General features: G+C 38.5%; 2 protein-coding genes and 1 pseudogene across 2 annotated transcripts; all 3 read right to left on the reverse strand.

Annotated features, from left to right (window-relative positions):
* Nucleotides 1-2,055: 2,055 nt before the first annotated feature.
* On the reverse strand, nucleotides 2,056-4,406 carry LOC122910215 (annotated as a pseudogene).
* A 22,032-nt stretch (nucleotides 4,407-26,438) lies between these two features.
* On the reverse strand, nucleotides 26,439-27,508 carry LOC122910697 (olfactory receptor 7A17-like). The gene is made up of 2 exons (XM_044255314.1): nucleotides 26,600-27,508; nucleotides 26,439-26,462 (listed from the first exon to the last, which is right to left on the reverse strand). The coding sequence occupies exons 1-2, from the start codon at nucleotides 27,506-27,508 to the stop codon at nucleotides 26,439-26,441; spliced, it is 933 nt and encodes a 310-aa protein (XP_044111249.1).
* A 23,823-nt stretch (nucleotides 27,509-51,331) lies between these two features.
* On the reverse strand, nucleotides 51,332-52,285 carry LOC122910698 (olfactory receptor-like protein OLF4). The gene has a single exon (XM_044255315.1). It carries the CDS (start codon nucleotides 52,283-52,285, stop codon nucleotides 51,332-51,334), a length of 954 nt encoding a protein of 317 aa, XP_044111250.1.
* Nucleotides 52,286-72,089: the final 19,804 nt, after the last annotated feature.

The raw sequence follows: 72,089 nt of genomic DNA on the forward strand, positions 1-72,089 counted from the left end.
TTTTAATGACATTCCGATCAAAATTCCACCGGCATTCTTCAAAGAGCTGGAGCAAATAATCCAAAAATTTGTATGGAATCAGAAGAGACCCTGAATCGCTAAGGAAATGTTGAAAAACAAAAATAAAGCTGGCGGCATCACCTTACCTGATTTCAAGCTTTATTACAAAGCTGTGATCACCAAGACAGCATGGTACTGGCATAAAAACAGACACATAGACCAGTGGAACAGAGTAGAGAGCCCAGATATGGACCCTCAACTCTATGGTCAATTAATCTTCGACAAAACAGGAAAAAATACACAGTGGAAAAAAGACAGTCTCTTCAATAAATGGTGCTGGAAAACTGGACAGCTATAGGTAGAAGAATGAAACTCGACCATTCTCTTACACCGTAACACAAAGATCAACTCAAAATGGATAAAAGACCTCAACGTGAGACAGGAATCCATCATAATCTTAGAGGAGAACATAGGCAGTAATCTCTTATGACAACATTTTTAAAAGGGAAGAATTTAAGTTTAGGGCAATAGAAGGAGTAACATTGGTAGGTAGCACTGGAAATTTTCAAATGGAAATCATCCAATTAAATAATATAAAATCTGCCACCAAATTCTTCACTCCAGTTAAAACAAACAAATAAACAAACAAAAAACCACCTCTAAACATGGATACCAAATATCCCACATTTGAGTAGATGAGCAGATGAACATCAGTGAAGACATGTTTTCAGCAATAAAATATGGTGTGATAGAAAATTTTACTGCTTCGTATTTCGGGATTTCTCTGATACTGAGCCACATTTAGTCACTTCATTTATGCAAATTTGTCTTTCTGTAGATTACCCTTGAAGGGTGTTTTTGTTTGTTTGTTTTTGTTTAAGATTTTATTTATTTATTTATTTATTTGACACACAGAGAGAGAGAGAGAGCACAAGATGGGGAATAGCAGGCAGAAAGAGAGGGAGAAACAGGCTCCCCACAGAACAGGGGGAGTCTGATGTGGGACTCAATCCCAGGACCCCAGAATCATGACTGAGCCACCAGGTGCCACTTGAAGGGTGTTTGAATAAGCATTTTTTGTCTTATTATTCTGTGCATGAGATACTGTGTATGATGAGCTGATAAGAGAACAAGGTCCTCTTGAGAATCATTAAGCCCCATGACTAGCTATAAAACAAAGTAGTAAGTTAAAGTCTATATTATCAGGAAAACCATTTATGGTAATATAGTAGAAAGAAATGGCAGACAGAGTGAAAAACTGTGATCTCAGAATTTCCTCTACAATAATATTATAAAAATGGCCTCAGTTGCCAAATGTAGTCTATTTCATCAAACTATGACAGTTCATCACCCTATGAGGCATGTATGAATCCCTAAATTGTTTCTGATTCAAGGTTGAACTAACTTCAGAAATTAAGAAAACTGTCTTTTTTCCACTGTATATTTTTTCCTGTTTTGTCGAAGATTAATTGACCATAGAGTTGAGGGTCCATATCAGGGCTCTCTACTCTGTTCCACTGGTCTATGTGTCTGTTTTTATGCCAGTACCATGCTGTCTTGGTGATCACAGCTTTGTAATAAAGCTTGAAATCAGGTAAGGTGATGCCGCCAGCTTATTTTTGTTTTTCAACGTTTCCTTAGCGATTCGGGGTCTCTTCTGATTCCATACAAATTTTTGGATTATTTGCTCCAGCTCTTTGAAGAATGCCAGTGGAATTTTGATCGGAATGGCATTAAAAGTATAGATTGCTCTAGGCAGTATAGACATTTTAACGATGTTTATTCTTCCGATCCAAGAGCATGGAAAAAAAAAAAAGAAATTAAGAAAACAATAGGAAAAATTGTTGGCTATCAGAAGGAGCAGAAAGTTTAATAAAGCAGTTGAACTTCAGAAAAATTTGAAACTCTAGGATATAAATAGAGGGATTAAGTTCATCTTTCAGGATCTGATTAAAGAATCACAATTTCTGGCTGTTAAGCATTAAGGCTGAAATCACAGGTATTTCTTTAAAAATGGCCCTTTAATGACTTCACCCTGAAAAGTACATTTAGAGCCTATTTTATGTCTTTGTTCCTTAGGCTGTAAATGAAGGGGTTCAGTGCGAGTGACCACTGTGTACATCACTGAGGCCACTGCACTTGTACAGGGGCCTTGGGTCTGGGTAGCAGCAGAGCTAAGGTACACTCCCAGGCTCAAACAATAAAATAAAGAGACAACTGAGAGGTGAGATGCAAAGGTAGAAAATGCTTTGTACTTTCCTTTTGCTGTTGAGATCTAATATATGGAGGAAACTATCTTAAAGTAAGAATAAAGAATCCCAGAAAGAGGACCACCACCCAGCAGGATAGCTGCAAAATAAATCACCATGTTATTCAGAAAGGAATCAGAACAGACAAGTTATATCATCTAATTGAGTTCACAGAAGAAATGGGGAATTTCCAAGACTGTGCAGAAAGACAGCCACAACACAATTAAGTTTTCTTTTTTTTTTTAAAGATTTTATTTATTTATTTGTCAGAGACAGAGGGAGAGAGAGCGAGTGAGCACAGGCAGACAGAGAGGCAGGCAGAGGCAGAGGGAGAAGCAGGATCCCTGCCGAGCAAGAAGCCCGATGTGGGACTCGATCCCAGAACCCTGGGATCATGACCTGAGCTGAAGGCAGCGGCTTAACCCACTGAGCCACTCAGGCGTCCCCACAATTAAGTTTTCTAACAAGGAATGAAGGATGCTTATGATCCAGGATACCAGGCAGCAGTCCACAGAGCTGGGGGTTCATGATGACCATGTAGTGCAAGGGGTGACGGATGTCATGAAATGGTCATAGGCCATCAAAGTCAGGAGGAAGTTGTTCAAACCTACAAAAGATATGAAAACATTCATCTGCATGATGCAGCCTTCATAAGTTATGACTTGGCTCTGACTCTGGATGTTCCACAGCATCTTGAGGGTGGAGGTGGAGGTGAAACAGATGCCTACAAAGGACAAGTTGACAAGGAAGAAGTACATGGGTTTGTGGAGGTGGGAGTCAGAGCTGATAGCTAGGATGACAAGCTGGTTCCCAAGTTTGGTGACCAGGTACATGGAGAGGAAAAGCTGAAGAGGAAGGGCTGCAAATCTGGTTCCTCTGAAGGTCCCAGAAGAAGAAATTCTGAAATTTGTGTATCGTTCTCTAGTTCCATGTCATTGATGTAACCAGAAAAATAGACAAAGAACATGACACAATCATGCATTATTAACCTGGCAGGTGAATTACTGTTTATTTTCCACACTCAAGAAATTACTGTTTATATTTAGGTATGGAACATGATAAAAAGACTAAAATTAGGAACAGAAGGAAACTATATCAACATAAAGCCATTTATGAAAACCCACAACAAAGATGATACTCGATGGGAATACAGTGAACATTTTTCTTCTTTGATCAGGAACAAGACAAGGATGCTCAGTTTCAAAAGTTCAAATCAACATAAAACTGAAAGTTCTACCCAGAGCAATTAAGGAAAAAGAAATAAAAGGCATCCAAAATGGAAAGGAATAAATAAACTTGTGTGTGCAGACAGTATGATCTTATAAGTAGAGAATCCTAAAGTTGCCACAAAAACACTAATAGAACTAATAAACTAATTAGCCAAGTCACTGGATACAAAGCCAACCCTCAAAAAGTCAGTTGCATTTCTACATATGAACAGTGAACATCTGAAAAGGAAATAAAATAATTGCATTTACATGACATCCAAAAGATTGAGACTATCACCTCACACCAGTCAGAATTGCTAATACAAAAGATAAGTAGTAACAAGTGTTGGTAAAGATGTGGAGAAGAGGGAACACTCGTGCACTGTTGGTGGGAATGCAAACAGGTTCAGCTACTGTGGAAAAATGTATGGAGATTCCTCAAAAAATTAAAAGTCAAACCACCTCCTGGTCAAGCAATGCTGCTTCCCAAAGAAGACAAAAACACTAATTTGAAAATATATATACACCCAATGTTTATTGCAGCATTGTTTACAATAACTAAGATATGGAAGCAGGCAAGGGTCGAGTGACAGATGAATGGATAAAGATGATTGGTTTGCAGGTATACATACAGCAGAATACAGCCATATAAAAGAATGAGATCTTGCTTTTAGAAACCACATGGATGGATCCAGAGGTATACTACGTGAAATAAATCAGACAAAGACAAATACCATATGATCTCGTTTATATGTGTAATCTAAAAAACAGAGCAAATGAACAGACAAATACAAAGAAAAAAAATGGTACTTACCAGAGTGTAGGCACTGAGGGAGTAGATATTTGGTATTAAGAGGTACAAATGAGATCTTGCCATTTGCAACAACATGGATGAATCTAGAGGATATAATCCTAAGTACTGTAAGATGCTTAGATTTGGAGCATGCATGGTCTCTAGTGACACATTCCCTATCTAATAGTCTAAAGTGTTTAGACATTGCTCAATGTCCCTGGGAGGATAAAATTGCTCCCAATGGAGAATCAGCATTTTAACTCAACCTCAAAATATTTTTATATAATTGATATAATAGCAATTTAATGAGAAAGAATATGAAAAATCCTCAAAAGTGTGATTGACCCAGCCATACCCTGAAATATTATGCAATCACTGAAATAATGAATTATCATTATACTGGTTGATGCATACAAAACTGTAAGGTACTACAGAGAGAAAAAGCTCCCAAAAACAAAAACAAAAACAAAAAAACTTTGTACCAGAGTTTAAGACTATTTACAATGAGCATAAGATTATACACAAGAACTTGTATAAAAGTGGGAGTTGGGGGAAATTGAAAGGGGAGGTGAATCATGAGAGACTATGGACTCTGAAAAACAATCTGAGTGGTTTGAAGTGGCAGGGGGGTAGGAGGTTGGGGGAACCAGGTGGTGGGTATTAGAGAGGGCACGGCTTGCACGGAACACTGGGTGTGGTGCAAAAATAATGAATACTGTTATGCTGAAAATAAATAAGAAATAATTTTTAAAAAATCTTAAAACTCAAGAGGATAATAACCAATAAATAAATAAATAAATAACAGGGCACCTGGGTGGCTCAGTGGGTTAAGCCTCTGCCTTTGGCTCAGGTCATGATCTCAGGGTCCTGTAATCGAGTCCCACATCAGGCTCTCTGCTCAGCAGGGAGCCTGCTTCCTCCTCTTTCTCTTTCTCTCTCTCTGCTTGCCTCTCAGCCTACTTGTGATCTCTCTCTGTAAAATGAATAAATAAAATCTTTAAAAAAAGTGTATGAACATTTGTGTGTGTATAAGTTTTAAAAAGAAACTAACTGCTTATGGAACAAAGAATAGCAGTAGGAATGAGAATAGATTAGGTATGGAGCTATCTCAAATAACAGTCTGAAACACAAAGACAATCTAAAATTAACTTTATAAGGGGGCACCAAATAGTATTAATATAATGACATCAACACGGGTCACTAACTCAACAATTAAAGTGCTAAAGACTTGAAAACGATGGGGGGTGGCTGTCTCAATGGTACAGCATGTGGCTTTTGATTTTGAGGTTATGAATTTGAGTCCCATATAGGGGTAGAGATTACTTTTTTTTTCAATTTATTTATTTTCAGAAAAAAAGTATTCATTGTTTTTTCACCACACACAGTGTTCCATGCAATCCATGCCCTCCATAATACCCACCACCTGGTACCCCAACCTCCCACCCCCCGCCACTTCAAACCCCTCAGATTGTTTTTCAGAGTCCATAGTCTCTCGTGGTTCACCTCCCCTTCCAATTTACCCCAACTCCCTTCTCCTCTCTAACACCCCTTGTCCTCCATGCTATTTGTTATGCTCCACAAATAAGTGAACCATATGATAATTGACTCTCTCTGCTTGACTTATTACTTTTTAAAAATTTAGAAAAAAAAGAATATAACAAAAAGTCTTTTAAAAAGTGGGGAGGATATGGTCCATTTATACAATGGAATATTACACAGCCATCAGAAAGGATGCATACCCAACATTTATATCATCATGGACGGGACTGGAGGAGATTATGCTGAGTGAAATAAGTCAAGCAGAGAGAGTCAATTATCACATGGTTTCACTTACTTGTGGAGCATAAGAATAAAATGGAGGACATTAGGAGAAGGAAAGGAAAAGTGAATTGGAGGAAATCAGAGGGGGTGATGAAGAATGAGGGACTGTGGACTCCAGGAAACAAACTGAGGGTTTTAGAGGGGAGAGGGGTGGGAGGGTGGGTGAGCTTGGTGATGTGTATTAAGGAGGGCATGTATTGCATGGAGCACTGGGTGTGGTGCATAAACAATGAATCTTGGAACACTGAAAAATAAAATGAAATAAAATTAAGTAAAAATTTTTTAAAAAGTGGGGATGAAGCATTATTTAACATTATAATTTCATCTTATATAAAGATGTATTAATTCATATTTGTTTAGGAAGAAAAGGTGAGCATTAGTCAAATGATAAAGAATACCTTTCAAATGAGGGCTGCAAATGATGTGACTTTGAGTGAAATAAGTCAAGCAGAGAGAGTCAATTATCATATGGTTTCACTTATTTGTGGAGCATAACAAATAGCATGGAGGACAGGGGGTGTTAGAGAGGAGAACGGAGTTGGGAGAAATTGGAAGGGGAGGTGAACCAGGAGAGACTATGAACTCTGAAAAACAATCTGAGGGGTTTGAAGTGGTGGGGGGGTGGGAGGTTGGGGTACCGGGTGGTGGGTATTATGGAGGGCACAGATTGCATGGAGCACTGTGTGTGGTGAAAAAATAATGAATACTGTTTTTCTGAAAATAAATAAATTAATTTATAAAAAAAGAGAAATAGATCTAATCACAAAAGGCTGAAAGAATAGGAAATAACAGAAATGTGAACACATGTTGGAAATATGTATAAAATGTGATTTAATACTTCAAATGATGCTGAAGAACTTTCTACACTTAAACAAGCAAGAGGGGGGAGGAAATTATGACCTAATGATAGGTTTGAGCAAAGTATATTAACTTTCCTACTATCCTCTAATATATCTACACATACATAAAGGATCTAAAGATCAAATGGCAAAGTTGGTGGGAAAACTCCAATTCTTATGTTTGAAAAAATGCAATCAAAAACAGGAATATAAACACTCCAACCCCACCAAAGAAAAGCAGAGAACTGTCACAGACAATTTGCAATAGAGAAAGTAAACATCTAAGAAACCCACAAATATAGTCATTCTCACCAGTAAGGAAATAATTGCAATGTCAAGCTTTTTAAGTATATCCCCTCTCACCTATTAAATTAAAAAAATAATTGATTGGAATGGCCAGCATGAAAAAGGGCACTGTGAATTGTATGTCTCATGATCCATTGGTCTGTATCATTCATCAATATCTGGACACACTCAAATTATTGGCCGGTTTCCGTAGTGTAGTGGTTATCACGTTCGCCTCACACTCAAATTATCCCTGGCTCAAAAAGAGTAAAAAGAATGCTGTCCCTTGAGCGCATACCCTGTTTGTAGCTAATACCCTACATTTCTATTATCCTTAATTGCAAAGATTCTAGGACTGGTGTTCTACTTTGATGAGACAACTCTCTGAAACCCATCACCACTCTTCCATCAGCACTAGCTAATCTTCAACAATCCCCCCTACCTGGCTAATTTCAGTGTTTACTTTTTACAATCATAAAAAAAATATTAATAATTTATTCAAGCAGGTCTACGACAACAGTGACATCCCAGTGCTGGGATAGGGTAGATTGCCTCAGGTGGCTTCAGGTAAATATTCTTACATCATCATCATCATTATTATTATTACCCTACACTGGTCCTTTCTTGCAGTACCTCCTGGGTTTTCAGACTTATCTGCATGAGGGTGCCTGTGTGGAAATCCAAATTCCTCCCTTGATGGTTGATGATGGATATTAGGCTCTGTTTTCAAACAATGTAGCAGGAGTCTTCACCCAGACTTAAAATTCCAGAAAAAGCCCATGTACCTCTCAGCCAAAGGTTGCACCTGCTGAAGGACAACAGAAGAAGAGATATTTACAGCTCCCTATCTGTTCCTTAGATATATTTCCCACCTGTTTCTCCAACCCCTGGGCACATCATCTCCCATAGGACATTGGTCTGCACAGATAGGAATTTCTTTCCTAGTTTCTTGTTGCCAAGACACCAGCTTACCAGTCAGGAGAATCTAGTTATTCCTCTTCCCTGAACTCACCTGCCTCCCACAGAGCTAACTTCCTAGCACCTTATCCCAACCCAGAGTTCAATATTTCTCCAAATCTAAAACTGAAGGGTTTTCCTTTACTAGGCTCCTTGGGTCTTGAAAATATTGACTCATGGTGTGGGCACAGCACTGGTATCTCTAGTTGATTGCAATTCTCCCCTTCAAGAGATGAACTGTATTCCTTTGGCATAAAACCATGAGGACTACAGTTTTGCCTTCCATGACACTTTTGCCAGAACAGTTAAGAGTTCAATGCTTTAAGATAAATTAAGAGTTGTGTCATCTTAATACATAAAATATTGTACTAATTAAAGGATAAATATCTATATATATAGAAAATGGTTAATATATACATTATATATATATATATATATATATATATATAAATATTTAAGGGGCACCTGGGTGGCTCAATTGGTCAATACATATAGATATCGATCTATATCTATAGATCGATAGATCTAGATCAATCTATATCTCTAGATCGATCAATCTAGATCGATCTATAGATCTATAGATATAGATCTATAGATATAGATTGATCTATATCTATAGATCGATTATAGATTGATAGAGCTAGATATCTATAGATATAGGTATATAGATATATATCTATAGGTATCTATAGATATATAGATCTATAGATAGATCTAGCTCTATCTTTCTATCTAGATATCTATATATATAAATATCTATATATAGATAGACATATCTATCTATCTAGATCTATCTATCCATCTAGATCTATCTAGATATCTATCTAGATCTATCTATCTATATAGATATATCTATCTTGATATATATAGATATAAAATTTTATATCTATATATATATAGATATATATTTTATATCTATATATATATCAAGATAGATATATCTAGATAGATAGATAGATAGATCTAGATATATATCTATAGGTTCTCTAGCGAGCTGTGCAGTTAAAAATGGTTAAGGGGCACCTGGGTGACTCAATTGGTCAAGCCTAAGACCCTTGATGTCAGCTTAGGTCTTGATCTCAGGGTAGTGAGTTCAAGCCCCATATTGGGTTCTGAACTGGGCATGGAGCCTACTTAAAAATAAAATAAAATAAGAAGTGAGTGAGAGAGATCATTGGGATTGAGGAGCACACTTGCTGTGATGATCACAGGGTAATGTAAGAAAGTGTTGAATCTCTAAACTGTACATCTGAACCTAATATTTCACTATATGTCAACTAACTTGAATTTTGTGTGTGTGTGTTGGGGGGGTGAAACAATTTATTTTAAAAAGTGTAAGGACAGGGGAGCCTGGGTGGCTCAGTGGGTTAAAAAGTGTAAGGACAAAGTGAAGCAGAACTAACTTGAATTTAAATAAAAACTTAAAAAATAAGAGTATCCTGGGGCACCTGGATGGCTCAGTTAAGAGTCTTCCTTCAGCTCAGATATGATCCCCAGGTCCTGGGATCGCATCCTATGTCAGGGTCGGGGTCACAGTCCCTAATCAATGAGGAGCCTACTTCTCCCTCTCCATCTGCCCTTCCCCCTTCCTGTGTTCTCTTGCACTCTCGGTCAAATAAATAAAATCTTTGAAAAAATGAGTATACTTAATGAATACTGAGAAATTTATAGAATTGTTGAAGCATTATATTATATCCCTGAAGTGAATAAAACACTTTATGTTAATTACTGTTAAATCAAAAATGTTTTAAGGCAAAATAAAAATAAATTAGAAGACAAAAGAGAAAAAAAAAGAGATTAGCTATGATTGTCCACAGGGGACTAAGGTAATCACAGTGGACTTTCAAATGTTGATGAGGAAGACAAAAAAGTTGGTGTTGGAGAGACTTTCAAAATGCTGCCCTGTTGGATCTGAAGGTGGAGGAAGAGCCAGGAGCCCAGGAATGCAGGCAGCCAGCAAGGAGACTGGAATTGGAAAGGACACAGATTCTCCCTTGAGCCTCTGGAAGGAGCTCAACCCTGCAGACATCTTGCTATTAGCCCAATGAGACTCCTTCCAAGTTTCTGCCTCCATAACTGTAAGAGCACATATGGGTTTGTTTTAAGCAACTAGTCTGAGGATATTTTCCGGCAGCAGGAAGAATCTCATATGGACATAGTCAAATTATTTGAGGATGGATTTAATATTTCCAATTCATTCGTAGCTTTCCTTGGATGAGGGCAATTTACATTTAAAGAAGCCACATTAATTAGAAAAAAAGTAAATCAATTTGGAGACATTCTGTCCCATCAGCTGGTATAGTGAATTTCTTGCAGCATAAATGTGAGTGTGGTCTGACTCTGAGGCCTTTGAGGCAGTGACATAGGAAAGGAACTTAGCGCTATAATTAAGGTCATTCATTATAATTTACATCTTTGTATTTCTGCATCTTTCATTTCACATGCATTCAGCTCTCAAGTTCCCTTTCAATAAAAAAGATGAGATTGTAAATGCATCTGTGTGCACAAATGTGAGTGAGCTTATCTGAAAGAAAATGTATGCAAACACACACATATCTAAGACACAGCCAGGTACCCTCAAATGTTTAATTGAGATAAAAATAGGAAGTTCCATATATTTTATTCATTCCCCATGATGTCCATATGAAGTTATGGTCAGAATCCCACATAGCTTCAGAAATAGAGAAAATGGTGCTCAGGATGGTTAACTTTTAATAATCACCTAAAAAAAGCAATAAAATTTTATGTATAGTCTAAAATTACACACAAATAAAAACTTGCACTACATGCTTTCAATGTTTGTGTAGCTCCTTTAATTCACCAAAGCATATCCTTTACATATGCAGGTTATTGTGTGTAATTTTACTACAAAGATTAATTCAGTAGAACAAATATAATGGTGCATGGCCATGGGTAGGATCTAGACCACAGGTAGCTGATTCTCATTCATATTTTTCATTTGCTATCCCTTAGTATTTATGATAAATATTAGGAAAAGGAAGTTATTTCACATACCAATAAAAGAGTCATACTAACAGTTACCACTGGACGTTTTCAAATAGAAACAGGATTAAAATTCTAAATTATAAAACATAGGACACACTAAGAAATCCTTCACCTCAATGAATAAACCCACTCAATTGCTGGTACCAAACATTTATGTTTCAATAAATAGAGGCACAACACAAAAAAGTATTTTGGATAGTAATAAAATGCATGGTTTAGAAAGCTGCACCCTTGTAGTTTTTAATTTTTTTATTTCCTTAATGCCAGTATAATTAATATACAGTGTTATATTAGTTTCAATTGTATAACATAGATTCGCAAATCTATACATGACTCAGTGCTCACCAAAATAAGTGTACTCTTAATTCCCATGACTTATTTCACCCAATCTCCCTCCTCCCCTCTGGTAAAAACCATTTCCTTTCTCATACTGAAGAAACTTTTTTTTTTTGTTTGTTTGTTTATCTCCTTTTTTTTCCAATTTATTTATTTTCAGAAAAACAGTATTCATTATTTTTTCACCACACCCAGTGCTCCAAGCAAGCCCTGCCCTCTATAATACCCACCACCTGGTACCCCAACCTCCCACCCCCCCCCCCGCCACTTCAAACCCCTCAGACTGTTTTTCAGAGTCCATAGTCTCTCATGGTTCACCTCCCCTTCCAATTTAGCCAAATTCCCTACTCCTCTCTAATGACCCTTGTCCTCCATGCTATTTGTTATGCTCCACAAATAAGTGAAACCATATGATAATTGACTCTCTCTGCTTGACTTATTTCACTCAGCATAATCTCTTCCAGTCCCGTCCATGTTGCTACAAAAGTTGGATATTCATCCTTTCTGATGGAGGCATAATATTCCATAGTGTAGATGGACCACATCTTCCTTATCCATTCATCCGTTGAAGGGCACCTTGGTTCTTTCCATAGTTTGGCGACTGTGGCCATTGTTGCTATAAACATTGGGGTACAGATGGCCCTTCTTTTCATGACATCTGTATCTTTGGGGTAAATACCCAGGAGTGCAATTGCAGGGTCATAGGGAAGTTCTATTTTTAATTTCTTGAGGAATCTCCACACTGTTCTCCAAAGAGGCTGCACCAACTTGCATTCCCACCAACAGTGGAAGAGGGTTCCCCTTTCTCCACATCCTCTCCAACACATGTTGTTTCCTGTTTTGTTAATTTTGGCCATTCTAACTGGTGTAAGGTGATATCTCAATGTGGTTTTAATTTGAATCTCCTGAGGGCTAGTGATGATGAACATTTTTTCATGTGTCTGATAGCCATTTGTATTTCTTTTTTTTTCCCAATTTATTTATTTTCAGAAAAAAGAGTATTCATTATTTTTTCACCACACCCAGTGCTCCATGCAAGCTGTGCTCTCTATAATACCCACCACCTGGTACCCCAACCTCCCACCCCCCCCCCGCCACTTCACACCCCTCAGACTGTTTTTCAGAGTCCATAGTCTCTCATGGTTCACCTCCCCTTCCAATTTACCCAAATTCCCTACTCCTCTCTAACGCCCCTTGTCCTCCATGCTATTGGTTATGCTCCACAAATGAGTGAAACCATATGATAATTGACTCTCTCTGCTTGACTGATTTCACTCAGCATAATCTCTTCCAGTCCTGTCCATGTTGCTACAAAAGTACAGCAATTCAGCAACGTGGCAGGATACAAAGTCAATGTGCAGAAATCAGTGGCTTTCTTATACACTAACAATGAAAATAAAGAAAGGGAAATTAGAGAATCGATTCCATTTACTATAGTACCAAGAACCATAAGATACCTGGGAATAAACCTAGCTAAAGAGGTAAAGGATCTATACTTGAGGAACTATAGAACACTCATGAAAGAAATTGAAGAAGACACAAAAAGATGGAAGACCATTCCATGCTCTTGGATTGGAAGAATAAACATTGTTAAAATGTCTATACTGCCTAGAGCAATCTATACTTTTAATGCCATTCCGATCAAAATTCCACTGGCATTCTTCAAAGAGCTGGAGCAAATAATCCAAAAATTTGTATGGAATCAGAAGAGACCCCGAATCGCTAAGGAAATGTTGAAAAACAAAAATAAAGCTGGCGGCATCACCTTACCTGATTTCAAGCTTTATTACAAAGCTGTGATCACCAAGACAGCATGGTACTGGCATAAAAACAGACACATAGACCAGTGGAACAGAGTAGAGAGCCCTGATATGGACCCTCAACTCTATGGTCAATTAATCTTCGACAAAACAGGAAAAAATATACAGTGGAAAAAAGACAGTCTCTTCAATAAATGGTGCTGGGAAAACTGGACAGCTATATGTAGAAGAATGAAACTCGACCATTCTCTTACACCGTACACAAAGATCAACTCAAAATGGATAAAAGACCTCAACGTGAGACAGGAATCTATCAGAATCTTAGAGGAGAACATATGCAGTAATCTCTTTGATATCAGCCACAGCAACTTCTTTCAAGATACGTCTCCAAAGGCAAAGGAAACAAAAGCGAAAATAAACTTCTGGGACTTCATCAAAATCAAAAGCTTCTGCACAGCAAAGGAAACAGTCAAAAAAACAAAGAGGCAACCCACGGAATGGGAGGAGATATTTTCAAATGACAGTACAGACAAAAGGTTGATATCCAGGATCTATAATGAACTCCTCAAACTCAACCCACACGAAACAGACAAACACATCAAAAAATGGGCAGAAGATATGAACAGACACTTCTCCAATCAAGACATACAAATGGCTATCAGACACATGAAAAAATGCTCATCATCATTAGCCCTCAGGGAGATTCAAATTAAAACCACATTGAGATATCACCTTACACCAGTTAGAATGGCCAAAATTAACAAAACAGGAAACAACATGTGTTGGAGAGGATGTGCATCCCCACAACACTGTTGGTGGGAATGCAAGTTGGTGCAGCCTCTTTGGAGAACAGTGTGGAGATTCCTCAAGAAATTAAAAATAGAGCTTCCCTACGACCCTGCAATTGCACTCCTGGGTATCTACCCCAAAGATACAGATGTCGTGAAAAGAAGGGCCATCTGTACCCCAATGTTTATAGCAGCAATGTCCACAGTCGCCAAACTATGGAAAGAACCAAGATGCCCTTCAACGGATGAATGGATAAGGAAGATGTGGTCCATATACACTATGGAGTATTATGCCTCCATCAGAAAGGACGAATATCCAACTTTTGTAGCCATTTGTATGTCTTGATTGGAGAAGTGTCTGTTCATATCTTCTGCCCATTTTTTGATGTGTTTGTCTGTTTCGTGTAGGTTGAGTTTGAGGAGTTCATTATAGATCCTGGATATCAACCTTTTGTCTGTACTGTCATTTGCAAATATCTTCTCCCATTCCGTGGTTTGCCTCTTTGTTTTTTTGACTGTTTCCTTTGCTGTGCAGAAGCTTTTGATTTTGATGAAGTCCCAGAAGTTTATTTTCGCTTTTGTTTCCTTTGCCTTTGGAGACGTATCTTGAAAGAAGTTGCTGTGGCTGATAACAAAGAGATTACTGCCTATGTTCTCCTCTAAGATTCTGTAGGATTCCTGTGTCACGTTGAAGTTTTTTATCCATTTTGAGTTTATCTTTGTGTACGGTGTAAGAGAATGGTCGAGTTTCATTCTTCTACCTATAGCTGTCCAGTTTTCCCAGCACAATTTATTGATAAATTTTTATCTTTCAATAGTTACTCTGAATATAGGTGAGCTAAATGCTCCAATCAAAAGACACAGGGTATCTATTTGGATAAAAGAACAAGACCACTACTAGGTATTTACCCCAAAGATACAGATGTCATGAAAAGAAGGGCCACCTATACCCCAATGTTTAGAGCAGCATGGCCACAGTCGCCAAACTATGGAAAGAATCAAGATGTCCTTCAGTGGACGAATGGATAAGGAAGATGCGGTCCATATACACTATGGAGTATTATGCCTCCATCAGAAGGATGAATACCCAACTTTTGTAGCATCATGAATGGGACTGGAAGAGATTATGCTGAGTGAAATCAGTCAAGCAGAGAGAGTCAATTATCATATGGTTTCACTTATCTGTGGAGCATAACAAATATCATGGAGGACAAGGGGAGTTAGAGAGGAGAAGAGAGTTGGGGGAAATTAGAAGGGGAGGTGAATCATGAGAGACTATGGACTCTGAAAAACAATCTGAGGGTTTTGAAGGGGCGGGGGTTGGGAGGTTGTGGGAACCAGGTGGTGGGTATTAAAGAGGGCACAGATTGCATGGAGCACTGGGTGTGGTGCAAAAACAATGAATACTGTTATGCTGAAAAGAATTTTTTAAAAATTGTATACCCCTATAAGTCAGTGACTATCTTTAGCCGACACTTGATGCTCATTGGTGAAAGATGGTCTATAGCTATTCTTTTCATGAAGGAATTTGAACAAAATAATGTCTGAGACACTGCTTTTGTTTAGTGGTGCTTATTCCAGGAATAAACTTAAACAGAACATGCCAAGATGTGGTCCATATACACTATGGAGTATTATGCCTCCATCAGAAAGGATGAATACCCAACTTTTGTAGCAACATGGACGAGACTGGAAGAGATTATGCTGAGTGAAATCAGTCACGCAGAGAGAGTCAATTATCATATGGTTTCACTCATTTGTGGAGCATAACCAATAGCATGGAGGACAAGGGGCGTTAGAGAGGAGTAGGGAATTTGGGTAAATTGGAAGGGGAGGTGAACCATGAGAGACTATGGACTCTGAAAAACAGTCTGAGGGGTTTGAAGTGGCGGGGGGTGTGGGAGGTTGGGGGTACCAGGTGGTGGGTATTATAGAGGGCACGGCTTGCATGGAGCACTGGGTGTGGTGAAAAAATAATGAATACTGTTTTTCTGAAAATAAATAAATTGGGAAAAAAAAAAGAAATGCCCTGACTTTACTGCACATCCCTCCATCTGTAATATTTCTACTCTCTTTAAATGAAAAATTGGTTGGGTTCTATTTTTACTGGAACTACTTTATGCCTCCTGCCCCCTGACTTCATTGTCAACAATCACCCATGTGCTGCCGAGCTCAACATTAATTTCTTTCTTTAACATCCTATATGAATCCATTAATATGGTTGTCAGGCAAGCAAATGAACATAGAGGTCTCTACGTTCTGGGTTAAGATTGTGAAGGTCAGCTGACTTCAGGTATGTGGACCTGGCTTGGATTGTCTTCTGAATATTTCCTGCAGTATCTGGTGGGCTCTTGGACTCACCTGAATGGGGACTCTGAAGGAGGAGTCTCTGGTTGGCAGTTGTAATTCCTCTTGGATGGAGATGTTGGTGACTAAACTCTGTCCCCACACAAGATGGCAGAAAAGAGGCTGCTGCCAATCTCCCAGCCAAGCATAGAACTCCAGAAGCAACAACTAGGTCCTATGCAGCCCAAGGTGGCATAGGTAGAAGGACTGCCACACAGGGGGATATTTAGAGCTTTCTCTGTCTGTTCATGAGACATGTTTACTTCTTCTCCTCCAATCTCTAAGCACATGATTTCCATGTGGGGCACTGGTGTGGACACAAAGAAAAGTTTTCCTGGAGATTGTGTGTTCTCAAAAGACCAGGTTATAACCAAGGGAATCCACATCTAATTACTCTTTCCTTGGGAACTGTGCTGCACCCAGAGTTCAGACCTCATGACACCATATCCCAACCCTGACTTCAACTTTTCCCTGAAGTCTAGGCCTGAGAAATCTGTCTGGCTTAGATCCCTTGGATCTCCAAAATGTTGACTTGTGGTGCAGACACTGCCCTGCCATCTACAGAATATTGCTGTTTTCCTTTTCAACAGTGAGAATGGTTTATTTAATATAAACCCTGAGCCACAACATATCTGAGAAACAAACTGAGGGTTTTGGAGGAGGTGGGGGGATGGGGAAACCTGGTAGTGAGTATTAAGGAGGGCACCTATTGCATGGAGCACTGAGTGTGGTGCATAAACAACGAATATTGGAAAACTGAAAAAATAAAATAATTAAAAGAATAAAAATCATTTTATTTATAATGGAAATGCTTATTGAATTGTCATGGGATCTTTGTTGAAAATTGATTGGCTATAAGTGTACTGGTTTATTTCTGAATTCTCAATTATATTCCATTGATCTATATGTCTATCCTTATGCCAATACCATGTTTAATTCCTGCTGCTTTAAGTTTTGAAATCCAGAAGGGTGAGTTTCAAATTGATATGGGTACTTAAAACTCTTCGTGAGAGACTATGGACTCTGAAAAACAGTCTGAGGGGTTTGAAGTGGCGGGGGTGTGGGAGGTTGGGGTACCAGGTGGTGGGTATTATAGAGGGCACGGCTTGCATGGAGCACTGGGTGTGGTGAAAAAATAATGAATACTGTTTTTCTGAAAATAAATAAATCGGAAAATAAAAAAAAACTCTTCGTAATTTCACATGAATTTGTATATAAATTTTTAAGTCAGTTTTTATATTTCTGTAAAAATGGCTATTGGAATTTTCATAGGGACTGCCTTAATCTGTAGATCATTTTGGTATTTTTGACATCTTCACAATATTAAATCATTTTACATGAAAAAAATAAAACAATACACTTATAAAAAGGAATTTTCAGTAGCAAGCTGAAGAAGGTCCTCCTAAATATGGGCCCTCCCACCTTTTTAATCCCTAGTATGATTAACGTGTTGTTATAGCAAAGAAAGGTTAAGGTAATAGATTGTACATGGTTGCTAATCAACTGCCATTAAGATAAAAAAATTAGAAATGATTGTACTGGTGGGACTAAGGTAATCACAATGAGCCTCCAAATGTTGATGAGGGAGACAAAAGAGTTGGTGTCAGAGAGACTTTGAAACCGTTGCCCTGCAGACTCTGAAGGTGGAGGAAGAGTCAGGAGCCCAGAAACACAGGAAGCCAGCAAGAAAGACTGGACTTGGAAAGGAAACAGATTATCCCTTGAACCTCCAGAAGGAGCTCAAACCTGCAGATATCTTGCTATTAGCCCAATGAGACTCCTTCCATGCTTCTGACTCCAGAACTGTAAGAGCATGTATGTGGGTTTTTTTTTTTCATTGAATCACCTTATTTTTTAAATTTATTATTTATTTATTTTCAGCATAACAGTATTCATTATTTTTGCATCACACCCAGTGCTGTATGTGTTTGTTTTAACCAATTACTGTGGGGGATATTGTGCAGAAGCAGGAAGAATCTGCTATGGACATGGTCATTAACATTATTGAAGAAAACTGAGTTTAAGTCTTTCAATTCACTCATCAACTTCCCTTGGATAAGGGCAAATGCATTTTTTTCTTTTCTCCATTTTTAAAAATTATGTTCAGTTAGCCACTGTATAGTACATCATTAACTTTTGATATAATGTTCCATGATTCATTATATGCAGTTAACCCAGTGCTTATTACAAAACGTGCCTTCCATAAGAACCTACACTAATAGAAAAAAAATCTATTTGGAGATATTCTGCCCCATCAGATGGTACAGCAAATTCCTTTGGCTTAAATGTGAGTGTGGTCTGACTATGAGGCCTTTGAGACAGTGACATGGGAAAGGAACCCATGATCAAAATTAAGGTCACCCATTGTAATTTATAATTTTGTGTCTATATTTTTTTAAAGATTTTATTTATTTATTTATTTGACAGAGAAAGATCACAAGGAGGCAGAAAGGCAGGCAAAGAGAGAGGCGGAAGCAGGCTGCTGAGCAGCGAGCCCGACACAGGGCTTGATCCCAGGATCCTGAGATCACGACCCGAGCTGAAGGCAGAGGTTTAGTCCACTGAGCCACCCAGGTGCCCCTTGTGTCTTTATTTATTTTTTTCCAATTTATTTATTTTCAGAAAAACAGTATTTATTATTTTTTCACCACACTCAGTGCTCCATGCAAGCCGTGCCCTCTATAATACCCACCACCTGGTACCCCAACCTCCCACCCCCCCGCCACTTCAAACCCCTCAGACTGTTTTTCAGAGTCCATAGTCTCTCATGGTTCACCTCCCCTTCCAATTTACCCAAATTCCCTACTCCTCTCTAACGCCCCTTGTCCTCCATGCTATTTGTTATGCTCCACAAACAAGTGAAACCATATGATAATTGACTCTCTCTGCTTGACTTATTTCACTCAGCATAATCTCTTCCCGTCCCGTGTCCATGTTGCTACAAAAGTTGGGTGTCTTTATTTTTTAATTCTTTTTTTTTTGATTCAACCATTCATTTTCCCACAACCACTTGAATGTTTTCTTTGGAGTAAAAAATTATTTTCCACATATTTCATTCTATTCTTACAATAGTCATATCAAGTTTTGCTTGGTATTCCACACTGGTTTCAGAAATAAGGAAGGAGGCTCAGGTGTCTGGAAATTTTTTTTTAATTTTCTCTGTCTTTTTAAAAATTTTAATCTTATTTTTTCAGTGTTCCAAGATTTATTGTTTAGGCATCACACCCAGTGCTCCATGCAATGTTTCCTCCTTAATACCCACGACTAGGCTCACCTAACCTTACCCCAAACCCTCCCCTCCAAAACCCTCGGTTTGTTTCCCAGAGTCCACAGCCTCTCATGGTTCATCTCCCCCAATTCACTTTTCCTTTCCTTCTCCTAATGTCCTCCATATTATCTCTTATTCTCCACAAGTAAGTGAAACCATATGATAATTGACTCTCTCTGCTTGACTTATTTCACTTAGCATAATCTCCTCCAGTCCCATCCACGCTGATACAAAAGTTGGGTATTCATCCTTTCTGGTGGCTGTATAATATTCCATTGTATGTATGGACCATACTGTCTTTATCCATTCGTTTGTTGAGGGCATCTCTTCTCTTTCTACAGTTTGGAAATTGTGGCCATTACTGCTACGACCATTGGGGTACAGATGACCCTTCTTTTCACTACATCTGTATCTTTGGGGCAAATACACAGTAGCACAATTGCAGGATCATTAGGATAGCTTGAGAGATCTCCACACTGTTTTCCAACATGGCTGCACCAATTTGCATTCCGACCAAAAGTGTAGTAGTTTTCCCCTTTCTTCACATTCTCTCCAACACTTGTTTACTGTCTTGTTAATTTTGGCCATTCTAACTGGTGTAAAGTGGTATCTCAATGTGGTTTTGATTTAAATTTCCTTGATGAATAATGATGATGAACATCTTTTCATGTGTCTATTAGCCATTTGTATGTCTTCTTTGGAGAAGTAATAATTACCTAACAATACAGGTAAGGTTTATGGAACTGTCTTAAATTATACACAAATGGAAACTTGTGCTAATCACTTCATTTTTTCCATTTTTATGTAGCTCCTTTAATTCACCAAACTGTGCACTCTAAATCTGAAGTTTATTGTGTGTAATTATACTCCTGTGATTTAATAAAGTAGGGAGATATCTGTGGTGCATGGCTAATGGTAGGATCTAGAGCATAGGTAGTTGACTCTCCATTGAAGGTCTGGGAGAGAGCTCTTCTAACAGGGAAGAAAAGCAAGAGTTGTATGGATACAGGAACAGTGGGAAGAAAGTAAAACAATCCACAAGAGTTCATTTAATTTGTAATAGAAGAGTATGTTACATATAGAAATGTGGCAATAAGGCCATAAATTGGCTGAAAAAGAAGAGCACTATAGCTTCATACAACAGCACTTATGAACCTTAGAAATGCAACATAGATTTCACATCTGACTCCAGACCCATGAGGAGCTCACTAGAGATCCAGAATAAAATGCCATTTGATTGTAAATGTATTAGTTATGAGGAAAACAAAGGCAAGAAAATGTAGGCAAAAGTCAATTTCCTTACATCCTGCAGCCCCTGATGAATCCCTGAGACGTGGAGAACGTTACACTCCTCCAGGAATCATGTCTGCCTTCATATTGATGTTTTATTATAGACTAAAAGCAACCATATCTTGGCAATAATCCAAGCTGCAGGGTTCTGTAAACCTTATGTTCAGCATAAATTCCATAGAAACTTATATTACCTCTACCTCCTCCTTCTACAAACTCCAAAATAAAAAATCAGTCACTTTTCAGAATCCTGATCCACCTCTTTATGCCCATATAACTTGCCCACATACTATAATAAAATCACATTTATGCATGATAAAATGTCTTAAGAATTCTTTCTTGACTGTTGTGTTCAGCCACCCCACTTCAGTATGATATCCCATTTGACAAGGAGAGCCTGTTATACAGCATGAACTGACTGACACAATAATCCAAATGAACAGACCAAAGACAGTTAGAACATGTGCTGCATTCTATTTGTGGCTTATGATCTGATATTAAGGAGAGCAGTCATGATCATTGTTATTCAAGTTTATTTCTGGTGACATTATGAACAAGTGACTATATGCGGGCTCCTTTTTGGGTCACTGGGACAGTCTGAAGGACATGTGTATTGGTGCAGAACTTCTGACTCTGAACCACACAATCGGCAGGGCATCCAACTTTCCTGTGAATCGTCTTCTGATCATGCATGTGGAAAGATTTCTGAGTAGGAAGGAGGCGCAAAATGGATGATGCTGATAATGTTCTTTCACCATCTCTTAGCATTTGTGACAAATATTAGGAATGGAATTATTTCATGAATGAAAGAGCCATATTACCATGTAACTTTGTAAATTTTCAGTAGAAAGAGGAAGATGATTCAATGATAAAACATGCATTAAACTAACCAACCCTTTGTCTCAATGAATAAATCCCTTCAAATGTGGACACCAATTTTTCTGACTCTAATAAGCAGATGCACAACATAAACTTTGATGTAAAAAAAAAGAAAAAAGAAACATTTTGTGTAGTAAAAAAGGGGTGTTTTGAAATTTCACTTCATCATATTTATGGTCATCCTGACACTAAGAACAAACCATCTTTTTTTTTTAAATTTCTTTTCAGCATAACAGTATTCATTGTTTTTTTTTCTTTTCTGTTTCCTTCTTTTATTTATTTATTTTAAATATTTTACATATTTTTATTTTATTTTTTTTCCAATTTATTTATTTTCAGAAAAAACAGTATTCATTGTTTTTGCACCACACCCAGTGCTCCATGCAATCCGTGCCCGCTCCAATACCCATCACCTGGATCCCCCAGGTTTTTGCCCTTCAAAAACCTCAGATTGTTTTTCAGAGTCCATAGTCTCTCATGGATCACCTCCCCTTCCAATTTCCTCCAACTCCCTTCTCCTCTCTATCTCCCCTTGTCCTTCATGCTATTTGTTATGCTCCACAAATAAGTGAAACCATATGATAATTGACTCTCTCTGCTTGACTTATTTCACTCAGCATAATCTCTTCCAGTCCCGTCCATGTTGCTACAAAATTTGGGTATTTGTCCCTTCTGATGGAGGCATAATACTCCATAGTGAATATGGACCACATCTTCCTTATCCATTCGTCCGTTGAAGGGCATCTTGGTTGTTTTCACAATTTGGCGACCGTGGCCATTGCTGCTATAAACATTGGGGGTACAGATGGCCCTTCTTTTCACTATCTCTGTATCTTTGGGGTAAATACCCAGGAGTGCAATTGCAGGGTCATAGGGAACCTCTATTTTTAATTTCTTGAGGAATCTCCACACTGTTTTCCAAAGTGGCCACACCAACTTGCTTTCCCACCAGCAGTGTAAGAGGATTTCCCTTTCTCCACATCCTCTCCAACACATGTTGTTTTCTGTCTTGCTAATTTTGGCCATTCTAACTGGTGTAAGGTAATATCTCAATATGGTTTGAATTTGAATCTCCCTGAGTGCTAGTGATGATGAACATTTTTTCATGTGTCTGATAGCCATTTGTATGTCTTGATTGGAGAAGTGTCTGTTCATATCTTCTGCCCATTTTTTGATATGTTTGCCTGTTTCGTGTGTGTTGAGTTTGAGGAGTTCATTATAGATCCTGGATATCAACCTTTTGTCTGTACTGTCATTTGCAAATATCTTCTCCTATTCCGTGGGTTACCTCGTTGTTTTTTTGACTATTTCCTTTGCTGTGCAGAAGCTTTTGGTCTTTTTGGGATGAAGTCCCCAAAATTCTTCTTCACTTTTGTTTCCTTTGCCTTTGGAGACATATCTTGAAAGAAGTTGCTGTGGCTGATATTGAAGAAATTACTGCCTATGTTCTCCTCTAGGATTCTGATGGATTCCTGTGTCACATTGAGTTCTTTTATCCATTTTGAATTTATCTTTGTGTACAGTGTAAGAGAAACTTCAAGAGTTTCATTCTTCTACATATAGCTGTCCAGTTTTCTCAGCACCATTTATTGAAGAGACTGTCTTTTTTCCATTGTATATTTTTGTCTGTTTTGTTGAAGATTAATTGACCATAGAGTTGAGCGTCCATATCTGGGCTCTCTACTCTGTTCCATTGGTCTATGTGTCTGTTTTTATGCCTGGGCTACAAGGATGGTTCAACATTCGCAAATCAATCAATGTGATAGAAAAATCAATAAAAGAAGAGAGAAGAACCACATGGTCCTCTCAATTGATGCAGATAACACATTTGACAAAAACCAGGGCCCATTCCTGATTAAAATGCTTCAAAGTATAGGAATAGAGCAAACATTCCTGAACGTCATAAAATCTATCTATGAAAGACCCACAGCAAATATCTCCTCAATGGGAAAAAGCTTGCAGCCTTCCCTTTGAGATCAGGAACACGACAAGGATGCCCACTCTCACCATTTTTGTTCCACATAGTATTAGAAGTCCTAGCAACAGCAATCAGACAACAAAGAGAAATAAAAGGCATCCAAATTGGCAAGGAAGAAGTCAAACTCTCTCTCTTCCCAGTTGACATGATTCTTTTTATGGAAAACCCAAAAGACTCCACCCCAAACTACTGGAACTCATACAGCAATTCAGCAACATGGCAGGATACAAAGTCAATGTGCAGAAATCAGTGGCTTTCTTATACACTAACAATGAAAATACAGAAAAGGAAATTAGAGAATCGATTCCATTTACTATAGTACCAAGAACCATAAGATACCTGGGAATAAACCTATCCAAAGAGGTAAAGGAACTGTACTCAAGTAACTACAGAACACTCATGAAAGAAATTGAAGAAGACACAAAAAGATGGAAGACCATTCCATGCTCTTGGATTGGAAGAATAAACATTGTTAAAATATCTATACTGCCTAGAGCAATCTATACTTTTAATGCCATTCTGATGAAAATTCCACGGGTATTTTTCAAAGAGCTGGAGCAAATAATTCAAAAATTTGTATGGAATCAGAAGAGACCCTGAGTCGCTAAGGAAGTGTTGAAAAATGAAAATAAAACTGGGCACATCATGTTACCTGATTTCAAACATTTTTTATATCAAATTTTCCTTTCAATGTAGACTCCACTGGAGAGATATGTTTGCTAATCAGTGCTTGCCAGGGTCTATGGTAGGCTCTCTGGAAGTTGGCTGAATCACAGAGTAAAAACAGGAGACTTATTAAGAAACACTGGGGCATGTTTGTAGAGTAAGTGCCTGACATTAAGCTTTGGATTTTTGAGACATCCATTTCTTTTAAAAAATTATTTTATTTTCTCAGTGTTCCAAGATTTATTGTTTATGTACCACACCCAGTGCTCCATGAAATACATGTCCTCCTTAACACCTACCATCAGGCTCACCCATCCCCCCAATACCCTCCCTTCCAAAACCTTCAGTTTTTTTTCTCAGAGTTCAGTCTCTTATGGTTCATCTCCCCTTTTGATTTCCCCCAATTCACTTTTCCTTTCCTTCTCTTAATGTCCTCCATGTTATTCCTTATTCTCCACAAGTAAGTGAAACCATATGACAATTTATTCTCTCTGCTTGACTTATGTCACTCAGCATAATTTCCTCCGGTCCTGTCCATGTTGACACAAAAGTTGGGTATTCACCCTTTTTGATAGCTGTGTAATATTCCATTTTATATATGAACCATATCTTTTTTATCCATTCATCTGTTGAAGGACATCTTGTCTCTTTCCACACTGTGGCGATTGTGGCCATTACTGCTATAAATATTGGGGTACATATGACCCTTCTTTTCAACTACATCTGTATCTTTGGGGTAAATACCCAGTAGAGCAATTATAGGCCTATAGGGTAGCTCTATTTTTTATTTTTTTGAGGAATCTCCACACTGTTTTTCAAAGTGGCTGCACTAACTTGCATTTCTACAAACAGTGTAAGAGGGCTCCCCTTTCTCCACATCCTCTCCAACACTTGTTGTTTCTTGTCTTGTTAATTTTGGCCATTCTAACTGGTGTAAGTTGGCATCTTAATTTCATTTTGATTTGAATTTCCCTGATGGCTAATGATGATGAAGCAATCATTTCAAAGAAAAAAAAAAAGGTGACTAAACGTATCATCAGGTGTGAGACACAATTACCAGAGAAGAACTCTGACTGCTCCAGCCATGCAGTACATCTTCAAAAAACCCTAGGTAATGTCTATACGGACACATGAGTGACCCTGCTTTTCCTCTTGAGCAGCTAATTCTAATCATATAAAATTCTCCAATAATGAGTGAACCCATAAACCTCTAGCCACTCTGGTCATGGACCCCAATAAAGGCAGATCCCTCATGACAGTGCTATATCTCCCTCTCAATGCGTCTCTTCACCTCTGAGACCTCGTCCAATGATCTCTGGGATTCCATGTGTCCTTCAGAATTTATAAGGGATAAATCTGGTTTTGTTAGAGTTGTCTTTGGGTGATGCTGAGCCATGTTTTGAAATGAAAATGAGAACCCAGGAGCAGGTGCAGCCACAGCAGAAGCTCTGGTCAGGGAAGCATCTGTGGGAATGTCCACAAGCACATGGGTGCAAGAGAGTACCTGGGCTTTCCTAGTCTGTACACTCCTATCAGGAGCCTGAGACTTAAAGGGAGCAATGTTAGAGTCCACATTATCAGGAAGAGACATGAAGTTGTGATGGAAAAGATCTCAAAGTCAAGGGGAAAACTGTAATTTTGTATTTTCATCAACAATAAAGTTATGTGAAGGGCTTAGTGGCCAAGTATATTTTATTCCATATGAAGAATACAACTCATGATTATTCTGGGGAAATTTGGGGAAAATTTATATTACATGGTTTAAGTCATTTGAAATGAGATTAGTTTTAAGAATAGAACTTGTGCCATTTAAGATATAGACAAAGGGGAATACAAAGTGATTTCCTTAACCACATGTAGAAGAAACAGATTCTACTCCCACAGCCTGTTCAAGGAATAGAAGTTCTTGGCTCTGAGGCCTTGAACCCTACAATCATGGATGCTTCTTCAGCCCCAGAACAGTTGGCCCTCACATTGCTGGAACCCCAATGATAGTTGTGTGTTTTTTAAATTTAATTTCAAGTTATTTAACATACAGTATCTTATGTGTTTCAGGGGTAGAATTTGTGGTTCATTAGTTGCATATAACACCCAGGGCTCATTGCATCAAGTGCTTTCCTTAGTGCCCATTCTTTTCAGAGCCCTTGTTATATCTTTGTTCCTAAGGCTGTAGATGAAGGGGTTCAGCATGGGTGTGACCACCGTGTACATCACTGAGGCTACTGCACTTGAGTGGGAGCTCTGGGTGGCAGCAGAGCTAAGGTACACTCCTAGGCTCGTACAAAAAAATAAGGAGACAACTGAGAGGTGAGATGCACAGGTGGAAAATGCTTTATACTTCCCCTGGGCTGATGAGATCCCAAGTATGGAGGAAACAATCTTAGAGTAAGAGTAAAGGATCCCAGCAAGGGGAACGCCAACCAGCAGGACAGCTGCAAAATACATCACCATGTTATTAATGAAGGTGTCAGAACAAGCAAGTTGGATCATCTGATTAAGTTCACAGAAAAAGTGGGGGATTTTCACCTCTGTACAGAAGGACAGCTGCAACACCATTGATATTTGTAAGAAGGAATGCAAGACACTTATGATCCAGGACCCCAGAACAAGCAGTCCACAGAGCCGGGGGTTCATGATCACTGTGTAGTGCAGGGGGTGACAGATGGCTACAAAGCGGTCATAGGCCATCACAGCAAGGAGGTAGATGTCCAACACTGAAAAGATTATTAAGAAGTACATCTGAGTAACACAGCCTGCATAGGTTATGACTTTGCTCTGAGTCTGGATGTTCCACAGCATCTTGGGAACAGTTGTAGAGGTGAAACAGATGTCCACAAAGGACAAGTTGACCAGGAAGAAGTACATGGGTGTGTAGAGTTTGGGATCTATGCTGACAGCGAGGATGATGACCAGGTTTCCAAACACAGTGATCAGGTACATGGAGATGAAAAGCCCAAATATGAGGGGTTGCAGTTCTTGGTCCTCTGATAATCCCAGAAGAAGAAACTCTGGAATTTTTGTATCATTTCCTTGTTCCATGTGGTGGAGGTGACTTTTGAGAAAGAAGGAAACAACATGACAGACTTTTACACAAACTGTATTACTCACATATTTGAGTTATACAAATAATAACACAAAATAACATAATAATAACATAAAAATGTTACTTTTTATACTTGGCAGTCCAGGAATTTATTTTAATATTTTTTGCATGGATATGGCCCCCTTTAAGGTAACCCCTGTGTCATGTCTGATATAGTTGTTTCTCAATCAGTTTCTTCCCTAAGAACTCATAAATTTTATAGGGTTACTAGGAAATTCTTAAAGTATTTTAGGAATATAAATTGACTGATGACCGTGTTTCAGGCATTACCTAAGCAATGTGCATAGGGGCTAAAGAACAAAAGTCCCTACAGTGATGTAGAAAGAATGTATAAGCATATAAGAGACTTACATAACTTTGCAGATGATGAGAGGTGCTAGAAAGAAAAGGAAAACAGGGATAAAGCAGACAGACAATTGGACATTGTATTTTTTGTGAGTATTTAGGCTAACACTGCAAATAAGGTGACTCTGGAACATAGAACTCAATTAAGAGAAAGACTGATGCAGGGTTATGTGTGGAAGTGTGTGCCCAGCAGAGGGAATGGCCAGTACAAAGGCCCCAAAGAAGGTACTTGCTTCCAATGCTCATATCAATGAAGCCAAGCTAGTGCTGCAAGGGGAATGAACTGGAGGGAGACTGAGAACAGACGGCATCAGACATGCTAAGGGAGGAAGTGGCCTCTCTGCTACCTCTGAAACCTCTAGTCACAGGGACTTCTTTGTCCACACTGCCTCTCACGTTGTATTCATCATGTTGCAAAGGCATCCCCTAACTGAAACATATCCCCTTCTTAGTGATCTCTCTTGATCGAGTTATGGGCCATGTGTTGTGTCACCTTGGGATTTATGAGTCCTGGGGCCCTGTTGTGGGGACTGCTCACACTCGGTAAGTCACACACATGCAGGGCACCATGGCTCTTGGATTGTGTTATTCCCCTTTTTCAGTCCCCACCAATGGATCCAACCCAAGAAGGACAGGTCATTAATCTTTCCCCTGCAGAGTCCAGAAATGCCAATTCTTAAGTCTTCCATGGAGAAATAAACTGGAGGTTCCGTATTGGGATAGCCATTTTCTGCTGTGATTTACACAAACATAAAAAAAATCTAGTGAATAAACAGAAGACAGAGAGTGAGATGAGGGGATGAAATGAATGAGGGAGAAGAATGATTTAATAAGCTCAGGTGGTCCCTGAGAGACTCTGAGGAAGAAAAAGCCCCCTTGATTCTGGAAGCTTCCTACCACCTGATTATATCTCCCAATGTCCAGCACTAACAAGTGAACAGAACAAACTTGTTCAAAAGACACTTAGTGATGTATTTATAATGTATTCACACAAAACCATATTGATAAAATATAAATGTATGTAGATATTAACATATCTATATCTATCTATCTATCAATTCCTATTATATATCCAAGACAAATGAGCAAATGGATAAACCAAAACTTGACAAAAGGAAGTATTCACAACACAATAAAAAGTGGTCGTTTTTGTATCAAGCATAGAAGACTTATTTTTTCTGTCCCTCCTGTACCATTATTTGACTGATTCATTTCTATGTGGTATGACAGAGGATGAGATTTCCCCTTTCTCCATTCTTCTATGTGATATCTTTGCATTGATATTCTTGGGCTTTGGGTATTAATCTCTTTTTGACAAACCCAATGGGAACACTCTAATCCTCATTCTGGATTTCATACCACATGCGAAAGGTGTCCTCAGACTATGCTCTGTAATCCGGCCCACACTATTACAGTCTATCCCTTTTACTGAATAACTTGCTTCATATGATGATGCCATACGATTACACACATTTATTTCATTGTACTCTGTCCTTGCTGTAATGAAACATCCAAAAGAGAAGGGATTTTAGCTTCTTGGTTCATTTTCTTTTTTCCACCAAGTTATCTTGGTGAAATATATGTTTAAAATAAAAAGATGTAAGGATATGAAAAGTTAAAATGAAAAGAATGAAGGGATCACAAAATCATGTTGGAATGAATAGTTTTAAAACAACTGCTATAAATGGGAAACAACATGTGTTGGAGAGGATGTGGAGAAAGGGGAACCCTCCTACACTCTTGGTGGGAATGCAAGTTGGTGCAGCCACTTTGGAGAACAGTGTGGAGATTCCTCAAGAAATTAAAAATAGAGCTTCCCTACGACCCTGCAATTGCACTCCTGGGTATTTACCCCAAAGATACAGATGTCGTGAAAAGAAGGGCCATCTGTACCCCAATGTTTATAGCAGCAATGGCCACAGTCGCCAAACTATGGAAAGAACCAAGATGCCCTTCAACGGATGAATGGATAAGGAAGATGTGGTCCATATACACTATGGAGTATTATGCCTCCATCAGAAAGGATGAATACCCAACTTTTGTAGCAATATGGACGGGACTGGAAGAGATTATGCTGAGTGAAATAAGTCAAGCCGAGAGAGTCAATTATCATATGGTTTCACTTATTTGTGGAGCATAACAAATAGCATGGAGGACAAGGGGTGTTAGAGAGGAGTAGGGAATTTGGGTAAATTGGAAGGGGAGGTGAACCATGAGAGAGTATGGACTCTGAAAAACAATCTGAGGGGTTTGAAGTGGCAGGGGGGTGGGAGGTTGGGGTACCAGGTGGTGGGTATTATAGAGGGCACGGCTTGCATGGAGCACTGGGTGTGGTGAAAAAATAATGAATACTGTTTTTCTGAAAATAAATAAATAAATAATAATTAAAAAAAAAACAACTGCTATAAGCCAAATTCTATGAAAAATCAAAACGAACTGAAATAGATAAATTGTAAATTCCAGGGTGATTTGTTCTTTACTAGGCAGGAAGAGTCACAAAGAACAGAATCCAGGATTTTCAGGCAAAAAACAAAACAAAACAAAACAAAACCAAGGCAAAAGCAAGCTACCCCTGGGTGAACTGTCTCTGTGCTTCCATTTCACCTACTATGATATGGCATGGATCAGCCATGAGAAAGCTCCCACACTATAACAAGGAAATATGCTACAACATGGATGAACCTGGAAAACATAAAGCTAAGTAAAATAAACCAGACACAAAAGGTCACATATTGTGAGATCTCATTTCTATGAGATGTCCAGAACAGGTAAAACTATAGAGACAGAAAGAAGATTAGAGGCTATAGGAGACGGGGGAGTGACTGCTTGAGTACAGTCTCCTTTTGGGGTGATGAACATGCCCTGGAACTAGAAAGAGGTGATTATTGCACAACATTGTGACTATACTAAATGCTACTGAATTGTATACTTTAAAATGTTAATGGAGGGGTGTCTGGGTGGCTCAGTGGGTTAAGGCCTCTGCCTTCGGCTCAGGTCATGATCCCTGGGACTTGGGATCGAGCCCTGCATCAGGCTCTCTGCTCTGCAGGGAGCCTTCTTCCTCCTCTCTCTCTCTGCCTACTTATGATCTCTGTCTGTCAAATAAATAAATCAAATCTTTGAATAAATAAAAAAAAAGAAATAGATAAATAAATAAATAAATAACAAAAATTAGTGATGGCAACAAATAGCAATAATTAATGATTAATAATTAAATTGGGCAAGGCCTAGACATAAAATAATACAAAATTTAATGTTCCTAGAGTGTTCTGGCCCAAGTCAGATGCTCAGTTTTTATTTGTTAAATCAGTCAAAAATTAGATCTCAATGTATAAAGATATTTACCCTATGGCAAGGTTGTATTTCCGTTTTGCTGGAAAAGGTTGAATTCCTAAATAAAAGCTTGCATAGAGGGACATCTACCTTGAGGAATATGAAATTGACCCCCTCCATCAGACATTTCACCAAATTTGGGGAGTTTATAAACCCAGTGTAAGTGTAACCATACAATATGGTAGCATATCAGGAAAACTATATATGAAATTTACAGGTGGGAAGCATCACTTAAATAAAGTAAGAAACCCAAAAGCAAGAAGATAAGCAAATTTAAATAAGATTTAAAATGTTTTGGTGAGTTAGAATGGCAAAAATTGACAGGGCAAGAAGCAATAAATGTTGGAGAGGATGTGGAGAAAGGGGAACCATCTTACACTGTTGGTGAGAAAGCAAGGTGGTGCATCCAGTTTGAAAATCTGTATGAAGTTTCCTCAAAAAATTAAAAGTAGAGCTATCCTATGACCCAGTAATTGCACTATTGTGTATTTACCCCAAAGATACAGATGTAGTGAAAAGAAAGACCATATGCAACCTTATGTTCATAGTAGCAATTTACACAATAGCCAAACTGTAGAAAGAGCCAAGATGCCCTTCAACAGATGAATGAATAAAGAAGATGTGGTCCATATACACAATGGAATATTACTCAGTCATCCAAAAGGATGAATACCTAACTTTTATATCAACATGGATGGGCTGGAGGAGATTTTGCTAAGTGAAATAAGTCAAGCAGAGTAAGTCAATTGTCATATTATATTTGTGGAATATAAGGGATAGCATGGAGGACATTAGGAGAGGGAAGGGAAAAATGAAGGGGGAGAAATCAGAGTGGAAGGTGAACCACAGGAGACTATGGACTCTGGGAAACAAATGAGGGTTTTAGAAGGGAGGGCTGTGGGGAACTGGATAAGCCTGGTAATGGCTATTAAGGAGGGCATGGATTGTGTGGAGTACTGGGTGTTGTATGCAAACAATGTATCATGAAACACTACATCAAAAACTAATGATGTACTGTATAGTGACTAATATAACATAAAAAATAAAATACAACAGCAACAACAATAAAAATGTTTTGGTGAAAGTATGTTCCAAAAGTCAACTCAGAAGAAATGATCTGAGGAAATCATCTGAAATCCTAGTAACTGCAAAAAAAGGAAAAAAAAAGGTGAAGGAGAGTAATATATGGGGGTGCATAATAAAGGCCAATCAGAATGGTCATCAAATATATAATGTGTGCTGATACTGAGGGATAGATTAAGAAAACAACAAGAAATATCTCTATCACCAGCAACCTGGATGGAAAAAAAAAAAACACTTACAGAGCTGTTACATTGCTTGTGGTTGGAAATTTTAAACTGGTAGCCAAGGATTTACTCTGAATTTCATGGCAGAAAAGCATTAGAAGATTGAAGGCAGACCCTGAAGGCAGCTATGATCCAATACTAATATTATTTACCTCTGGGTTTCTCTGTCTCGGTGTCATGGACATTCTGGTCAGAGCCTGCCCTGGGGTGAGGGATGTTCTGTGCATTCTAGGGTGTTTAGAGTATTTTTGACCTTCATGCACACCTCTCCAGTATGACAGGCAAAGCTGGCTCCAGACAGTGATCAATGATTCCCCAGGGGACAAAATCACAGCTGATTAGAACCACACATTGAGTGTAACAATCTCAACATACTTATTCTAGCATTGCTATAATAGCAGTTTATTAGTAAAAAATATGAAAGACCTTAAAAGTGTGAGTGGGAGTCACTTTGTGAAATTGATATTAGTACTAATAATACATTAATTACTTAAGCAAGCAAACAAATAAACACAGTGATCATTTGATCTGGACTAAGTTGAATTGGCTCTCAGGTGATGATGGGCCAATTTTCCTGTCTTCCATTCTCTCTGCCCCTGTTACCCATGGTCCACAGGAATGCTGGACTCACCTGGCTGGGGTATCAGACAGGAAGGTGTCTTTGGGGAAGTCTGAATTCCTCCCTGGATGTCAGATGACAGGGACCAAGTCTCTGTCCTCAGCTGAGACAGCAGGAAGGAGTGAAACAAAAGGCCCCCAGCCAGAATAAGGACTCAGAACAAACAGACAAAATGCATGGCCCTTTCTATCCAAGACTGCACAGGCTGATGGACTGGAGATGAGGACGTGTTTACAGCTCTCTGTATCTGCTCATTAGGCACATTTCACCCTTGTGATTCCAAACTCTAAGCAAATGATTCCCATGTGGAAAATTCCTATGGGCAGAAAAGGATGCTTTCCTAATGAATCTTAGTTCCCAAAAGATTAGGTTAGATATCAGGTGAATACAGTTCTTTTTGTTTGTTTGTTTTTTGTTTTACTGATTTTCCATGACCTTGCCCCCCTTCCGGATGTGTGAATGTTCTAGCACCTTATCTCGTCTCTGACTTACAGTTTTCTTCAAGTCTGGAACCTGCCTAGACTAGGTCTCTTTATCTTCAAATCATTGTCTTGTGGTGAGGACCCAGCCCTGCAACTCCTGACAGGGTCTATTTTTCTTTTCAATAAAGCAGAGAAGTGGATTCTTCTGATAATGAACCTTGACCACTATACAGATTGGCTTTCAGACACATTTGCTGTTATAATTGGGAATCTTTACTTTATACAAGTTAAGAGCTGTGGTTTAGGATCTTCTTATAAAATGGTTGTTTATTATAACAGATGTATTTAGATCTTATGAACTTCACATCTCATAGGGATTCTTTGATTTAATTTTTATAATCATCTTATCTCTGCAGAAGTACACTTAAGAACTCCAATATACATTGTAGAAATAGTGCTTGGTTCTGCTTAGTGATCTGTGTAATTTAATATCAAAGTATGCTGTAGGTCTTGAGTGTCATTCTCTCAGGATCCTTCTAATTCTCAAGCTCTGGGGCAGTGGTTCTCAACCAGAAATGGATTTTTCCCAGGTTACTACTGATGATATCTGAAAAGATGTTGCTGAACACCTACAATATGAAGGAAAGAATCCCCAATATATTATCCTGCCACAAATGTCAACCGTTAATGGTGAGAAATCCATCTATACCTGCATCATTGTGCCTCTGAATCCACACAGATCCCACTACAGATGTAGAATCTGATGACAGGTCCAGGGAGGCCCAGTGATTATGCACGTCAAGCAAGACACTGGGAGGTGTTGGTGTTCAGGCCTTGTTGTGTGGACCACTCTTTGATTAGCAAGGCTGTGATCCTGCATTAGAGATGGTGTAGGGAGTTTTAAGTCTTTTAACCAAATATTGTCATTGAATGGAATTTGAAGAAATAGTGTATTCACCAATTCTTGAAGCTATATAAATTCTGTGTTTCTTGCTTTTATAAGTGACCAAAATAAGAAACTTATGAAAAAGATTTTGTAGTAGTAAGCTGAAGAAGACTTTCAAATATGGGTCCTCTCTCCTTTTAATACCTAGTTTTGTTATGTGTTATTTTTTATAGAAAATAATTGTTATGATAACAGATTGTACAGGGTTGCTAATCAGCTTCCATTAAGATAAAAAGATCAGAAATAATTGTACAGGTGGGGCTAAGGTAATCAAAATGGTCCTCCAAATGTTGAGGGAGATGAAAGAGGCGGTGTCAGAGAGACTTTGAAAATGGTGCCCTGCTGGCTATGAAGGTTGAGGAAGAGCCAGGAGTGCAGGAAAGCAGGTGGTCAGCAAGAGAGACTGGCATTGGAAAGGAAACAGATTCTCCCTTGAGCCTTGAGAAGAAGCTCAAACCTGCCGACATCTTGCTATTAGCCTGATGAGACTCCTTCCAAGCTTCTGCCTCCAGAATTGCAAGAGCAAGTGTGTGTTTTCAGCAACTGGTGTGGGGGATGTTTTACAACAGCAGGAGGAACCTCATATGAACATAGTCATAAAATTATTAGAGGAAAATGAATTTAAGCCTTTGAATTCATTCATCAGTCTCTCTTGGGTAAGGGCAATTTCTTCCTCTTTATTTAAAAGATTTTATTTATTTATTTGACAGACAGAGAGCACAAGTAGGCAGAGAGGCAGTCAGATAGAGAGAGGAGAAATCAGACTGCCCACAGAGCAGAGAGCTGATGTGGGGCTCGATCCCAGGTCCCTGGGATCATGACCTGAGCTGAAGGCAGAGGCTTTAACCCACTGAGACACCCAGGCACCCCCGTTAAGGGCAATTTCTATTTAGAGAGCCCACATTAAGTATAATACAGTCTAGTTTCATCTACATGGTTGCAAATACCATATGATTTCACTAATATGTGGAATTTATGAAAAATAACAGATGAACATAGAGGAAGGGAAAGAAAAATAAAATGAGGTAAAAACAGGGAGGCAAAACATAAGAGACTCTTGATTATGGGGAAAAAACTGAGGGGTGATGGAGGGATGTAGGTGGGGAATGGGGTAACTGGGTGATAGTTATTATGGAAGGCACTTGTTGTGATGAGCAGTGGGTGGTGTGTGTAAGTGATAAATCACTAAATTCTACCCCTGACACTAATATTACACTATTTTTGAACTAACTTGAATTTAAGTAAACTCTTGAAAGAAAAATTAATAAAATGAAAGCAAGCATGTCTTAATTAAGTAGAAAATAAATTAAATAATTCTTTCAAAGAAACTGATCCTAGTTTTGTTGATCACTTCTACTGTTATTTTAGTTTCTATTTCATTTATTTCTGCTCTGATCTTTATTATTTCTCTTCTCCTGCTAGACTTAGGCTTTATTTGCTGTTCTTTCTCAGCTCCTTTAGGTGTAGAGTTAGGTTGTATTTTTGAGAACTTTCTTGTTTCTTGATAAAGGCTTGGATTAAGAGAAAAACTATTGATCTATCTATAGTAATCAAGGATCCAAATAAAAGATAATAAAATTTAAAAAAACCACAAAGGTTTGAATTGCTACATACTTTTGTCTCTGGACTGCCTTTGCTGCATCCCAAAGATTTCACTTGTTTCCATTAATTTTTTAAATTATTTAATTTCCTGGTTGACCCATTCCTTCCTTAGTAAGATGCTCTCTAGCCTCCATGTATTTAAGTTCTTTCCAACTTTCCTCCTGTCATTGAGTCCTAATTTCAGAGCATTGTGGTCTGAAAATATGCAGTGAGTGATCCCAATCTTTTGGTACTGACTGAGACCAGTATCAAAATGGTCTCATTTGCAGCCCAGGATGTGATCTATTCTGGAGAATGTTCCATGTGCACTAGAGAAAAGTGTGTATTCTGTTGCTTTGGGATGGAATGTCCTGAATATACCTGTGAGGCCCATCTGGTCCAGCGTGTGCTTTAAAACCTTTATTTACTTGTTGATCTTTGCTTAGATGATCTGTCCATTTCAGCGAAGGGGGGTATAAAATTCTCCAACTATTATTGTATTACTGTCAATGTGTTTATTTGATTTTTTAAATTTATTTTTTATTTATTTTCAGCATAACAGTATTCATTATTTTTGCACCACACCCAGTGCTCCATGCAATCCATGCCCTCTATAATACCCACCACCTCGTGTCCCAACCTCCCACCCACCCGCCCCTTCAAACCCCTCAGATTGTTTTTCAGAGTCCATAGTCTCTCATGATTCACCTCCCCTTACTTTTGTTATTAATTGGTTTATATAGTTGGCTGCTCCCATGATGGGGCATAGATATTTAAAGTCGGTAGATCTTGTTAGATAGACCCTTTAAGTATGATATAGCGTCCTTCCTCATCTACTATTATAGTCTTTGCCTTAAAATTCAATTTTTCTGAAATAAGGATTGCCACACCACCTTTCTTTGGATGTTCATTAGCATGGGAAATTATTTTCTACCCCCTCACTTTATTTTTATTTATCTTTTTGACACATAACTTACTATTTTTTAAATTTTTATTTATTTTTAAAATTTCTTTTCAGTGTAGCAGCATTCATTGTTTATATACCAGTGTTCCATGCAATACATGCCCTCCATAATACCTACCACCAGTCTCACCCAACCTCCTACACCTCTCCCCTCTAAATCCCTCAGTTTGTTTCTCAGAGTCCACAGTCTCTCATGGTTCATCTCCCCCTCTGATTTGCCCCAACTCACTTCTCCTCCCCATCTCCCTCACTTTAAATCTGGAGGTATCTTTGGGTCTAAAATGAGTTTCCTGTAGACAGCATATTGATGGGTCTTGTTCTTTTATCCACTCTTATACCTTGTGTCTTTTGATTGGGGCATTTAGTCCATTTACATTAAAGATAAATATTGAAAGATATGAATTTAGTGCCATTGTATTGCCTGTATGTTACTATGTATTTTCTCTATTCCTTTCTTGTCTGTTACTTTTAGGCTCTCTCTTTGCTTAAAGGATCCCTTTCAATATTTCCTGTAGGGGTGGTTTGGTGTTTGCAAATTCTTTTAGTTTTTGTTTGTCCTGGAAGCTTTTTATTTCTCCTTCTATTTTCAATGACAGTCTAGCTGGATACAGTATTTTTTGATGCATATTTTTCTCATTTAGGGCTTTGAATATATGCCAGTCTTTTCTGGCTTGCCAGGTCCCTGTGTATAAGTCTGCTACCAGTCTAATATTTCTACCATTTTACATTACAGACCTCTTGTCCTGAGCTACTTTCAGGATTTTCTCTTTGTCTCTGAGACTTGTAAGTTTTACTGTTAGAAGAAGGGGTGACCTATTTTTATTGATTTTGAGGAGGTTCTCTGTGTCTCCTGGGTTTTGATGCTTGTTTCATTCCACAAATAAGGGAAATTCTCTGCTATAATTTGCTCAAATATACCTTCTGCCCCATCTGTCTTTCTTCTTCTTCTGGGATCCCAATTATTCTAATATTGTTTTGTCTTATGATATCACTTATCTCTCTAATTCTCCCCTCATAATTCAGTAGTCGTTTATCTCTCTTTTTCTCAGCTTCTTTATTCTCCATCATTCGGTTTTCTATATCACTAGTTCTCTCTTCTTCCTCACTTATCCTAGCAGTAAGAGCCTCCATTTCTTATTGCACCTCATTAATAGCCTTTTTTATTTCAACTTGGTTAGATTTTAGTTGTCTTATTTCTCCAGAAAGGGACTTTATTTCTTTAGAAAAGGTTTCTTCAGTATCTTCTATGCTTTTTTCGAGCCCAGCTAGTATATTCATAACTGTCATTCTGAGCTCTAGTTCTGACATCTTACTTATGACTGTATTGATTTGGTTCCTGGCAGTTGGCACTGCCTCTTGTTATTATTATTATTATTATTATTATTATTATTTTGAGGTGAGTTTTTCCACCTTGTCATTTTGTCCAGAGAAGAATAGATAAATGAAAGAACAAAACACTAAAAGGGTAACAACGTCCCCATAAAAATATTCACTAAACAAATCAGAAGAGACCTGAAACTGGGGGGAGAAGAAAGGAAAAGAAAAATATGATTAGGCTGGTGAATAGAACAGAGCCACACCCTTGATTTTGGATGTATTTTCTTTTTTTTAATTTATTTTTTATTTATTTTCTGCATAACAGTATTCATTGTTTTTTGTTTTTTTCCCCAATTTATTTATTTTCAGAAAAACAGTATTCATTATTTTTTCACCACACCCAGTGCTCCATGCAAGCCGTGCCCTCTATAATACCCACCACCTGGTACCCCAACCTCCCACCCCCCCCGCCACTTCAAACCCCTCAGACTGTTTTTCAGAGTCCATAGTCTCTCATGGTTCACCTCCCCTTCCAATTTACCCAAATTCCCTAGTATTCATTGTTTTTGTACCACACCCAGGGCTCCATGCAATCCGTGCCCTCTCTAATACCCACCACCTGGTTCACCCAACCTCCCATCCCCCCAACACTTAAAACCCCTCTCAGATTGTTTTTCAGAGTCCATAGTCTCTCACGGTTCACCTTCCCTTCCAATTTCCCCCAACTCCCTTCTCCTAACTCCCCATGTCCACCATGCTAATTGTTATGCTCCACAAATAAGTGAAACCATATGATAATTGACTCTCTCTGCTTGACTGATTTCACTCAGCATAATCTCCTCCAGTCCCATCCATGTTGCTACAAAAGTTGGGTATTCATCCTTTCTGATGGAGGCATAATACTCCATAGTGTATATGGACCATATTTTCCTTATCCATTCGTCCGTTGAAGGGCATCTTGGTTCTTCCCACAGTTTGGCGACTGTGGCCATTGCTGCTATAAACATTGGGGTACAGATGGCCCTTCTTTTCACTCCATCTGTATCTTTGGGGTAAATACCCAGGAGTGCAATTGCAGGGTCATAGGGAAGTTCTATTTTTAATTTCTTGAGGAATCTCCACACTGTTCTCCAAAGAGGCTGCACCAACTTGCATTCCCACCAACAGTGGAAGAGGGTTCCCTTTTCTCCACTTCCCCTCCAACACATGTTGTTTCCTGTACTGCTAATTTTGGCCATTCTAACTGGTGTAAGGTGATATCTCAATGTGGTTTTTCTTTGAATCTCCCTGATGGCTAGTGATGATGAGCATTTTTTCATGTGTCTGATAGCCATTTGTATGTCTTCATTGGAGAAGTGTCTGTTCATATTTTCTGCCCATTTTTATATGATTATCTATTTTCTGTGTGTTGAATTTCAGGAGTTCATTATAGATCCTGTATATCAACCTTTTGTCTGTACTGCCATTTGAAAATATCTTCTCCCATTCCGTGCATTGCCTCTTTGTTTTTTTGACTGTTTCCTTTGCTGTGCAGAAGCTTTTGATTTTGATGAATTCCCAGAAGTTTATTTTGGATTTTGTTTCCTTTGCCTTTGAAAACATATCTTGAAAGAAGTTGCTGTGGCTGATATCGAAGAGATTACTGCCTATTTTTTCCTCTAGGATTCTGATGGATTCCTGTCTCATGTTGAGCTCTTTTATCCATTTTGAGTTTATCTTTGTGTATGGTGTAAGAGAAAGGTCGAGTTTCATTCTTCTACATATAGCTGTCTAGTTTTCCCAGCACCATTTATTGAAGAGACTGTCTTTTTTCCACTGTATATTTTTTCCTGTTTTGTTGAAGATTATTTGACCATAGAGTTGAGGGTCCATATATGGGCTCTGTACTCTGTTCCACTGGTCTATGTGTCTGTTTTTATGCCAGTCCCATGCTGTCTTGGTGATCACAGCTTTGTAACAAAGCTTGACATCAGGTAACATGATGTCCCCAGTTTTATTTTTGTTTTTCAACATTTCCTTAGCAATTCGGGGTCTCTTCTGATTCCATACAAATTTTAGAATTATTTGCTCCAGCTATTAGAATACTGGTGGAATTTTTATTTGAACGGCATTAAAAGTATAGATTGTTCTAGGCAGTATAGACATTTTAACAATGTTTGTTCTTTCGATCCAAGAGCATGGAATGGTCTTCCATCTTTTTGTGTCTTCTTCAATTTCTTTCATGAGTGTTCTGTCGTTCCTCAAGTACAGATCTTTTATCTCTTTGGTTAGGTTTATTCCCAGGTATCTTATGGTTCTTGGTGCTATAGTAAATGGAATTGATTCTCTAATTTACCTTTCTGTATTTTCATTGTTAGTGCATAAGAAAGCCACTGATTTCTGTACATTGACTTTGTATCCTGCCACATTACTGAATTGCTATATGAGCTCTAGTAGTGTATTTTCATTTGTTACAAGAAACTGCATCCCAAAATGTTAAAGAAAGAAAAGATAATATATAAAACATATATATTTGATATACATTTATATACACACATATATATGTACATATATAATTTTTATTTCATATATATGGGTAAATATAATGAAGAGATGAAATATGACTGTAAAGATAAAAATTCAAAAGAGATTAAAAAAAGATTTAAAAAAAGGAATTGATAAGAAGTGGTTGAAAAAAGAAAAAGAATGTGATCCGGCTGAGACTAGAACAAAGCCATATGCCAGATTTAGGGTATATTCTCGTCTTTTAGAAGAAACTGTATCCCAAAATTTTAAAGAAGGAAAAACTTACGTTTATACAAAAAAATGTTAAATACAATGAAGGGATATAATTTGACTATAAAATGAAAATTTAGAAAGATTTTTAAAAAGATATTGATAAGAAATTAGTTAAAATAAGTTAAAATAGGAAAGGGGAAACATTCAAAAAGACAGTAAAAGAAAAAAAACACTGAAAATTAAAAATAATAACTTTGAAAGGCTAAAGGATTACGGGGAAAAAAGCCATGAATTCTTTGTGCTGTATTCCCCTAGCACTGGTGTTTCGCAGTTCTCATTGACCCGTAAACTTGCTCTTGGCTGGATGTTCTTGCTGATCTGGGGGATGGACTGTTGCAGTGATTCTCAAATGTCTTTGTCCAAGGTGGAAATGTGCCACCCTTGCCAGGAGCCAGGCTAAGCAATCTGCTTGGGTCTGCTCTTGGTAGCTTTTGTTTCCTGAAACCTTTCCATATAGCTTTAGAGGATGCACCCAATCTCTGGCCCCTGTTGAGCTGAGAACTCAGGACTCCCGTTATTCAGTGCCCCCTCAGAGAAAAGAAGTCAATCAAGCCTATCTCCCTAGTCTCTGGCCACACTCTGAGCTCACCCAACTCATGACCGAGCATTTCTATCTCTGGCATATGGCCCCATTTGGAGTCTCCAAACCCTGCAGATTCCTGCAAAATGCTTTCACACCACTCCTCCTGGTGGAGGAAGGGGGGGTCTCCCCAGATCTGCCACTTGTGGGGTCCCTCCTTGAAGAGTAGTGGCTCAGCTGTGCCTCAGATAGTGGTTTTAGGTAATCCTGAGCTGAGAGCCTCTTCCTTGGCTGTCTCTGAAGCTGTCCTCCCCACTCCAATAGAGCTTTGTTGCACTCAGGCACTCCTGGTCTTTTTGCGACTCCATAGGTCCTGAGACCGCACTGTCACAGTGAGAGTTCCAACCTCCTCCCCCGCCGTTAACCTCTGGAGTGATGCCCCTCAGTGGAGCAGATTCTGAAAGTTCTGATTTTGTGCTTCACTGCTCTATTGCTTGCTGGGAGTGACCCCTCCCTTCGCAGTCTATCTTCTTATATATCCGCTCAGATTCACTTCTCTGCACACCTGACCTTTCAGAAAGTTTTCACTTTTCTGTTCATAGAATTGCTGCTATTCTTCTCTACCATCTCCTGTTGAGTTTGTAGGTGTTTAGAATGGTTTGATAACTATCTAGCTGAATTTCTGGGACCAGACAGAATTCAGGTCTCCTACTCCTCTACCATCTTGCTCCACCCCCTCATTATTGGTTTGTTAATATTCCCTATTTGTTCCTAATTTTTTCATAGTAGATTTGACATTTCTAGAAATTTATCAATTTCTTCTAGGTTTTCCAACTTGTTGGAGTGAAATTATTTATGCTTTGATTCTTTGTATTTCTGTTGTGTGAGTTGCAATGTATCATCTTTTGCTGTTAATTTTATTTATTTCCAGATTCTCCCTGACTCCTTTTCTTTGGCCTAATTAAAGTTTTGTCAATTATGTTTTACTTTCCAAAAATTACATCTTAGCTTTGTTAATCTTTTCTTTTTTTTTAACTCTAATAATACTTTTTTTTGCTTTTTTTAAAAATTTATTTTCAGCATAACAGTATTCATTGTTTTTGCACCACACCCAGTGCTCTGTGCAATCCGTGCCCTCTCCAATACCCACCACCTGGTTCCCCAACCTCCTACACCCCTTCAAAACCCTAAGGTTGTTAATCTTTTCTGTTGGCTTTTTGGTCTTACCATTTATGTTAGCTCTGATATTTATTTCTTTTCCTCTGCTGCTTGGGACTTAGTTTGTCCTTCTTTTTCTAGGTCTGTGAATCATAAAATGAGGTTATTTACTTAAGATATTTATTTATTTATTTTTAAATTCTTAAGGTATTTAATTTTTCTTAATGTAGGCATTTATTGCTATAAACTTCCCTCTTAGAGTTATTTTGTAGTATCCCATAGATACTGTGTTTCCATATTCATTTGATTCAAGATTTTTGGTTTCTTCTTTCACCCATCAGCTATTCATGGTTGGTGTGGTTTAATTCCCACATACTTGTTAATATCTCAGATATTTGTACTCTTATATTCATTGCAGCATTTTTTCACAATAGTCAAGACATGGAAACAGCCCAGTATCCATTGACAGTTGAATTAATAATGGTGGCATATCTATACAATGGAGTTCACTAATAAAAAAGAAGAGTATCCTTTTTTTTGCTAAAACATGGTTAGACCCCAAGGACACTATGCTAAGTGAAATATACAGAGAAAGAAATACTGCATGATCTCACTTATATGTGAAATACAAAAATCTGAACACGTATATAGAGAAAGTTGATGTTTGCCAGTGGCTGGGGTTTGGGAAAATGAGAAAATTCTGGTGAAAACCTACAAACCTTCAAGCATAAGGCAAGTTCTGGGACCTTAATGTACAACCTGGTCATTATGGACAAATATATTGTGTTGTATATTTGAATGTTGCTAACAGTGTATACACATCAAATGTTCTTACAAAAAAATGGTACCTATGTGAAGTGATGGATGTACTCACAAACCCATTGTGATGATCATTTAACAACATACATGTATATGAAATCATAAAGTTGTATGCTTAAGCTTTCACAGTTTTGTATGTCTGTTACTGTACAGAGCAAAATGGAATCTCTCATTTCAAGCCAGAGCCTGTGTCAGGTAGGGGCCCATGTCAAACAATGATGTAAGTGGTTAAGGTACTTCAGCTAAGTTATCCCTGGGACCAATATCAGCTCACACTGCAGAACTGATAATAAGAACCAGAGGAGGTCTTCAAGAACCTGAGAAGGATTAATCTCATAAAAAAGGGAAGGATTTTGGCAGTAAACTATTAAACTCTTCAGACCTGACCCCTCTATGTCTGAGCCTTATAAAGGGAACTTCTCCCAGAGGCTTTGCCCGATTGATCTCTGAACAGAACTCAGATCCTTCACTGCTTTTACACAAGAATCTGTAAGTGCCAAGAGGTGACCCAGACCAGATTGAGTCCATATCTCAAACGTGTAGCCACAGAATGACTTTGCATTTTAGTCTCTAACTTCCTACACCCTTCTGTTATCTTGTTTAGTGTGTGGTTTGTCATCTGTACTGCTTTGAGTGCTATTTAAGAAGCCAAGTTTAATCAAATGATGAATTGTCATTAAGTTTGGAATCCTGAAACTACCTTAATTATGATTTAACTTTACCTTATGATTGAATAAAACTGACAATGTGGAAAAACACACTTGTGTGTGCACCTTCATAGTGTGCTCAAGACAATTACATTTCAGTAAAATTGGAAAAATGAAGAAAAATATTTTCTTGTCTGTCTTCTATTTGCATTTCAAATGTAACCTCTTTCTAGTGGAAACCTCCCCATAAAAAAAAAGTAAAACACAGTACCAAGATGAAAACCATTATGAAGGGCGCCTGGGTGGCTCAGTGGGTTAGGCAGCTGCCTTCGGCTCAGGTCATGATCTCAGGGTCCTGGGATCGAGTCCCGCATCGGGCTCTCTGCTCAGCAGGGAGCCTGCTTCCCCCTCTCTCTCTGCCTACTTGTGATCTCTCTCTGTCAAATAAATAAATAAAATCTTAAAAAAAAAAAGAAAACCATTATGAATATTTCAATGGAAAGGTCAATCAATGGGAAAACAGTATTTATATAAGGACACCATGAAGATAGTATCAGTGATATAACAGCTTTTAGCTCCATCATTCAGTGAGTTACATACAAGGTCCCTGTCTGTCTGAGGCATCTGGAAAGAAACTCTTTTTTTAAAAGATTTTATTTATTTATTTGACAGAGAAAGATCACAAGTAGGCAGAGAGGCAGGCAGGAAGAGAGGGGGGGAAGCAGGCTCCCCGCTGAGCAGAGAGCCTGATGTGGGACTCGATCCCAGGACCCTGAGATCATGACCCGAGCTGAAGGCAGCGGCTTAACCCACTGAGCCACCCAGGTGCCCCTGGAAAGAAACTCTTTTATTGCTTTGATCTTTTCTTAGACTAGGAATGGTGATCTACAGGCAAGGGGTGGTAGGAAATAGTTACCTTTGAAATAAAGTCTGACCCTCTAGAGTAGAATCTCCATAATTGTCCAGTAGACACATGATTCAATATCACTGTGTTCTCTGAGATCATTCCACTGGTGAAGGTGAACATGGACATGAAAAATTTCAAATTAAAATTTACACCAGTGATAGACTGTTTGCAGAGTTGGCCCCACATCCCCGTCTTTCTCTGTAGCCATGTGTCATCAGGTGGTGGAGACCCTTCCTTCACCTTTTTTATCTGGGCTGGATTAGGATTTTTCATTTGCTGTGGCCAGCAGAATATGATATATATGGATATATATATATGCCAGGATCATGCAACTCATCAGGAATTCATGCTTTCTTTTGACTATAGAAACATGTTGACTTTAGCCCAATGACACTCATTTTCAATTTTGACTTCCAGAACTGGAAGAGTATAAATTTGTTTCTTTTAAACCCTCAATGTGGTAACTGGTGATAGTAGCAATAGGAGAGTGACAAAGGTATTTCTCTGATTAAATTCTCTTTGGAGAAACTGATTTTTTAAAGATTCTTTATTTACTCGGGCACCTGGGTTGCTCAGTGGGTTAAGCCTCTGCCTTCAGCTCGGGTCATGATTTCAGGTCTGGGATCAAGCCCCGCATTGGACTCTCTGCTCAGTGGGGAGCCTGCCTCCCCCTCTCTTTCTGCCTGCCTCTCTGCCTACTTGTGACCTCTGTCAAATAAATAAATAAAAGCTTTTTTTTAAAATAATATTTTATTTTTTATAAACTTATAATATATTTTTATCCCCAGGGGTACAGGTCTGTGAATCACCAGATTTACACACTTCACAGCACCCACCAAAGCACATACCCTCCCCAAAGTCCATAACCCCACCCCCTTCTCCCAACCCCCCTCCCCCCAGCAACCCTCAGTTTGTTTTGTGAGATTAAGAGTCACTTATGGTTTGTCTCCCTCCCTCCCAATCCCCCAAAAAAGATTATTTATTTACTTATTTTCCAGAGAGAGAGAGAGAGAGTGAGCAAGAGCGAGCAGGGGTGGGGGAGGGTGAGAATACGAGCAGGGAGAGTGACAGGCAATGGGAGAAGCAGGATACCTCCCCCCGTTTTTTAAAGACTTTATTTATTTATTTGACATAGAGAGAGAGAGAGATCACAAGTAGGCAGAGAGGCAGGCAGAGAGAGAGTAAGGAGGCTCCCGACTGAGCAGAGAGCCTGATACATGGCTTGATCCCTGGACCTCGGGGTTATGACAAGAGCCAAAGGCAGCGGCTTAACCCACTGCACCACCCAGGTACCCCCAGGGTCCCTTTTGAACAAGGAGCCTGATGTGGGACTTGATCCCAGAACCCCAGCATCATGACTCAAGCTGAAGGCAGATGATCAACTGACTGAACCACCCTGGTGTCACTTATTTGTGGAGCATAACAAATAGCATGGAGGACAAGGGGTGTTAGAGAGGAGAAGGGAGTTAGGGTAAATTGGAAGGGGAGGTGAACCAGGAGAGACTATGGACTCTGAAAAACAATCTGAGGGGTTGGAAGTGGCGGGAGGGTGGGAGGTTGGGGTACCAGGTGGTGGGTATTATAGAGGGCACATGGAACACTGGGTGTGGTGCAAAAATAATGAATACTGTTATGCTGAAAATAAAAAATAAATAAAAAAAATTAAACAGAAAAAAAGAAACCAGATTTAAGCCTCTTAATTCATTCACCTAGCTTCTTTGGGAAGGGCATTTGTGTTGAAACCCTACCATAAGTAGAAGAAAAAATATTCAGCCCTATTAGCTGGTACAAATAATTTCTCCTGGCATAAATGTCAATGTGGTTTTGTCTTGAGGCCTCTGGGCAATAAGACAGGAAAACCAATTCATTTTTAAAATTAAGACTACATGTTCTACTCTAAGTTTTTTTGTCTAAATTTCTACGTTCCTAGAATTTCTCGTACATGCAAATCTTTATTCTTTTCACTTCTTTACCCTTCAAGTTTCCCTCAAGCTTTCTTTCAACACAAATGATAGGTTGTAATGAGTTATAATTAGGGTTCCGAGCCTTGTGCATGTACATCCATGCATGTGATTTTGTTTCCTTGAAATAAAAATGTACATGAATATACATACACTTACATATACACAATTCTTATTCTTGAAAAATCTTTACATCCAACAATGTCCACTCATTTCATCTCTCCTCACAGCATCCCTTGAATTTAGGTTTATGATTCCTCATTGCCTTTAGAAGAAAATGAAGGGAGTGAAATAAGTCAAGCAGAGAGAGTCAATTATCATATGGTTTCACTCATTTGTGGAGCATAACCAATAGCATGGAGGACAAGGGGCGTTAGAGAGTAGTAGGGAATTTGGGTAAATTGGAAGGGGAGGTGAACCATGAGAGACTATGGACTCTGAAAAACAGTCTGAGGGGTTTGAAGTGGCGGGGGGGTGGGAGGTTGGGGTACCAGGTGGTGGGTATTATAGAGGGCACAGCTTGCATGGAGCACTGGGTGTGGTGAAAAAATAATGAATACTGTTTTTCTGAAAATAAATAAATTGGGAAAAAAATTTAAAAAAAAAAGAAGAAAATGAAGGCTGGAAGGATTATACCCTAAAAATTGCCTAACAAAGCAGTTAGATTTATTATGCACCTTTTGGAGTTCTCTGGAAGTGGAACAATGAAGTGCATCTCCTGATATTTCAATGACTCTTTCAATTCTTAGAGGTGTACATTTTAATATGTACAGTTTATTGCATGTAGTAATGTACAGTAAATAAATTGGAATTTAAAAATCCTAGTGAAGCATGACTCAAGGTCAGAAATGGTGCATGGTTAATTGTCACACTTATTGGGGTGGGGGAACTGCCTTCCAACTGTGAAAAAGCAAACTTTCAATGTGAATATTAAAATAGTGGATTAAATTAAGACAATTCAGTTTTGATAAACTCATTTTTTGAAACTAGAAGATTAGCCCACATATATAAGAGGAGTAAAATGACATAAATTGTTCAAGACAGAAGAACAGTACAGCCAAACACCTCATGGATGAACCTTAGAAACACAGTGTAGAGATTCCCAACTCACTTTAAACTCATGAGGAGCCCTGAAGATTTCCGAACAGCTCTCTAGACTACAATCCCATTCAATAATAAAGACTTTATGTTAAGCCATCTTATTTTAACATGCTTTGTATGCAGCAATAGCTAACTGATAATGATCAAGTCAGGAGGAACTAAGGGCATTTGTAACAATCTGATGCTTTTTACTCTAGGCATTTTTCTTTTCTTTTCTTTCTTTCTTTTTTATGCTTCATTTTTTTTTGTATTACCTTGTTTTATTTTTATTTAAATTTTAGGTCATTAACATAGAGTGCAGTATTGGTTTCTGGAGTGGAATTCAGTGATTCATGACTTACATACAATACCCAGTACTCATCCTCATCATCAGGGAGATACAAATCAAAACCATGATGAGATACCATCTTATACCTGTCAGAATGGCCAAAATTAACAACACAAGAAACAACAGGTTTTGGCAAGAATGCAGAGAAAGGGGAACCCTCCTGCACTGTTGGTGGGAATGCAAACTGGTGCAGCCACTGTGGAGTACAGTATGGAGGTTTCTCAAAATATTAAAAATAGAACTACCCTATGATCCAGAAGTTGCACCACTAGTTATTTACCTAAAGGTTACAAAAATACAGATTTGGAGGGATACATGCACCCCAATGTTACTAAGATTATTATCAACAGTAGCCAAACTATGGAGAGAGCCCAACATCCATCGTCTGAAGAATAGATAAGGAAGATGTGGTGTACATATACAATGGAATATTATTCACTGTTTCCTTTGAAAAATGTGTCTTCTTGAACAACAAATACAAATACTAAACCTACATTTTAAAATGTTCTTTGCCCTTCAGTGTTTTTATAAATATCCAAGTGGATACACAATTGTAAGTTTATCAATATATAGTGTATACACACCTTCCCATTTGTTTTATTAATAAGACATGTTTAGTGAGAAAGAAAAAAAATTGAAATAGCAGAGGTTACCGTGCCCTTCACTCCATTCAATAATTCAGTGAGCTCATACCCTGCACTGAAACATGAACCTCTCTGGTTTCTGCTGTGCAGAGATCTTGGCACAATAGAGCAGAGCAGGGCCCAGAACACTAGCTAACCACTGTATATGGTACTCAAATGGAGAAAAATAATCATCTGCTCCAACACTGCTGGAAGACTTGTTTGTGCTTGGCTTAATGAAAAACTATGTATCTAGGCATTTTTCTGAATACTTGAAGGTAGCCTTCATAACTACTCTTTTCTACAACATTATTTCATGTAACTGTATTAAAAAATTACTCCTTTGAGGCCTCATTGAGGTAACATGTAAAGGCTGAAAGGACATGTATGTATGTACACAACTTGTTACTCTGAATCACATACCTGGACGGGAATCTAAGCTTGCTGGTGAGTCATCCTGTGATTATAAGGGTCATATACAGTGGATAATACTACTATTTTCCATTTCCTGCCCCTTTAGAGGTTATGACAAAATTTTAAAGACTGAGGATATTTCATTTAGAGAAATGGAAAAAATCATATTTGTATGTGGCACTGGAAAATTTCAATCAGAATCCAGAAAATAATAAAACCCCCAAAATGCTACCAATCTTACATACTAATGAATATATTTTATAAATGGACCCTGATATTCTATAATTCAATGAGTGGATGAAATGCCTGAGAAAGAAATATTTTGCATAGCAATAAATGTATGATTTAATATTTTTGCTTCATCATCCTTAAAGTCAAGTGAGATTTTAAGGCCATATTGTGTTCATTATTTTTTTCCATATTTATTTTTCTGTGTAGTTCCACTTGGAGACATGGATTCTATTGTCTCTTTTGCCAGTGACTATGGTATGCATGGTGGACACAAGCTGTGTAACAACAGGATCCTAATGTGTAAAAAAATCCCCTTCATCAGCTAGAACCACCAGTATGTCAAAGTTTGCATTCTCAGGAAGAGCAGTTAGGGTAGTGACAAGAGGAGTTAGAGAGGAGAAGGGAGTTGAGTGAAATTGGAAGGGGAGGTGAACCATGAGAGACTATGGACTCTGAGAAACAATCTGAGGGTTTTGAAGGGGCAGGGGGTGGGAGGTTGGGGGAACCAGGTGGTGGGCACAGATTAAAGAGGGCACAGATTGCATGGAGCACTGGGTGTGGTGCAAAAATAGATAAGGAAGATGTGGTCCATATACACTATGGAGTATTATGCCTCCATCAGAAAGGATGAATACCCAACTTTTGTAGCAACATGGACACGGGACGGGAAGAGATTATGCTGAGTGAAATAAGTCAAGCAGAGAGAGTCAATTATCATATGGTTTCACTTATTTGTGGAGCATAACAAATAGCATGGAGGACAAGGGGCGTTAGAGAGGAGTAGGGAATTTGGGTAAATTGGAAGGGGAGGTGAACCATGAGAGACTATGGACTCTGAAAAACAGTCTGAGGGGTTTGAAGTGGCGGGGGGGTGGGAGGTTGGGGTACCAGGTGGTGGGTATTATAGAGGGCACGGCTTGCATGGAGCACTGGGTGTGGTGAAAAAATAATGAATACTGTTTTTCTGAAAATAAATAAATTGGAAAAAAACAAGAAAAAAATAATGAATACTGTTACACTGAAAATAAATAAAAAAAATAAAAAAAGGAAAGGAATAATGATCACAAAAGTGAAACACAGTAGTTTCAGATTTGTCTCTGTTATAAATTTATATAAATAGCTGTGACTCACTATATATATTTTATTTGAGAAGAAATTATTCTTAGCACATCCATGTAGTCCTTTGAAATAAGCAAGAATGTCCAAATATTTCATACCCAAGGTTAGGAACAACATTGAGAGTCTAGGCTAATAACAAAGAAAATCTCTTAGGTATCAGAGGTAACACAAAGCTTAATAAATTGAGTTACATATATTGTAGTAAAGGTCAAATTTAAAAAGTAGAAATTTCAAGGAAAGAATTAGAAGAGGTGTTCTCCATTTCCACAGTCTGACCAAAGAATCTCAACATTTGGGAAAGGCAATCATGGGCACTTCCTCAACCCAGGACAATTGGCCCTTTAACACCTGTTATCCCAGAGACTCTCATCAGAGCCTCCTTTATGTCTTTGTTCCTCAGGCTGTAGATAAAGGGATTCAGCATGGGTGTAACCACCGTGTACATCACTGAGGCTACTGCACTTGAGTGGGAGCTCTGAGTAGCAGCAGAGCTGAGGTACACTCCTAAGCTGGTACAATAAAATAAGGAGACAACTGAGAGGTGAGACACACAGGTGGAAAATGCTTTGTACTTGCCCTGAACTGATGAAATCCCACATATGGAGGAAACTATCTTAGAGTAAGAGTAAAGGATCCCAATGAAGGGGCCACCAGCCAGGAACATAGCTGCAAAATACATCACCATGTTATTAAGAAAGGTGTCAGAACAGGCAAGTTGGATCATCTGATTGAGTTCACAAAAGAAATGAGGAATTTCCAAGACTGTACAGAAGGACATCCTCAACACCATTAAGCTTTCTAACAAAGAATGTAGGACGCTTATGATCCAGGACCCCAGAATCAGAAGACCACAGCGCCGGGGGTTCATAATGACTGTGTAGTGCAAGGGATGACAGATGGCCACAAAACGGTCATAAGCCATCACAGTCAGGAGTAAGACATCCAATCCTGCAAAGAGTATAAAAAAATATATCTGGCTGAGGCAACTTTTGTAAGTGATCAATTTTCTCTGAGTCTGGATGTTCATCAGCATCTTGGGGACAGTGGTGGTCGTGAAACAGATGTCTACAAAGGAGAGTTTGGCAAGGAAGAGGTACATGGGAGTGTGGAGGTGGGAATCAGAGCTGACAGCCAGAATGATGATCAGGTTTCCAAACACAGTGATCAGGTACATGGAGAGGAAAAGCCCAAATATGAGGGGCTGCTGTTCTGGTCTCTCTGAAAATCCCAGAAGAAGAAATTGTGAAACTCCTGTAAGGTTCCCGGGCTCCATGGGTTGGGAGTAACTATCAAGATACAGAAAACAAATGACTAATTTCACACAAACAAGTGTTTTTTAACATAGCATAATTGCTACCACTTATATTTTATAACCAGGAAATAAACTTCAATGTATATGTGAGGTCTCATCCCATGAGGACATCACATTAAAAAATTCCATTTCCATCTTAGTCTGTTTCCCAAGCATAATATAAACTCTTTTTACTGATAACACTTTTCATTCCTTGAGAAATACATGTTGAGTATTTATCATGTCCCAGGCACTGTTTAGGTGATGAATATAGGGTGCTAATGAACAATATCCTTATAATCCTATGATAGAGAATATAAGTGAATACTTAAAATCAAACAAGATGTCAGATGGTGACAGGAGTTGTGAAGACAAGGAAAGCAGGTATAAAGGAGAGAATTGATGGGGTGTTATTTATTTTTTTTATACTGGACCTCCACACAAGACCTGCAAAGAAGGTGACATGTAAACAGGACCTTGAAGGAGACTGAGGTTATATCAAGAAGTGTGTGCCCAACAGGAGCAAAGGTAAGTGTCAAGGCCCCAAGGAAGCTGCTTGATTCAGAAAATCAAGACTCAAACAAGAAAACAAACAAACAAATAGAACTTCCCTATTACCCTGCAATTGCACTACTTGGTATTTACCCCAAAGATAAAGATGGAGTAAAAATAAGGGCCATCTGAACCCCAGTGTTCATAGCAGCCATGGCCACAGTCGCCAAACTGTGGAAAGAACCAAGATGCCCTTCAGCAGACAAATGTTTAAGGAAGATGTGGTCCATATACACTATGGAGTATTATGCCTCCATCAGATAGGATGAATACCCAACTTTTGTAGCAACATGGATGGGACTGGAAGAGATTATGCTGAGTGAAATAAGTCAAGCAGAGAGAGTCAATTATCATATGATTTCACTTATTTGTGGAGCATAACAAGTAGCATGGAGGACGTGGGGAGTTAGAGAGGAGAAGGGAGTTGGGGGAAATTGGAAGGGGAGGTGAACCATGAGAGACTATGTACTCTGAAAAACAATCTGAAGGGTTTTAAGGGGTAGGGGGGTGGGAGGTCGGGGTACCAGGTGGTGGGTATTATAGAGGGCATGGATTGCATAGAGCACTGGGTGTGGTGCAAAAATAATGAATACTGTTATGCTGAAAATAAATAAAAATAAATTTAAAAAATAAGATAAAACAAACAAAAAAAAAGAAAGAAAAAGGCAGAGTGTGGAGTGGAAGAAGCAAGAAGGAAGATGATGAGAGATGATGGCACTGTGTGTTGAGGAATGAAGCAGTCACCCCAGATCAGCTGAAACTTCAAGATACAGGCTATCCTTCATTGTATTAATTTTGTAGGACTTTCTTAATTTTGTTATAAAGATATCCCATGAGTCTCAATGGACACCCCCATTAGTAACTTCTGTTGCTTGAGTTCTGGGCTCTGTCAATAAGCGTCACCTTGGAATATATGAGCCCTGGTGCCCATGCTCTGAATACTGCCGTCAGTTCATAACACACACACACAAATATACACACACACACACGACTTCCTGGGCTACTGGCTGCCTTGCCTTTTTCACCCCCAGCCACACTAGTTAGACCAGCAACAGATACATGTCAAGGTCACCACATCTTGTTATCTTTCCCCTAAAAAATGCAGAAATGGTACCCAGGAATTACTATGGACAAATAAACTAGGGGACAGCTATTAGTATGCTCATTTTCTGATATCAGTTTAAAGAAACGTGGAGCCCTGGGTGTGGCACATAAACAATGAATCTTAGAACACTGAAAGAAAAATTTAAAAAATGAACATAGGCGATCTGATCAGTAAAGAAAGAGATAAAAGGGAGGTGTGACATGGACAAGAGAAAAAAAAAACAGATCTAATAGTGCAGGTGGCCCCCAAAATCACCAACTAGGAGATAGAAAAAGCATCTTTGGTTTTGGTGACATTCCTGCTTTCATTATATCCCTTGATACCCAGCAAAAATAATAAAGGATCAAAAAGATTAAAGTAGGGGCGCCTGGGTGGCTCAGTGGGTTAAAGCCTCTGCCTTCGGCCCAGGTCATGATCCCAGGGCCCTAGGATCAAGCCCAGCATCAGGCTCTCTGCTCAGCAGGAAGCCTGCTTCCTCTACTCTCTCTCTTTGCCTGCCTCTCTGCCTACTTGTGATCTCTGTCAAATAAATAAATAAAATAAATAAATAAAATCTTCATATATATATATATATATATATATATATGGTAGTAATATTTTCATGTGTGAAACATATTATAGATGGAATGCTCCAAGAGAAAAAGAGCAAAATGTATAAACCAACACTTCAGAACAGGAAATATTAAAGGTAGAACAGCAGGTGGCATGTTTTAATATCAAGGAGCAGAAGGCTTTCTTTCCTGGTGGCTAGTCCATATTTATTTGACCAATTGCTCTTTATTTGGCCTGATGGGGGGCTGAAGCAGGCTCCTTCCTCACTTGTCTTATGTGACATTTTTTATTTGTTACTTCTTTTTTGGGGGGGGTTTCTGATAGTTTTGACAAATCTGATGGACACTCTCTAGTCTTGGTTCTGATCTTCATCCCAGATCCTGCTCTATACATTCTGAATTTGCCATGACAATCCAACCTCTTATTCAAGATAGCTTCTCCATGTGGTTTTTCTGCAATGACATTATATATCACACACATTTATTTTAATCCCCCAAACTTTGGCCGTCTGTGCAAGACCAAGTGAGCAGGCACCTTCTGTGCATTGTTCCCTTTGTTTTTCCCAAGCTCTGGTAGTATATGTGCCCTTATGTAAAAACACATTGAAGAAAATGAGAAGTTACAGAACAAGAAGAATGGCAAAGGAGATGAAACCCATTAACTTGTGTCATTTGTTTATATTAAACAAACTAAAAGGAATATCAAAAACAAACTGACACCACACACCCATCGAATAGTATCAACATCAGCTAGTAGTTAATTTTGCAAAGAGAATACAACACAAAATGTACCTAGAACTTTCTGGCACACGGTAGTTGTTCTGTAATTATTTGCTTAATGATTTAGAAATTAAGTCACAGTAAACATGCACATTTAACAGATGGGGAGATTGTACTTCAATAGGAACAGACTGGATTGTGGAATAAAATCTGGCACAAATGGCTGTCTGGAAGGAAGTGATTTTTTAAAAAATCAGAGGTATTAAAGACAACAGAGTAACAGTAAACAATCTTTTGTAGATGAACATAGGAAAAAGTGCATATGAAATCTACTGGTGGGTAAAACCATCATGATTAAAGTGAGAAAATTGGAAGCAAAAAAGGAAGGTGTATTTAACTCCATAAAACTTAAATTTTTTTTATGGTCAAAAATACCCAACCAAAATCAGTTGAATGTTAACAACTTTGTAGAAATCATTTGAGATGTTGTTAAGTGTGGAAAATAGGCATGAAATGTATGGACAAATAATAACAGACAAATGAATGAGAATCCTATATATGAATCTGCTCAAGGTGAGTGATAGTTTGAAAAAGCAAAGAAAGATTTCTTTCTCACAACCATTAGCTGGGAAAGCCTGCTAAGATCTGGCTTGTTGATTGGGGCTGGAACTTCTTAACTGACAGTGAAAGGGGCACTCTCTAATTTTGGAGGCAAAAATGGGTGGTGTGGCATGATGAGGAAACAACCTGAAGGCAGATATTCTTTAACTTAGGGTTTCTTAGTCTCTGCATAACTGACATTCTGGGCCAGATCATTCTCTGTGGTGGGTCTCCCTCTGCACTGCAGTAAGTTTAGCAGCACTCTTGACCATCACCTGCCCCTCCCCAGTGTGACAGTGAAAACTCCCTGGATATTGCTTCAATGTTCCCTGGGTAAAAAGATTGCCTCTGGTTGAGAAGACTGGTTTTAACTTACCGATCTCCAAATATTTTTGTAGCAGTGACACAATATTCTTTCTTTAGAAGAAATAGGGGCAATCACTGATTGTGTGAATAGCATGGCCACACCATGAGATGTTACACAGACATTGAAATAGGAGCAAGAATTTTATCATTTGATTAGAGGCAAGTTCAAGAAAAATAGTTGAGAATAAAGGAAAAGTGGGCTCAAGGAGAGAACAAAGACTGTGCTAAAACATAAAGAGCATTTATGCTGTGCATAGGGTCCCAATGAACCATTTGTATGAAAGTGCATGAATATGATTACATGCATAATATGGAAAATGAAGTTGTAAAAGAAATTAGAATTTATGGAATAAAGATAGTCAGTGAGGATGACATTAGGGTAAGTCTATTGTTTCTAAACAACTGTATTGAGTGAAAACAATAAAATGGAATGAAAAACCTGACAGTAACTTATATAAAGACCTACAAAAACAATAACTTAATGACACCAACATGGGTCACTAATTCTGATTCAAGATTATATCACCAAAGTAGGGAAATCAAAGGATATATTGGAATGGCGCTTACAATGTGGGGAGGAAGCAGTGACTAATTTTAAATTTATCTTATGTAAGGATCTACAGATTCAAACAGGATTATAGAACGGAAAGGTGATATTTAGTCAAATGGTAAAGAAAAAAAAAAGGTCTTCCAGATGATGGCCAAAGAGCATGCAAGCTTCAGAAACAGACCTAATCACAAAAGAAACAGACCTAATCACAAAAATCACAAATGAACAATAAGAAATTATGGAGACATGAAAATAAGTTGGAAACGGGTATAAAGAGTAACACTACATTAAAAACTAAAGATGTATGGTTATATGTCGTCCAATTGAACATAATGAAAAATGAAAAAAAAGGTAATTTATCACTGCTAAGGATGGAGCATTCTTTTTGTGTGTGTATAGCAAGGACCAACACATGAAGGACATTGAAATGCCTGCAGGACTCCTTCAGTAAGAAAAAGAAAAAGGAAAAACAGTGCATAAGAAGGAATGTACAGAGTGGTGATTACAGTTAATAACACTGTGTTGCTGATTGGAAAGTCACCAATAAAGTAAAGCTTAAAAGCCCACATCACAGAAAATTATTTTGCAATGATGCATGGTGACCACAGTGGCAATCATTTTGTAATATATACAAGTATGGGATCATTATGTTCTAAATGAAAACTAATAGAATGTCATATGTCAATTATACCTCAATTTAAAAAATTAAGCAACTGAGAGAGCACAATATGACTTGACTGATAGATTTGACTGGATAAAATACTTGAACTTCTTTTTTATTATGTTATGTTATGTTAGTCACTATACAGTACATCATTGGTTTATGATGTAGTATTCCATGATTCATTATTTGCATGCTTTTATACATCCCCAACAAAAACATTTGTATAGACATAAAAGAACTAAGTGGCTAACAGTTTGTATGAAACTCCAATTGCTTGTTAGAAAAGACCAAAAATTTTTGAAAGATTTTATTTATTTGTCAGAGAGAAGAGAGAGAGAGAGAGAGAGTGAGAGAGAGTAAGAGCAAACAAACATGGGGAGCAGCAGGCAGAGGGAAAGGCAGAAGTAAACTCCCTACTGAACAAGAATCCTAATGTGGGATTGGACCCCAGGACATACTGAGACACCCAGGTGTCCCAGAAAGGACCATTTTTAAAAATTTCATTTCTTTTAAATATTTTTTTTCCAATTTATTTATTTTCAGAAAAACAGTATTCATTATTTTTTCACCACACCCAGTGCTCCATGCAAGCCGTGCCCTCTATAATACCCACCACCTGGTACCCCAACCTCCCACCCCCCCCCCGCTACTTCAAACCCCTCAGATTGTTTTTCAGAGTCCACAGTCTCTCGTGGTTCACCTCCCCTTCCAATTTACCCCAACTCCCTTCTCCTCTCTAACACCCCTTGTCCTCCATGCTATTTGTTATGCTCCACAAATAAGTGAAACCATATGATAATTGACTCTCTCTGCTTGACTTATTTCACTCAGCATAATCTCTTCCAGTCCCATCCATGTTGCTACAAAAGTTGGGTATTCATCCTTTCTAATGGAGGCATAATACTCCATAGTGTATATGGACCACATCTTTTAAATATTTTATTTTCAAGCAATCTCTATAACCAATATGGGGCTTGAACTCACAACAAGAGTCACATGCTCCACCTACTGAGCCAGCCAGACACCTCAAGAATCACATTTAAAAAACAAAACAAAACATTCTTATAACACTATCTAAAAGCAAAAGACTTAAATAGACAATTTTTAACAGAGAAGATACCAAATGGCCAAATAACCCACAAATAAAATCAACATCACAGGTTCTAAAATAATGCAAAATAGAGCTTATTAGCATACCCATTTTCATCCACTACATTTTTTTCCATGTGAATTCCCAGAATGAAAGAAGATAATGTATGCATGCTTCATGCACCGCTATTGCAAGGATGTATTTGTAATCATCCCTTGATCTGGGTCTTTTCATCCACGTGGAAGCATAGTATAAGATGCTGCAACTTAAAATAAAAGGACATGCCCTCACTTCACAGTATATCTCTGCAAAACTAATACCCTCATTTGTTGACTCCTGTTAATAAATAATATCCTTGCACTTCTGTTGTACTTTTACTGGAAGCACTTTATGCTTCCCCATTCTTTCTAACTGGGTTTTATACCATTTAATCATCAACATTACTACTTCCACTTCTGATTGCAAGGTTCACTTTTCTTTCCAGCTTCCTAAGTAAATAAATTCATGTGCTGGTAAAGTCAGAAAGCAGCTACAGTGATCTCTGGCATCTGGGCCATGATGGATGGATTCTCAGTGACCTCAGGTACAAGTTCTTTGCTTCTGTTTCCTCTGATTGTCTCCTATAGTGCCTACTGGGTTCTTGAACTCACCTGCATGAGAACTCAGAGAGCAAGTTTTCCCCTTACAAGTCACAATTCCCTTTGTAAATCACAATTCCTCCCAATAGTTGATGATGGAGATCAAACTGTGTGCAGACAAGACAGCAGGAAGGCATCAAGCATTGGTCTCCCAGCCAGACTTAGGACTCTAAAAGCAGCAATGATGTTCCATCCAACCAAAATGCACACCTTGTGGTTATACAGCAGAAGAGGTATTTACAGCTCCCCATGTTTGCTCATTAGGCACATTTATGTCTTGGCACTCCAATCTTTAAATGCATGATTTCTCCTGGGGATACCAGTCTGGACAGAATGGAGATATTTTTAGTTGATTCTCTGTTCTTAGGAGACCACGTGGTATGCCAGATGAATTCAGTTTCTATTACTGTTTCCCCATTAATTTTCCTGTTTCCAGAGGTCTAAACTTCCCAGCACTTGATCACAACCCTGACTTAAAGTTTTCTCAAAAGTCTAACACTGAGGGAGTGCCTGGGTGGTTCAGCGGGTTAAGTCTCTGCCTTCAGCTCGGGTCATGATCTCAGGGTCCTGGGATTGAGCCCTGCATTGGGCTCTCTGCTTGGCAGAAAGCCTGCTTTCCCCTCTCTCTCTGCCTACCTGTTATCTCTCTCTCTCTGTGTTTCAAATAAATAAATAAAATCTTTTTAAAAAGTCTAACACTGAGGAATTCATCTGACTCATTCCCTTGGGCTTTCAAAACACTTACTTATGGTGGGGACACAACTCCTGATATCTCTAGAAAATTACTATTTCTTTCCTTGAGAAAGGTAAGACATTTGTTCTTTTATTATAAAATCTTGATTACTGCACTCCTTGGCTTCATGATAGTTCAGCCAAAACAATTAGGAATATCATAGATCATAAGTTAAGATCTGGCATTCAGTTCCTCATTATGAAGTGTTTATTAACTGTAAGAGATAACATCTCCATTTCATGCACCACGACCTAGTTTAGCACACTTTAGGGAGTGTTAAATTTATTTTTGACAAATACACATTTGGTTTAATAGTACTTTTAGGAACTCCATTCTCTACTATAGAAATGGTCCTCATAGGGATTTATAGTCTGCTCTAATGTATAAAGCAATAAGGAATGGTGTTTTGTTTTAAGATTTTCTTTATTTGACAGAGATCACAAGTACACAGAGAAGCAGGCAGAGAGAAAGAGGGGGAAGCAGGATCCCCGCTGAGCAGAAAGCCCCATGCAGGGCTCAATCCCAGGACCCTGGGATCATGACCCAAGCCAAAGGCAGAGGCCTCAGCCCACTGAGCCACCCAGGTGCCCCCGGAATGGTGTTTTGATTAGAATTATGTCAGGATGCTTTTAGTTCTGAAATTCTGGCACAATGGTTCTCAACTGGGGATAATGGCCATGTCTGAAGGGCTGCTGCCAAACCCCTGTAACCCTCAGGCCAATACCCAACAAGAATAATTATCCAGCCCGAGTGTCTACAGTGAGAAGTGAGAAATAGGATTCTAGACTAGCTCTTCTCTACCTGCATTGTGCATACAAATCACCAAAATTTATAGTTAAAATGCAAAATCTGACTCATCAGGTCTCCAGTGGGCCCAGAATTTCTTCACTTTCTAAAAAGTTTTAATTAATTTATTTCCTTAGAGAGACATGAGTGTGGAGATAGGCAAAAGGAGAGGGAGACGGGGAATGCCAAGCTGACTCTGAGCTGAGTGCAGAACCCAATGTGGGGTTTCACCTCCCGAATCTGAGATCATGATCTGAGTCAAAACCAAGAGTAGACACTTAAAGAACTGAGCCTCAAGAACGCCCTAGAGGATATGCATTTCTAATAAGCTCCCAGGTGTTGTTGATGGTATAGGTCTTGGTCAGTTGAGCATCATTGTGGAGCAAGGCTGTTGTCCTGTGGTAGAGTCACCATCAGGTAGTTTTTTGTCTTTTCCACTGGGATCTTTGTTGCACATACTTTTGAAAAGAGCATTTTTTCCCTCACTCTTTAGGTGGCAAAAAATTCTATGTTTATTAATTTTTTTAAATAGAAGAGTTATTGAGAGATAGCAAATAATATATAAAGAGCACTGGGTGTGGTGCAAAAAATAATGAATACTGTTATGCTGAAAATAAAAAATAAATTAAAAAAATAAACATGAATAGACTGATATCTAGTATCGAGATTGAAGCAGTGATCAAAAAACTTCCAAAAACAAGAGCCCAGGACCTGACGGATTCCTTGGGGAATTCTACCAAATTTCAAAGAAGAAATAACACCTATTATCCTGAAGCTGTTTCAAAAAATTGAAGCAGAAGGAAAACTTCCAGACTCTTTCTATGAAGCCAGCATTACCCTGATCCCCAAACCAGGCAAAGACCCTACCAAGAAGGAGAATTTCAGACCAATATCACTGATGAATATGGATGCTAAGATTCTCAACAAGATCACAGCCAACAGGATCCAACAGCACATTAAAAAGATTATCCACCATGATCAGGTGGGATTCATCCCTGGGCTACAAGGATGGTTCAACATTTGCAAATCAATCAATGTGATACAACAAATTAATATGAGAAGAGAGAAGAACCACATGGTCCTCTCAATTGATGCAGAAAAAGCATTTGACAAAATCCAGCATCCGTTCCTGATTAAAACGCTTCAAAGTATAAGGATAGAGGGAACATTCCTGAACTTCATCCAATCTATCTATGAAAGACCCACAGCAAATATCATCCTCAATGGGAAAAAGCTTTCAGCCTTCCCGTTGAGATCAGGAACAAGACAAGGCTGCCCACTTTTACCACTCTTGTTCAACATACTATTAGAAGTCCTAGCAACAGCAATCAGACAACAAAGAGAAATAAAAGGTATCCAAATTGGCAATGAAGAAGCCAAACTCTTTCTCTTCATAGATGACATGATTCTTTATATGAAAAACCTAAAAGACTCCACCCCCAAACTACTAGAACTCATACAGCAATTCAGCAATGTGGCAGGATATACAAAGTCAATGTGCAGAAATCAGTGGCTTTCTTATACACTAACAATGAAAATACAGAAAGGGAAATTAGAGAATCGATTCCATTTACTATAGCACCAAGAACCATAAGATCCCTGGGAATAAACCTAACCAAAGAGGTAAAGGATCTGTACTTGAGGAACTACAGAACACTCATGAAGGAAATTGAAGAAGACACAAAAAGATGGAAGACCATTCCATGCTCTTGGATTGGAAGAATAAACATAGTTAAAATGTCTATACTGCCTAGAGCAATCTATACTTTTAATGCCATTCCGACAAAAATTCCACCAGTATTCTTAAAAGAGCTGGAGCAAATAATCCAGAAATATGTGTGGAATCAGAAGAGACCCCGAATCACTAAGGAAATGTTAAAAAACAAAAATAAAGCTGGCGGCATCACGTTACCTGATTTCAAGCTTTACTACAAAGCTGTGATCACCAAGACAGCATGTTACTGGCATAAAAACAGACACATAGACCAGTGGAACAGAGTAGAGAGCCTAGATATGGAACCTTAACTTTATGGTCAACTAATCCTCGACAAAACAGGAAAAAATATACAGTGGAAAAAGATAGTCTCTTCAATAAATGGTGCTGGGAAAACTGGGCAGCTATATGCAGAAGAATGAAATTCGACCATTCTCTTACACCATGCACAAAGATAAACTCAAAATGGATAAAAGACCTCAATGGGAGACAGGGATCCATCAGAATCCTAGAGGAGAACATAGGCAGTAATCTCTTCGATATCAGCCACAGCAACTTCTTTCAAGATATGTCTCCAAAGGCAAAGGAAACAAAAGCGAAAATAAACTTTTGGGACTTCATCAAAATCAAAAGCTTCTGCACAGCAAAGGAAACAGTCAAAAAAAAAAAAAGAGAGGCAACCCATGGAATGGGAGAAGATATTTGCAAATGACAGTACAGACAAAAGGCTGATATCCAGGATCTATAATGAACTCCTCAAACTCAACACACACAAAACAGACTATCATATCAAAAAATGGGGAGAAGATATGAACAGACACTTCTCCAATGAAGACATACAAATGGCTATCAGACACATGAAAAATGTTCATCATCAGTAGCCCTCAGGGAGATTCAAATTAAAACCACATTGAGATATCACCTTACACCAGTTAGAATGGCCAAAATTAACAAGACAGGAAACAACATGTGTTGGAGAGGATGTGGAGAAAGGGGAACCCTCTTCCACTGTTGGTGGGAATGCAGGTTGGTGCAGCTTCTTTGGAGAAAAGTGTGGAGATTCCTCAAGAAATTAAAAATAGAACTTCCCTATGACCCTTCCATTGCACTCCTGAGTATTTACCCCAAAGATGTCGTGAATAAAAAGGCCATCTGCACCCCAATGTTTATAGCAGCAATGGCCACGGTTGCCAAACTATGGAAAGAACCAAGATGCCCTTCAATGGATGAACGATAAGGAAAATGTGGTCCATATACACTGTGGAGTATTATACCTCCATCAGAAAGGATGAATACCCAACTTTTGTAACAACATGGACAGGAGTGGAAGAGTTATGCTGAGTGAAATAAGTCAAGCAGAGAGAGTCAATTATCATATGGTTTCTCTTATTTGTGGAGCATATCAAATAGCATGGAGGACCTGGGGAGTTAGAGAGGAGAAGGGAGTTGTGGGAAATTGGAAGGGGAGGTGAATCATGAGAGTCTATGGACTCTGAAAAACAATCTGAGGGGTTTGAAGTGGCGGGGGTGGGTGGGAGGTTGAGGTACCAGTTGGTGGGTATTATAGAGGGCACGGCTTGCATGGAGCACTGGGTGTGGTGAAAAAATAATTATACTGTTATGCTGAAAATAAATAAATGAAAAAAAATTTAGAGAAAATCATATAAAATGCTAGCCAAAATTTTTTTCTGAAGAAAAGATGGAGGAAAAGAGGAGTATGGAAAAAGAAATGCAGAAAAATAAGATACTAATAATATGTGACTGATTTTCAAGTTTACTACTTCAAAATGGTCACCAAAGCTTCTTCACAAGGAAAGTTGGTGTAGATAATAATGACTGACAGTATCCGGACATTAAATTTGAGAAATGATAGTCAAAGAAATAAAATATAATTATTATCAAAAATTTATTATATTCCAGAACCTGGACTAGAAGTTATTAAACTTAAATACTCTCACTTATTTAATATACATTAACTTCTGTGAAAAGATTGTTATCACATTTATTTTTTTAAATTGTGTTATGCTATTCACCATACAATACATCATTGTGTTTGTTGTAGTGTTCCAATATCATTGTTTACATACAGCAGAGACTGTGGAGTCTGAGAAAGAAACTGAAGTTTTTGGAGGGGGGAGGGTGGGGGGATGGGTGAGCCTGGTGATGGGTATTAAGAAGGGCACATATTGTATGCAGCACTGGGTGTTATATGTAAACAATGAATTTTGGGACACACAACATTATTTTAGTCCATGGGACCCATCTCATGCTCTGATTTCTAGAACTTTTAGAGAACTGCTTGTTTTGAGACACTAGTATGGGTATTTGTAACAACACTGAAAGAAATCTAATACAGATATTTATCCAGTAAGACATTGTTTGCAGGAACTGAGTTTGAGCCTCTAAAATCATTCAGTTATCTTCCCTTAGGCCAAGGCATTTTGTGTTGAAATCCCACACTAAATAGAGAAATTGGAGTTAATTTAGAGATATTTGGTCCCATTAGATTGCAGAGTATTTTCTAATGTATAATGTATAGTGGTTCTGATTTTAAGGCCTTTGAGGCAGGATTATTATAGGAAAAGTAGTTCATTATTAAAATTAAGTCACCCTAAAGCTTTTTTTTAAAAGATTTATTTGCTTTAGAGAGAGTTAGGGGAGAGGGACTGAGAGAGGGAAATAGAAACTCAAGCAGACTCTGCAGTGAGTGTGGAGCCTGACAGGGGGCCAATCCCAGGACCATGAGATCTTGACCTGAACTGAAATAAAGGGGCAGACACTCACCAACTATGCCACTCAGGTGTCTCATAAAGAAATTTTAAATTTTGATGGATTCCTTTCTCACATAGAGGTCCTTAATCCATTTCGAGTCAATTTTTGTGTGTGGTGTAAGGAAATGGTCCAATTTCATTTTTCTGCAGGTAGCTGTCCAATTTTCCCAACACCATTTTTTAAAGAGACTGTCTTTTTTCCATTGGACATTCTTTCCTGCTTTGTCAAAGATTAGTTGACCATAGAGTTGAGGGTCTATTTCTGGGCTCTCTATTCTGTTCCATTGATCTATGTGTCTGTTTTTGTGCCAGTACCATGCTGTCTTGATGATGACAGCTTTGTAATAGAGCTTGAAGTCCGGAATTGTGATGCCACCAACTTTGGCTTTCTTTTTCAATATCCCTTTGGTTATTCGAGGTCTTTTCTGGTTCCATATAAATTTCAAAATCCTTGAGGAGAACACAGGCAGCAACCTCTCCGACCTCAGCTGCAGCAACATCTTCCTAGGAACATCGCCAAAGGGAAGGGAAGCAAATGCAAAAATGAACTATTGGGATTTCATCAAGATCAAAGGCTTTTGCACAGCAAAGGAAACAGTTAACAAAATCAAAAGACAACTGACAGAATGGGAGAAGATATTTGCAAACGACATATCAGATAAAGGACTAGTGTCCAAAATCTATAAAGAACTTAAAAAACTCAACACCCAAAGAACAAATAATCCAATCAAGAAATGGGCAGAGGACATGAACAGACGTTTCTGCAAAGAAGACATCCAGATGGCCAAGAGACACATGAAAAAGTGCTCCATATCACTCGGCATCAGGGAAATACAAATCAAAACCACAATGAGATATCACCTCACACCAGTCAGAATGGCTAAAATCAACAAGTCAGGAAATGACAGATGCTGGCGAGGATGCGGAGAAAGGGGAACCCTCCTACACTGTTGGTGGGAATGCAAGCTGGTGCAACCACTCTGGAAAACAGCATGGAGGTTCCTCAAAATGTTGAAAATAGAACTGCCCTATGACCCAGCAATTGCACTACTGGGAATTTACCCTAAAGATACAAATGTAGTGTTCCAAAGGGGCACATGCACCCGAATGTTTATAGCAGCAATGTCCACAATAGCCAAACTATGGAAAGAACCTAGATGTCCATCAACAGATGAATGGATCAAGAAGATGTGGTATATATACACAATGGAATACTATGCAGCCATCAAAAGAAACGAAATCTTGCCATTTGCGACAACATGGATGGAACTAGAGTGTATCATGCTTAGCGAAATAAGTCAAGCGGAGAAAGACAACTATCATATGATTTCCCTGATATGAGGAAGTGGTGATGCAACATGGGGGCTTAAGTGGGTAGGAGAAGAATCCATGAAACAAGATGGGATAGGGAGGGAGACAAACCATAAGTGACTCTTAATCTCACGAAACAAACTGTGGGTTGCTGGGGGGAGGGGGCTTGGGAGAAGGGGGGTAGGGTTATGGACCTTGGGGAGGGTATGTGCTTTTGGGTAAATTGGAAGGGGAGATGAACCATGAGAGACTATGGACTCTGAAAAACAATCTGAGGGGTTTGAAGTGGCGGGGGGGTGGGAGGTTGGGGTACCATGTGGTGGGTATTATAGAGGGCACGGCTTGCATGGAGGACTGGGTGTGGTGAAAAAATAATGAATACTGTTTTTCTGAAAATAAATAAATTGGAAAAAAAAGAAGAAGAAAAAGAAAAAAAGAAATTTTAAATTAATGTAACTCATTCTACTTTAAATCTTTGTGTCAAAATTTCTACATTCTTTCTATTTCATGTTCATGCAAATATTCCTTTTCACTTCAATATTCTCCAAATTTCTCTCATGTTTTCTTTCAATGAAATTGTTGAGATTGTAAATGAATAAGTGTATTTATGCACATGTTTTGTGAGCATGTTTACTTGAAAGAAAGATGTGCATGAGTGCACAAACTCACGTACACACACACACTTCTCACTCTCAAGTGTTTTCTATGGGCTCAACAGAGTGTATTCAAAACCTTATTTATTCCTCACAGCAGCCATTTCAAATTCCACATTTCTTCAGAAATAACAAAATGGATGTTCAGGTGAATTACATTTTTAAAGATAACAAAAATGCAGATACAACTTTCTGTGCCTCTTTTCAAGTTATTACAAATGGACCCATACAGTATGTATGTTTAATTCAAGTATGATGCTTTTAATTCAGCAAAATGTACATTCAACATATGTGCAGTTTACTCTATGTAGTTATAGTTCCAAAATTAGTGAGAATTTAAATTCTGATGCTGTATGGCTCATGTTGAATCAAAAGCACATGTAGCTGAGTCACACCTGATGGAGTGGGAAAAATGTCTTATAATGGGGAAAAAGGCAGTGTCACATATGGATATAAAAATAGCAAAAATCAATTAAGACAACTTACATTTGGTAAATTATATTTTTCATAAACTATGAGATTAACCTACATATATAAATGGAGTAAAATGGATTAGTTGAAGAAAGAAGTGAACTATAACTCCACACATCATCGTGGATGACCTTTAGAAGTACAATACAGAAACTGTTAAGTAGCACAAAACACATCAGAAAAGCCCACCAGACAATCTCATTCAAAATTAAAGGCATTATATGAATACATGAGTTTTCAGAATGGCTTGCATGCAGTCCTAGCAAACATATATGATTATAAAGAAAATCAGAATTGAGAATAGGATGATAATTTGGTGATAAAACATACAAGACACTAAGCAGTCCATCATCTCAGTAAATAAACATCCTCATTTGTGGACACCAATCTTCTATAATCTCTTCAATAAAGAGATGCACAGCATGAACTGTGATATAAAAAAGGGTAAAAAAAGAAATATTTTGTATAGTAAGAAAATTACTTTCTTCATGGTTTGAGATTTTGTTTTGTCATATTTATAGTCATCCTGACACTAGGAACATAGCAGGTTGATCTGTTTATTCAAATTTGTTCTTCCATGTAGACTCCACTGGGAGAGATACGTTTGCTAACCAGTGCTTCCTAGGGGCTATGGTAGATTTTGTGGACTTGAGCTGACTCACAGAATAAAAGCAGGAGACCAGAAAGGAAATACAATATCATGTTTATGGAGTAAAGGTCTGACATTAAACTTTTGATTTCTGAAACATCCATTTCAAAGACAACCATGGTGAATAAACAAATTGTTTGGTGGGACACAATTACCAGATAAGCATTCAGGCTGCCCCAGCCATGAAATACCTCTTTAGTAAGCTCTGGTTAACCTCCATACTGTCACATGAGTAACCCTGCTATCCCCTTCAGCACCTGGTTTCTACTCATTTAAATTTTCTGATAAATCCTGAGCTCACAATCCCCTAAACATTCTGACTATGGACACTAATAAAGGCAGATACCTCAGAAGAACTAACTTTCTCCTTTCCTCTCAATGCATTTCCCCTCCTCTGAATCCTCTCTGAAAGGCCTTTGAGCAACCCCTGTGCCCTCCAGAACCTGTGAGTAATACACGTGGTTTTTGTTCTTTAGTTCCTCCCCCCACCTCCGTGTTCCAAGATTCACTGTTTGTGCATCACATCCAGTGCTCCATGCAATACGTGCCCTCCTTAATACCCACCACCAGGGTCTCCCATTCCCCACTCCCATCACCTCCCAAACCCTCAGCTTATTTCTCAGAGTCCACAGTCTCTCATGCTTCATCTCCCCCTCCGATTTACCCCAATTCACTTTTCCTTTCCTTCTCCTAAAATCCTCCATGTTATTTCTTATGCCCCACAAGTAAGTGAAACCATATGATAATTGACTTTCTCTGCTTGACTTAATTCACTCAGCATAAACTCCTCCAGTCCCATCCACGTTCATACAAAAGTTGGGTATTCATCCTTTCTGATGGTTTTATTAGTGTTCTCTGATGGGTGTTGCTGAGGTGTGTCTTAAAATCTCAATAAGAACCCATGGTCAGTGAAGATACAGCAGAGTGGCTGGTCTGTGGTAGCATCTGTGGAAGTGTCCACAAGTACAGGTGCAGGGGATTGCCAGAGTTTTCCTAGCCTGAGGCACACTGCCAGTAGCCCAAGACGTAAAGAGAACAGTTTAGAGTCCACATTATCAGGAAAAGGAGTGAAGTTAATGATGTAAAAAGGTCATCAGACTGTAGGTGAAACTTGGGCTTTTGTATTTTCATCTACAATAAAGTCATATGAAGGGATTAGTGGCCAAGTGTAGCTTCTTCCATATGAAGCATACAACTCATGATTATTCTTTGGGGAAATCTAGAGAATATTTACTTGGCATGATATAAGTCATTTGGGATGAAAGTATTTTTAAGAAATCCAATCTTTCCCATGTAAGATATAGAAATTTCCAAGCATTTATTATCCAGGACTGGGGAAAATATTAGGAATATATAAAAAGGACAAATGGGAAACTGAATATCAGATAGAGTAGAAACTTAATCCAGTGAGTTACTTAAATGTATAGAAAAGTTGAATTGAAACAAATGGAATTTCCAGGAAATAAATAGGAGCAGATTCTATTTCCACAAACTGGTCGATGAATAGCAGTTCCAGCTCTGAGACTGACCCTGCAATCAGGGGTGCTTCTTCAGCCACAGGAACATTGGCTCTTATATCATTGGAACCCCAGTGATTCTTTTCAGAGCCCTCTTTTTGTCTCTATTCTTCATGCTGTAGATAAAGGGGTTCAGCACGAGAGTGAACACTGTGTGCCACAATGAGCTACTGCACTTGAATGGGAGTTCTGGGTAGCAGCAGAACTAAGATAAACTCCCAGGCTTATACAATAAAATAAGGAGACAACTGAGAGGTGAGATACACAGGAGGAAAATGCTTTATATTTGCTCTGATCTGATGATATTTTACAGATGAAGGAAACAATCTTAGAATAAGAGCAAAGGATCCCTCGCAGGGGAACACCCACCAGCAGCACAATTACAAAATACATCACCATGTGATTAAGAAAGGTGTCAAGGGCACCTGGGTGGCTCAGTCATTAAGCATCTGCCTTCAGATCTGGTCAGGATCCCAGGGTCCTGGGATCGAGCCCCATATCAGGCTCCCTGCTCAGCAGGAAGCCTGCTTCTCCCTCTCCTACACCCCCTGCTTGTGTTTCCTCTCTCCACTGTGTCTCTCTGTCTCAAATAAATAAATAAAAATATTAAAAAAAGAAAGGCTAAGGAAATGTTAAAAATACAAAAATAAAGCGGGTAACATCACGCTACCTGATTTCAAGCTTTACTACAAAGCCGTGATCACCAACACAGCATGGTACTGGCATAAAAACAGACACATAGACCAGTGGAACAGAGTAGAGAGCCCAGATATAAATCCTCAACTCTATGGTCAAATAATCTTCGACAAAACAGGAAAAAATATACAGTGGATAAAAGACAGTCTCTTCAATAAATGGTGCTGGGAAAACTGGGCAGCTATATGTAGAAGAATGAAACCCGACCATTCTCTTACACTGTAAACAAAGATAAAGTCAAAATGGATAAAAGACCTCAACGTGAGACAGGAATCCATCAGAATCCTAGAGGAGAACATAGGCAGTAATCTCTTCGATATCAGCCACAGCAACTTCTTTCAAGATATGTCTCCAAGGGCAAAGGAAACAAAAGTGAAAATGTTTGCTAGGATCTTATTGAGAATCTTAGCATCCATATTCATCAGTGATATTGGTCTGAAATTCTCCTTTTTGGTAGGGTCTTTGCCTGGTGTGGGATCAGGGTAATGCTGGCTTCATAAAATGTGTCTGGAAGTTTTCCTTCTGCTTCAATGTTTTGAAAGAGCTTCAGGAGAAAAGGTGTTATTTCTTCTTTGAAAGTTTGGTAGAATTCCCCAGGGAATACGTCAGGTCTTGGGCTCTTGTTTTTGGGGAGGTTTTTGATCACTGCTTCAATTTCGTTACTAGATATCGGTCTATTCGGGTTGTCGATTTCTTCCTGGTTCAATTTTCAGAGTTTATAGTTTTCCAGGAATGCATACATTTCATCTAGGTTGCTGAGCTTATTGGCATATAACTGTAGATAATAACTTCTGATGATTGTTTCTACTTCCTTGGTGTTCGTTGTGATCTCTCCCTTTTGATTCATAATTTTATGTATTTGAGTTTTCTCTCTTTTCTTTTGGATGAGTGTCCCCAATGGTTTATTGATCTTATTGATTCTTTCAAAAAACCAGCTTCTAGTTTCATTGATACATTCTACTGTATCTCTAGTTTCTACCTCATCCATTTCAGCTCTAATCTTGATGATTTCCCTTCTTATGTGTAGATTTGGTTTGATTTGTTGTTGATTCTCCAGTTCTTTAAGGTGTAGAGAAAGCTGCTGTATTCTGGATTTTTCAATTTTTTTAAGGGAGGTTTGGATGGCTATGTATTTCCACCTTAGACCGCCTTTGCTGTATTCCATAGGTTTTGGATCGAAGTGTGTTCATTGTCATTGGTTTCCATGAATTGTTTCAGTTCTTCCTTGACCTCCTGGTTGATCCAAGCATTCTTAAGCAAGGTGGTCTTTAGCTTCCAAGTGTTTGATTTCCTTTGGAACTTTTCCTTGTGATTGAGCTCCAGTTTCAAAGCATTGTGATCTGAGAATATGCAGGGAATAATCTCAGTCTTTTGATATCGGTTGAGTCCTGATTTGTGACCCAAAATGTGGTATATTCTGGAGAATTTCAGACCAAAATCACTGATGAATATGGATGCTAAGATTCTCAACAAGATCCTAGCAAACAGGATCCAGCGGCACCTTAAAAAGTTTATCCACCATGACCAGGTGGGATTCATCCCAGGGCTACAAGCATGGTTCAACAATTGCAAATCAATCAATGTGATAGAACAAATTAATAAGAGAAGAGAGAAGAACCACATGGTCCTCTCAATGAATGCAGAAAAAG

This window comes from Neovison vison, chromosome 6 (assembly GCF_020171115.1).
Source record: "Neovison vison isolate M4711 chromosome 6, ASM_NN_V1, whole genome shotgun sequence".
Classification (NCBI taxonomy): domain Eukaryota; kingdom Metazoa; phylum Chordata; class Mammalia; order Carnivora; family Mustelidae; genus Neogale; species Neogale vison.

Bases quoted from the DNA above. Each gene is read 5' to 3' on its own strand.
- LOC122910698 (XM_044255315.1), bottom strand. From the start codon at position 52,285: ATGGAGCCCGGGAACCTTACAGGAGTTTCACAATTTCTTCTTCTGGGA.
- LOC122910697 (XM_044255314.1), bottom strand. From the start codon at position 27,508: ATGGAACAAGGAAATGATACAAAAATTCCAGAGTTTCTTCTTCTGGGA. The intron at 26,463-26,599 runs ATGGGCACTAAG...AAACACACAACT, and splicing joins TAACAAGGGCTCTGAAAAGA to ATCATTGGGGTTCCAGCAAT.